Consider the following 72,089-nt stretch of genomic DNA (forward strand, 5'->3'; position numbering starts at 1 on the left):
TGACACCAGGAAGAATAGCCGCTGGCTTCTTGCTTCAGTTTCAAAAAGGCATCCACGTAGTCAGCGAAAATGCCTTTCTGACTGGGATCACCCTTGTGGTATTGTTGTGTCTTGGGAAAGTGGCAAATTTCGTACACTTCTAACAGTTGGTATCCCATGTCCAGAGCTTTGAACAATTCTACGCTGACCCAGGTTCCCGTCAAGGCACGTTCTTCCTGGGTGTGCTGACAAGGTTGGTCTTGGTTGCACGTTTCGGCACAAGTACGGCACAAGGGAAACAACAATTTGCCTTGACAATGGTGAGGTAAGACGGGATGGTATAGGTTCGTGGGAGGCAAAACTTTGCACTTGATCAAGCCTTCGTATTGTCGAATGTTTTTCAGGTCGATGTGTTCCGTCAGCAATTGCGGGTGCCCTACAGGAAAGCGACAATATTTGCACACGTAGGGATATAGCGAACACACGTCCAAGTATTTGATTTCTTCTCCTTTCTCTTCGTCGGCTTGGTACAGCAAACAGGTGGCATTGGTCCTTCCTCCGTACAAACTATCCCTCGGGTTCAGCGGGTCCATGAACTGGTAACTTTCCACGAGGCGTTTAAACTCGGGATCGGTTTTCATACGGTGATCGTACTCGTGTTCCCACATTTCCACCACTTGGTATCCTTCCTGTTCTAACTTTAGGCGTCGCTGACAAGTGTCCTGGTACAGGTCTTCCATGGTCCGTTGTAAAAACTGATTTTTAGTGTCACGGTCAGGGTAGCAGACGGGACATCCGTGAAATAAGCAACCGTTAAACTCGTACACGATCTTGGGGTTTTCTAAGTCCCAGCCATCGACCGAATACGTTCCGATGGTCTTTTCGCCTCCTCCGTTGCGGGCATGCTGAATCCATTTATCTTCTTTGTCGCACAAATAATGTAACCAACGTAGGGCTTTGACCGAGTATTGACGCTTGACATAGTGGGTCGCTTGAGGACTGATGACAGCCACGGTGTTTTCAGGCATGAATCGTTGGCGGTACACTAAGGAACACGCTTTGGCAATGGTGCAAGCTTCTTTCAAAGGATCGACCCCTCCGTGTTCCATGAACAGTTCTCGAAATTTTCCACAGCAACGTCGTAAAATGTCCACGTCGGAACGACAATACTTTAACATTTCTTCCTGAAAGTCGAAGGAGTCCGAGGCGTGAGCCTGGTACCAAGCGTAGAAAGCTTCTCGTTGTTCGGTACGCATGTTGTCGGGGTCGTAATAGTGAGCCTCAGGTAAATGGGGTAGAACGGCGTGTTGATTGGCTTCCGTATTGAAAAGTGTGGAAAGTACCCTTTAGCCATTTCTGTCATTCCAAACGTTTTAGGCATTCGACTCAAAGGCATGGCCAAATAGCTCATCGAATCTTTAAACTGCACTTGTCCCACTTGCATGAAAATGATTTTGGCTCCGTTCAAAGTGACTTTAGGACGTTCGGTGCCTTGTTCCGTATAGTATCTCAAAAGAAACTGTCCATCGTATCCGGAGAAATTGTGAGCCATCACCGTGGCATGACGATGACAATCTCCGTAACGTTCGATGTCCTCTTGGCTCCACGTCTTGTCGATGGGATCTAAGACCCATTGGGCAAAATCGGATAACGTGTTCGGTCCCCGAAAGATTTTTTTCACGCCCTCCGGGAATTTTGCTGCAGTGAGGGCAATGACTGAAGATAGGTTCTTGAATGCACTTCTCGCACGCTCGATGAGCCACGCAGAAATTAGGAATGTGAATGCCGGTCTCTTGCATGCATTCGAAATCGAAAAAGATGAAATTGCCTTTCTTCTTGTGACCGTCCTCTTTCTCTGGTGGGGGTTGGTATTTTTGCACGTAGCATTGGTGTTCCAAGTCCACGATGTGGTGACAAATGTGACATTTTTTCTTTCCTCGACATACGTGTGCCTTGGCCTGATTGGTAAGTATGCCTTGTCCACAGGTAGGGCACAATCTCAGGAGTTGACAAGCACATTTCTTCTGTGAACCTTGTGTTTTCAAATGTTGCTGGTAACAGGTAGGGCTGACAAACGTGCGCAGACAAGTCGAACAAGGCACTGGTTCTTCGCTCAGACAGGGTGGAGAGGCCAAACATCCTGGGTATTTCCATCCACAATGCTTGTGTTGCTCTCGATTGTTATAACCATAATCACATTTCTCACAATAATAACCGTATCCCAGGAATGCAGTGATACTGGTAATGGTATCGAAATGGTCATCGTGATGATAGACATGAATGTATTTTCCGTCCTTAAAGTCTTTCCCTCGAAACAGCAGAGGTCCACGCATTTCTTGAGGGTGCACTTTCAAGGTGTAGCTTGGAGCTAGGACATCTTGCAATTTTTGCATCTCAGGAATGCCACAGGGTGTGTCTTTGGACAGACCAGCTTGTTGCAACAGGAGTTCTGCTTCGTTTCGTTGTTTGGCTCGGTCCGATTGTCGAATAGTTTTCCAGGCTCTTTTCCATTCTGTCGTGTCGTTCTTGTTGGCATAGGTTCGTCCCACCACAATAGCCCTGGCTAAACACATCTGGTCTTGAGGGTTGTGAATTCGGACGAGACTTGTTTTGGTGTTGCGAAGGTCGTCCACCAATAACATCTTTTTGCGTCCAGTCCCTTGAGGAGGAGAGACGTGGGCCATTTTCAGTGTGGTTTTACCATCGGTGATGTCAAACTGGTCATTAGATTGTTGTACGTGTTGAATCTTGTCCATGACTTTGGAAGGGGTTAGTTCTGCGGGTCTGCTAAACTCGATCCAAACAGGGGATTTCAAACCGTCGTGATCTATGGATAGTGTCAAGCGATCGTCTTCTTTGGGTTGACATTGTCGCTTGAGTGCGGTGAGCAAAGAATCCCACATCTCGGTGATAAACCCTTCTGCTTTCTCCAAGGGTACGTCGGCCTTGAAATCTTTAAACTTCACCGTGTAGGTGTAAGCCGTGGTTCTAAATTTTCTAGAGGAGCGCTTTTCTGTCTCTCGAATGGAATAGTACATTTCAGGGTTGACTAAGGGTGGTGAACTTGGTTTAGAGGGTTCGGATTCTGGTTCACTCATGTCCTCTTCAAAATCACTGGCATGAATTTGTGCCAAGATTTCAGCCCTGGTTCGAGGCGATAGATCACGTTTCTGCCTCTTACTTTCTTCTTCTTCTTTCTTCTCAAATGAATAGGATCGTTTCATCTTGAGTGCAAAACGTCAAATGACTCAAGTTTAAACACCATAGACTAATTTATAGTCATGGCAGACCAACGTATATAAAAGGGTGTGTGTCTTGTCCTTTCACTATTCATTTCACTCTCAAGCCGAGCACAACGATGGAAGAGACTAACCAAATCGAACGTTTCGTCAGAGCTTTGCGAGATGTCATTAGAAAATTCTCTTCAGACCAGCCCACGGACTACTCTCCTTCCTTTCGAGATAAAAGTCAAGATACTTGCTATATCTGTCAGAAGAAAGGGCATTGGTCTTCAGAGTGTCCAGACCGTCAAAAACGAACCAAAACAGGGGCTAAAAAAGACAAAAGTCAAGATACCTGTTATTATTGTAAAGAAAAAGGACATTGGTCTCCAGATTGCCCAAAAAAGAAACAAGAGGAGTCAGAAGAAAGAAAGAATTCTTCAGAAGAAGAGAGGGATTCTTCGGAAGAAGAGATGTATTTTTCAGAGGAAGAAAGCAGACAGGTGAAGAAAAAGAAACAGGAGAAGAAAAGAAGAAAGGAAGAAAGTGAGGAGGAAGAAGAGGAAAAGAGTGCGACGGTGAAGAAATTCAAAAAACAGAGAGACTAAATAAGGAGATAGAAGAAGTCAATGAACTTTTAATTAAATTGTTGCGTTGTGAATTGTGAATTGGATTGTAAAAAATGGATAAAAGAATACATTAATGATATAAGGTAAGTGTCTTTGAGTTATGATTTTAAAATAAGAAGCTACACTCACGCACTCATACACAGACACGTACTATAAGGGTAAAATGTGTGGGTTTTTTTTTTTGAGTTATTGGCAAATTGAAATTGTATTTCTTTTCGAGAAATGTGGGTGGCCCTGAAAAGGGCCTTTTTTCTTTATGGTGTAGGAGTGAGTTTAACCAATCAGCTTTAACTGCCTTAAGCCTTTGCCACGGCCAAGGCCTACTTCTGAGGATTGGGTTGAAATCACTAAGGGTGGTACGATAGGCTTAGTCACAGGGTTGGCGTGTTTAGCTCGGGAAGGTCGTATTCTCTTCGGTCGTGATAAAGAAGTCTGATACATTTGTTTCAGACTTCTTAACTCCGCTAAAATGTCCAACAGTACCGTAGCCGTTTGATTTTCACCCTCTTGTTTCTTTGCTGCTACATCTTCTTGCTGTTGTTGCTGTTGTTTTTTTTTCTTACCTCTTCTTGTTGCTGTTGCTGTTGCTGTAGGAGAAAAGCTTGTTCCGCTTCCTTTTGTCGTTGCATAAGTTTCTCCAATTCTTCTTTCTTTCTCTGTCTAAAATTCTCCACTTGCGGTAATGAAGAAGGTAACGAAGGTTCCGGAACAAATTCTTGCGAGATAAGAAAATCCACAAAATCCCAATGTACCTCTTCTGAAAGTAAGTCCGGGTTCCCTTGGGGCACTCTCCCCTGCTGGTGCACCCCAGTGAATCGTTTTCTGAGTTTCCGTCATGTTGAATCACTGTCGCATAGATTGACTGCACACAAGCGCTAGCGAATCTATATAGACCACGTGACGTCACAAACTGTTCTCTTCGGATTGGATGCGAGCTGACTGAATTTTGTAACGCGTGTTCGGATTGGTGAATGAACTCAATCCGTTTCAATCCTACCTCTGCCTATAAATAAGCGCAGTTCACTACATTGATTCACCTGTTCTCGTCGCTTCAAGATGTGAACCACAGTTGAGTCATCCACCCTTGTGTCTTCCATGATGTTTAGGACGGACATACCCATGTATGTCCGATCCAAGTGGACCGTTGTCCACAGGACAAACACCAGTCTGTGGATACGTAGGATCTACGTTGAAAGACAGGGATGCCTGAAAAGAGTGCTGATTTACGGACCAACAGTGAGACGCAGCCTAAGAACAAGAAGAAGACCAATGCTGTGCCCTTTATGTTAATGGATACATTAACATAAACCCAAAGGCCCTTTTCAGGGCCAGCCATATTTCTCGAAAAGAGATAGCCTTTCCATTGCCTACCGCTTTTTTTAAATTTAAATTTAAATTTAAATTTAAATTTTTTTTTTAAAAAAAATCCCATATTCAATTCCCCTTGTCCCTAGACAAACCCAGACTCTATTCCCCCATGTTAAATTCCCCCTTGTACGTAGAGTGACCCACGATTTTTCACCATGTTCAATTCCCCTTGAGGCTAGAGTGACCCAAGACTTTTTCCCATGTTAAATTCCCCTTGAGGCTAGATTGTCCCACGATTTTTCTCCATGTTAAATTTCCATTGAGGCTAGATTGTCCCAGGGGGTCCTGTAATGATAATTCCCATTGAGGCTAGGGTATCCCCCCTAACTACTAATATATGATAAAAACAATAACGGTTTAAATAAAATCACATATTAAACCATATTGTAAATATCGTACAAAGAATGTGTCTTGTACAACTGAATAGTGTCAGAATTATATTCCTCTCTTCCGCCAAGACCTATCATAATCTGGCTTACTATTTACATCAATTTTAGAAACATGCCATTACGGTTAATACATAAAGTTGTCTGCCTTAACATCAACTCACCAAGTAGATAAGGTATCTCGACCACTGATTAGCACATTCCGTTTATGACAGGTGGCACGAGATGATTAAAAATTACAGAAATTACTAGACCAATCACATTATTGTAAATCACAGTTAAAATCAAAATGGATGACTATCAAACCCATCAGACTGAAGCACAAGAAATGCAGTGCTGTCTTGCCAAACTATTGTTTCATTTCATGACACATTCCAAGTGAAAAATTCATTGCTTCAGGCTAGATCAAAAATTGGTATTTTACTATAGTGTTTCTACCAGCTACCATCACATTAACAACTTTAATCCTCAGAAAATTCTCAAGTAGCCTTTTTTGGTATTTCCCAACACACATTATTGATTTAAGTTATCTGATAATCTTTCACCATATGAGATCAAAATATTCTGAACAGTTAGAACTGGTTCCTTGATAAAATCTTGAGCAAATAAATTCTACCGTTGGTGGCTCTGACTTAAGAGGGCTTGTACAGAGGGCATGCATAGAGGACCTGTACAGAGGGCATCCTTAGAGGGCCTGTACAGAGGGCATGTATAGAGGGCCTGTACAGAGGGCATGTATAGAGAGCTTTGCAGTCATTTTATTTGATTGTTAGTATGATACTATCAAGGTAATTTCCAATGCTACTAAGAAAGATCCATGATATATGTGTATAGCAATTGATTTATTAATTAAATTTCTGCTAATCAGATTTAGCCCTGGGAAAAATATTTTCTATATATCTGAAAATCACTGTCTAAAGAACTCCACTTTATTTTTAATACAAAATGTGTAATTATTTCTCAGAGTAATGGTAACTTGTGTTTTGTTTCAAATACTCCAAGTCAGTAGCGTCTTCATTTTGAGAAGACATTTCCGCTTTGGCAATGTTTATACTGACCTCCACTAAAAACGATTTCCAACACCAGAGTGTTATTTTTTTGTGTTTCTACAATGAACTCTAGACAACAACATTGAAAAGGATACAGCATACGTCATTGCTTTCCATCCTGGATTCTTCGTTGGGACTTGAAATTGAATTCATTAGAACATTTCAATATTTGAACTTCTTAAATTTTATTTGTGGATTATTCTTGGATTATTTTTGGATTTGATTCTTAAAGCTGTAAGTTATTTTTTCATTTTTACAGTATTTTTCTATGGAAATCAATAATTTGTTAAATTTCTCAAAGCTCGTTTTCACTCTTACTTGTGCCTAAGCATGTAATATAAGAAGGGAAACACTAACATGATAAAGTTAGCCCGCTAAGTCTCTTGCCCAAGGGGCAGATGCTTAGAAACCAACCCCAAACTGATGTCAATGACCATGGAAGAAAGAATGGTTGGGATGCTGTCTGTCTGTCTATCTATCTATGCTTTTATGTGTGCACACACTGACATCAATGGTATTACAACAGATGTACTCTACTTCAGAGGCAATCAAATATCTGGCCTATTATTGAATTTATTGTACAAAATTGAAAATATTTTTTATCCCAAAAATGTAAATAAATTACTTTCAAATAAGAATATAACTATGCTTTTCACCATTAAAAATGCATTTCATCTTTTTATTTTATAAGGAAGCAGTGTCTCAACACCTGACTTTCAGTAGATTTTCAATGGTGGTTTATTGAATGAATTTTCTGAAAATTATTATTATTCTCCACCATCTCAAATACTCCTCCAATTTCTTGTGCTAGAAGAAAATTCTCTTCACTTGCCACATCTTCAGTTTGTGTTCCAGTCTGTGTATCTTGTAACAAGTTTCCTCTGCATTTTTTCTCATGTTCATTGAGAGAAGTCTTCTATTTGAAGGTGCCCCCACATTTACATACCTAGTGGCTGCCATTAGCATGTTCCCCTTGCACATGTTGCCATAAATCCTTTTCCTGAAGGAAAACCTCATTACAAAATTTGACAACACTATCCATCATCCTGTTTACTTGAGTTCAAACAAACACGCTTATGTGAGCCCAGAACGGACTGATAGGAAAAACCTTTACCACAAAACTCACAAATATATGGACACAGTCTAACATGAGTATTTTTGTGACCAAGAAAATGCTGCAGCTGGTTAAATCCTTTCCCACAGGTCTCACATTTGTATTTTAAATCCTTTTTGTGAATTGTCCTCATGTGATACTGTAATCCACCTTTTGATGTAAAACATCTGTCGCAGAATTCACATGGATATTTCACTGATCTCTCATGTTTTGTCTGAATGTGAGAACGTAGTTTATTCATCTCTGTGTAACTCTTGGAGCAGTGATGGCACTTGTGAGTCTTTCCTGTGTGTACGGACACATGTCGCTTAAGATGTGACAATTTGGGTGTGACATAATTACAGAAGGTACATTTGTATGCATTTGATGGACGCTGCCCTGTACCTGAATCATTTGCTTCACAATTAATACCATTACAATCCACAGAGTTCTCATATCCAAACATAAATTTTTCACCAGCTGCGGTGTCAGTGACTGTCAAAGACGATTCATTAGTGTCAGAATGTTGGGAAATTTCAGAACTGGCTGGAATCTTTGTTACATTATGTGAATTGCCCTTGGACTCGCCCAAAGTACTGATAAATTCTGTATAGTCCTGCATTGCCTGAACATCATCTGTACCCTTGGACTTAAATTTTGATTCCATCAAAGGTTGAACCACCAGGTCTGATTGTGCATACACTTGTGTTGGGAAGACTTCAAGTTGAACATCACTTCCTCTGAGTATGGCAGAACTACAGCTTGCTTTGTGAGTCATGTATGATGTACGCCAGCGAAATTCCATTCCACAGACACATTTAAACCGAGTAATATCAAAATGTTGGTTTTGAGTATGGTCATTTAGCTCTTGCAAAGTTGCAAATGTTTCACCACACATTTCACATTTAATGACCTCAGCATTATTCTGGGTTTTGGGACAATGCTTGCGGTGAGCTGATAACGTTGCAATGTAAGAAAATTCCTTGTTACAGATGTTGCACTTATGCGGCTTCCTGCCAGCATGTTGGTTGATATGGCCTTGGTAATACTGGAGCTGATTGAAACCTTTCTGACATATTTTACACCAGTATGAGAAATCAAGATTATGTGTGGTTTTTGTGTGATACTTTAAGCCACCTTTCGATGTGAAATCTTTATAACATAACTGACACTTGAAATGGACACTTTTCTCATGCTTAACCTGAATATGTTCTTTCAGCTTGTACTCTTCAGTGTAGCTTCGATCACAGAGGGTACACTTAAATTCCTTTCCAGTATGAAGTGTTATGTGACGTTTTAAGCGTGTTGCCATAGGAGAGCTGTATTTACAAAATGGGCAGTTATAGATACCATTTTGCTTGGTCACTGTGATATGCCCAACTCTAAAGCAATTCTGACTTTTGAAGTTTGCTGTTGGATTAACCTTAGAAAAGGATGTCGTCTGCTTCTCATAGGAAGTGAGATCTATATACATGCAGTTCTCAGGTGAGGACATGAGCTCACTCTCACCTGAGTGCAATTTGCTCAACTCGTCACTGTCTGATGATATGGATTCTTTGTCTTCAGGTAAATGACGTGTGGAACTGTTGGCTTCTGAAAAATAATTACAAAAAGAGTTCTAAAACTCTGACAATTACAAAAATACTACGTGAATCACATAATGTCAAAATTTGGGGTACAGTAGAGCCTGTCTTGAAAAACAACTTTCGCCAAACAATAATGATCTCTCAAGACAGGTGGTCTCCCATAACATGTCATACCACTATATAATTAATGAATCTGTGAACTTAGAATCTAGACGACCAAGGCAGGTGGTCTCAAAGCCGTAGTTCTTCAAGACAAAATGCAATGCCACTGTAATGACCAAATGCAATGCCATTGTAATGACCAAATGCAATGCCACTGTAATGACCAAATGAAATGCCATTTTAATGACCAAATGCAACGCCACTGTTAAGACCAAATGCAATGCCACTGTAATGACCAAATGTCAAAGGAATACAAATTTGTTCTCAACAAAAATGTTGTACAGTGTAGAAGAATGGGGATAATAATCTTGCATAATGATGACATTACTTTCACAAATATCTGTTATAGGCCATATAATTAAGACCATCAAGTATGTATGCAACAGGCCACATCAGCAGGCCAGCAAATATCTATGCTACAGGCCATATCATTAAGGCCAGCAAATATATATTATATAGGCCACATCAGCATAGCCAGCAAAGATCTATGCTATAGGTCATATCACCAAGGCCAGCAAACATCTATGTTATAGGCCACATAAGCAAGGCCAGCAAATATCTATGTTATAGGCCACATCAGCAAGGTCAGCAAACATCTATGTTATAGGCCACATAAGCAAGGCCAGCAAATATCTATGTTATAGGCCACATCAGCAAGGCCAACAAATATCTATGTTACCGGCCACAGCAACAAGGCCAGCAAATATCTATGTTATAGGCCATATCATTAAGACCAGCAAATATCAATGTTATAGGCCATATCAGCAAGGCCAGCAAATATCTATGTTATAGGCCACATCAGCAAGGCCAGCAAATATCTATAGTACTGATCATATCAGCAATGCCAGCAAAGTCAAACTGTGTCACTTGACCACCACCAACAGTGAAATGGACTAAAAGACAAAAAATACTATTGTACCAAAAACAAAATCAGTAATGTTTCCAAGGATACATTTTGTTTCAATTGTTTAATTTTTAAAAAAAATGCTGTAAATACCATTAGTCTTTGAGCCTAAAACTGTACAGGACCTTCATCATTAACATTTATACAGGCATCATAACTGTGTACAAAGTTTGCCAAACCACAAGGGAACAGTTTGAACCAGAGTGCTTGTCAAACCACATGGGAAAAGCCTGAACCCTAGTGGTTGGCGAACCCCAAGGGAAATGTCTGAACAAGAGTGCTTGTCAAACCACAAGGGAAAAGCCTGAACCCTAGTGATTGGCGAACCACATGGGAAACATCTGAACAAGAGTGCTTGTCAAACCACAAGGGAAAAGCCTGAACCCTAGTGACTGGCAAACCACAAGGGAAATGTCTGAACCAGAGTGCTTGTCAAACCACATGGGAAAAGCCTGAACTGAAGCCAAGTGATTGGCAAACCACAAGGGAAACATCTGAACCAGAGTGTTTTCCAAACCATATGGGAAAAGTCTACACCACAGTGTTTGGCAAACATTTGCAAACAGCAAACCGATTCATTATTATTCTTACATTATTAATTTCTACACACATACATTAGACATAAAATACCTATGAAAGGAGTTGTTTACATACAAAGGAACTGTACTTGAGCATTTGTGCAATTCTGTTGTTGAGTACTGTTAACATCACAAAATTATACACGTCACATGGAATGTTACCTAAAACCAACCAGATCATGTAGAATGTGTGCGTCTGTTTTGAAATTTTTAATGTAGCTTTAAAAAAAAAAATCAGTCATATCGCTATGATGCATGCATGGTGGCAGTTTATAGTGATGTCTAGCACTGGGGCATCATGCCGCAGACACGTTGCATGATGTCACACCTACTCACATTATCTTGACAGCAGGCTGACCTGTCCTAACACTAACCTCTTAATGCTGAGCGCCTAGCAAGGCAGCTGTTAATACCAGTTTTACAAGCTTTGGTATAACTCAGCTGGTAGTTCGAACACGCGCCACCCCACATCTGAGATGGATGCTCAAACCACTAGGCCACCGGAGCAGTCATGTAGAATATGCAATCAAAAGATGATAGCAAAATTTATATATAAGGCATCGTACAAAACTTCAGCAAATTTTGACACTATGAGGCATCATATTATGGTACATCAGTTGTTGTTGTTGTGGGGTTTAATGCCATTTTTCAGCACATGATAGGCTACGTATGGCAGCCAGTATTAATGGTGGAGGAAGAACCCAGGAAAACCGTGGGAAGAACCACCGGCCCATGAGAAGCTACTGGCAGGCTTTCTCACATACCAACATTGGCCAAAACCTAGACTTGAACCCATGCAGACAGAGGTGAGATGGCAGTGATTCATAACGGAGAGCGCTTTAGACCACTTGGCCACTCAAGGTACATGGTACATCAGATTCACTCTTGTTCTATTTCTGAAAATGTGTAAAATTAAAAACATTTGCAGGATGGCAAATGTTCCTCACCCAAAAAAGATGCAAGCAATGACAAAAACAAACTGAGGACCGCATATAAATTTTTTCCTGTTAAGGTATGTCAAAAGGGTCTTGAGTACCCTTCCTTCTTCGATTTCTGGATGTCATAAATGCTTGGATAAACTCCAATGCACTGTTACTCTAAATAAAATACTTTTGCACAGATTTCATCAAACAAATTTGTTAATAAATCAGATACTATGCAGACTTCTAAAAATCATTAATAATGCTCAATAAATCAAAATAGTAAATAAATAGTTAAAGATGTAATGAAGAGGAAAGTATGCAGATGTCTTAAGTTTCAATATGCATTACTCTTTTTTATATTTCATTTTTTTTGTAAATATTTACACGTCCAGCTTAGTTACTTGGTTTATGCAGTGTAAGATCTTGCTGGTCCTGGACCAGTGAGTGAAAAATACAATTTTTAGTACTTGAACACGATAAGAAATCAGATGCATAACTCCTAAATCAGACTGATCTGATACTTTAAGGAATCGGAATTCTATAAATTTACAGATAAAGACTTCACACTGAAAAAGATAGGAACACCTTATTATAACCAATGATTTGCATGGATCCAGAATAATATCTTATAAAATCAGTCTACTAAACCTATCCCAGATCAAGCTTGGATGGGGTGCCTCAGTGCCTCCTTGGAAAAGGAACATAGCTACCATTAGCCTTGATGGGCTGCCTCAGTGCCTCCTTGGAAAAGGAACATAGCTAACATTAGCCTTGATGGGCTGCCTCAATGTGTCCTTGGAAAAGGAACATAGCTACCATTAACTGGAATGGGCTGCCTCAGTGCCTCCTTGGAAAAGGAATATGGCTACCATTAGCCTGGATGGGCTGCCTCAGTTTGTCCTTGGGAAAGGAATATAGCTACCATTAGCCTTGATGGGCTGCCTCAGTATGTCCTTGGGAAAGGAACATAGCTACCATTAGCCTGGATGGGCTGCCTCAGTTTGTCCTTGGGAAAGGAATATAGCTACCATTAGCCTGGTTGGGCTGCCTCAGTTTGTCCTTGGGAAAGGAATATAGCTACCATTAGCCTGGATGGGCTGCCTCAGTTTGTCCTTGGGAAAGGAATATAGCTACCATTAGCCTGAATGGGCTGCCTCAGTGTGTCCTTGGAAAAGGAACATAGCTAGCATTAGCCTTGATGGGCTGCCTCAGTGTATCCTTGGGAAAGGAACATAGCTACCATTAGCCTTGATGGGCTGCCTCAGTGTGTCCTTGAGAAAGGAACATAGCTACCATTAGCCTTGATGGGCTGCCTCATTGTGTCCTTGGGAAAGGAACATAGCTACCATTAGCCTTGATGGGCTGCCTCATTGTGTCCTTGGGAAAGGAACATAGCAACCATTTCCTCAGCATGTTATAGGTTATCCAAATAAAGTGATGAAAGTGCCAATGAAAATTGTGGTTTGTGGTTTGTTATGGTAAATATCGCAAACAGTTTCAGAGGCATTTTTCATGCACATCTGAATGCACACAGTAAATTTCTACAATGTGAGGTTTATTATTAACTGTCAGTTTTTAGCTTTTTGTGATTTGTACCTTCTCCTTTGTTGAATTGTTCCATCTGATGACCATTTAACTGAGTTGCCTCTCTTTCTACAGTCTGTAAGTCACAACCCCCATCGTTGTCTTCTTCACCCAGTTTGTCAACCCTCTCCTGTACACTGACCTTTTGAGGGGTTGACTTCCGTGGCCTTTTCAGATGAGTCTCACTTTGACCCTTAAAGTCCGGCAAAACTAACCTTTCTTTTGCTGCCATGGCAACAATTTCAGGAGTTTTAGATGAGGGTTGTTTGTGTCTTTTTGGTAAGAGTGGGTATGAAAATTTTAAACTTCCGTCAGTGGTGGTTGAGTTTATAGGTAAAGAGTAGGAACATTCATTCTGTTGTTCAGAAATGCTGTGGTTGGCTGTAACATAATTTTTCACTGGCAAAGTTTTATTAATCAAAGTATTCTGTGGAAGCAGTTCTGAACCAAATTGTTTAATCTGAAAAAAGCTGGACAATTCCTCTTTGAGAACACTTCTTAGAAGCTGCTCTGACATTCTGAAATCTTCATTTACTTGTTTTTCATCATTAAATTTTGGTCGGTCCAGTTCCATCAGGGAATGAGAGCTAAAAGCAAAAGAAATATATGAAAGAATCTTAAAATCTTCATTAAGTATATATTTCATATCCTATTATTTCTGTGACATTCAATTTGTTAAAAATTGTCTTATTTTTTACAACAGCATTGAAGAAAAGTTGGAAAACAAGAAAGAATAATTTAAGATTAGTTGATCACCAATGATCTGTCTAATACCAAGTACTGCCTGTCAGCACAAAGGTATGTAGTATAACATTGTAAAAAATTTAAACAGACGACATTGTGCAGTGAAAAAGTGTTACAAGTATCCTGCTATCAGCTAATGATGATAAGACAAACAGTAGTTCTCATGGCACACGGTTTTCCACAAGAAGCTGCCTGTCAAAATACAAATACACTTGCATGACATAAATAAAAAATATATAGCTGAGATATTGCAGCAAACAATATACAAAGTCACTTACACCCATTTTGACCCTGGGTGCATCCCATTATGACTTCCATGATCTTGGATTTTTTTTTTAAAGTGCAGTTTATATAAATATGAGACCCAAGTCAGTGTGATAGTATTCACCTGGCTTACAAAACAGTTGACTATTTCACCGAGTATGCTTATGCTGAAGTGTAAGAACACACCCTTTGTAAACTATATCCCAAACTTTATTATGTTAACTTGATGTACCTTTTTCCTAATTAAAATTCATTCTAAAGATGAAGGCATAAGTAATATGAAGTCTCATTGTCATAATCAATGTCATACAAGATCCAGATGATAATAAACCGTGTCAATCAAAACAGGACTTCAAGAAGCCCTGTCAATCAAAACAGGACTTCATGAAGCCCTATCAATCACATATATGATCCTCCCATTTATATGCATCAATCTCACTCATTATTGAAACAGTAAAAGATCTTGATGAAATGAGCAATTCCAATTAAAACAGGATCACAAATATCAGTTCCAAAGTGGTAACAAGTTCTTCCAGTTGGATGCAAGATTACATCATTAATATGCATGGATCTCACTCATTCTCAAACCCATCCAAGACCCTGATGATATAAACCAATAATTCATGTTTGATCAGAAGTGGATAAAAAAACATGCAAGATCACCCCATTTAAATGCACCAATCTCACTCATAACTTAAACAGTACAACATCTTGATAACATAAGCAAGTCTGACCAAAACTGGATCATAAATATGGCTTCCAAGTGGTAACAAGCTCAACCAATCAGATATGAGATTATTTCATTTGTTATGTATATTTGATTTAATTATATCTGATTTAAAATATATTTATTTTAATTTGTTTGCCAGTTTTAAATTTTTTATATTTTTCATTACATGATATTGTAATGTAAATTTATTCACTACTGATGATACCTTTTATAGAAAATAGTTTGACCTTGACTGTTAGTTTATAAACACCAGGTGTTGATTTAAATCCTGACCTTGTTTTGTAAACAAATTCTATTTTATTTTAAAATGATTGGTTGTTTCCAAGGTCATGATGGGACTTTGTCTTTAAAATGTAAACAATTTTTGTTTGGTTTTCGTCTGGGTCACACTGGGTAAACATGATCTGTAACAAGTATTTCCTTCTATAAACTTCCAGAAGATGATCACGTGACCCTTGTTTGCGTTTTAGAAAGCCTATATAACCCATGTTTTGGAGAATTAATCTCAGTAGAAGTTGGGCCATTAAACTGTTTGTTGTATGTTGTGCTGTTTGGAGTTATTTCAAATTACTTGGATTCAAAAGGATTAATTCTGTTATTTTTCTGGAAAATACACATGCTCAAAGACATGTAATATTGTGGAACAAAGACAGTTTTTTTATAAAAATTTATTCAGCTATCAGAAACCAGAGTCATAATTCTTATTTCTACAAGGAACTGTAGACTTCAACATTACAGATTGCAGCAAACATCGTCGACTTCCATCTTGGATTCTTTGTCAGGATTCAAACGTGAAATCTATAGAACATTTTATTATTAGGACTACTAAAATTTTAATCTCGGATTATTTTTGGATCATTTTTGGATTTGATTCTATAAAACTGTAAGTTCATATTTTTTCCATTTTTACAGAATTTTTCCAGGGAAATAAATTATTGTATTTTTAAAGGCTTGTTGTTTTCACTCTTTCTTGTGTTACTGTTTATTCAAGCCTAAACAAGTGACATAAGACATTAATATACATGCATTTCACTCATTTTTGAACCTGTATAAGCTTTTGATGATGTAAGCAAGTTTGATTAAAACTGAATTGGAAATATGACCAATAGAGTGATAATAGGACCAGCCAATCAGATGCATGTTTCTCACACTAACATGCATGGATCTCACTCAACTGAACCCATCCATTATCTTCACAATATCAGCCAATATTTCAAGTATGATCAAAATCAGATCAGAAATATGGGTTATTATGGCGGGGGGGGGGGGGGGGGGGACAAAAACTGCCTGTAAGATTGAAGATTACTTCATTAACACACATGAATCTTTACTAAACTTTTCTGAGATCTGAACTTGCCTTAAACCATATATACACATATAGCTGAGTTAGTCAAGGCCTTTTTATTCTAGTGTTATCTGTATGTGACTGCAAAATACATATGATCTGTGTTTGATTCCTGATGGAGACAGCGGTACTTTGTATGTCATCCTGTTAAATTTAGGGGCTCATTCCAATCCTCAATTGTCAATGGCACAAAAATAGTCAGATAGATTGTCAGAATACAACTAAACAAGCTTTTGGTGAAATCTCCAAGTCAGTATGACCATTCAGAATAAATAATTATTTAACAAGATTTTTTAGATGGCCATTGTGGCAGTGACATAAGATGTAAGATGGGTACCGTTTTAGTTTAGGACCAACTAAATAAATATCATAAGAAGTCGCTTGATGAAAACCCCATGTCAATATGGCCAATGATTCAGAAGGTGCAGTGATAACTAGATTTTCAAGATGGTTACCATGTTTTATTGAAAACTCCACATTCATTTGATATCATTCTGGAATTACTGATAACTAGATTTTTCTGATGGCCATGTTCATTTAGGTTCAACTAGACTCTTTGTGTGTGTGTGTGTTTGTATGCGCGTGCATTTGTATTTGGTGGAAACCGAGGACATTCATGAGATTACACACCAATGTACACCAATGTACCGAGGACACCTCCAACCAAGGACATCCTCGGTTGGAAAAATGGTAAAATTTTACTTCTCCAAACTATTTTAGCATAGAATAACATAAAATCATGATCTGTAGTAAGGTCCCCATTTACACGCTTGATACTTGTTCACAATTTTGGAGTGTATCTTTCTTAAAAAGTTGGTGATACACATGCCCGAAACCATGTCCTTGATTGCCTGGTGGAAAACTTATAGAGAGATCTCCGCTAACAAATTATGCATTGCAAAAAACGTATTATCTCCATTTAGATCCAAGCATCAGATACCAACTACTTAGCTAAACTATAAGAAGATAAACTGGTGCATATAACAGTCCTTGGTATTTTTCATTAATATTTCATGCATGTGAGACAATAGTGCTGGGAAACGTGCGATACATTCATACCATACAAGTCCAATACAGGCAAATAAATCTACGACATGTATGAAAGAAGTATATCAAAATGCTATTGGAAATACGCATGAATTACACTTGTAAAAATATTGAATAGACATCCTTAATATGCAAAATTTATTTTATGATTATTACATGAGTTATATCTACCCCTATTTCATCATTTGCTTATTTAGTATTCAAACAGGAGAGAACAGATGTGAATCAAGCGAAAAATCCCATTAAGGTGAGATCGAATTATCACTAACTGAATTTGGAAGTTACATGCACAGAACTTCAGTAAATATATAGAAAGATAAATATATTATACAGAGGTCAAACATTTATCATCAAGATGATCAGTCCCGAAATGAAACAGTTAATTACAGCAGTATGTTTTTCATTATCTTGCAACTAAACGTCCAAGCAATCATAAACTGTTGAATGCATTAAATGTTCTTTTAAATGAAATTACTTGCTTCAGTTGGTGATTCGATGACTTTGCATAACATATCATGAATCATATTTGTTTCGATAGTTCTGTTGTAAACGAAGTCTTATTAAAACAACACACAACATGTAAAAACAAGGCATCAATCTATATTGCATTCACAAATTTAAAGAGGTTTTTAACAATAGCCAAAACCCTCAGGATGTTCTATTGGACCAACTTGTATCTATAACTTAACAGAACATTTATTTAGAGCTGCATTAGACTGTAATATTCTAACTCATTTAGTCTTTTATCAGTATGTATTATACAGAAGGCAACGTGGATAAAAAAAAACTTTTAAACTTCCAATCAGCGATACAAAACACCTTTATGTGGTACCTTGAATTAGCAAATGTATAAACTAAGTGATCTGGAAGGTGAACCAAGAGTGTTGTACCATTAAAGTATATTCTTGTTAATTCATGGCTCCAAAACAATAAAACAGGATAAACTGTTTGTAAAAAGATATTAGAAAATTATCCCCATCCACTAACTCTATACAAACATGTACTCTCATAGAACTCTGTTCTTCACTTCTGCAATTACTGAACTTTAAAGCTATTTAGGAGGTTTCAATTAACATAGATAAGTTGTTGTTGTTGTTGTTATCCATGTTTTAGTCTATCATTATTCTTTGTGTTGAGGTGGAGATAAAACACTATACAGATTACAATAGAAATAATGTTGTATGAATCATCGATTTATTCAACCAAAGTGACTTAAAAAATACAAAGTCTCCATGAAATACACAATATGGGTAACATGAACATTCATTCTTATTTTCAACATTACATCTGCATATGCCACAGAGAGAGAGAGAGAGAGAAGATTTGTATGCGTATTATGCAATGAAGATATTACTCTATTTTGTCAAAAAGTGAATAGTTGTTGCCGATAAGGCAAGTTTCCTGCCATAAATGCTCAATCCAGCCAAATAGTATTGTTACAAGCCAAAGGCATTTATTTGACCGAGCGGTGTCAAAACCCTGGCCTGATTCCCAAATTATCCCAAATTTTCAAAGACTTCTTTACAACTTCAGTTGTAAATTAGAAAGCCTGATGTGTCCATTCCATTCTATACATACATTTTTCGCTAATCAATGCAAGACCACAGATCTCAAAACTTGCCAAATGTCTATCAACCGTACATCTGCATGGTTTCTCTTCATCAACTTTCTGTACTGTCAGCAATTCACGCCGTAGAAACTATACAACAATCCTCTAACACTGAACTATTTTTAGTACGCCACCTTCGGTCAGCCATTTCATGGTTTCAAGGCACATTTTACCAGTACAACTGTGTCACATTTACCACCATGGCATCATAAACGGTATCTGCAGAGTCCCTTCTTGTTCATTCCTTTGTATAATTTACCGGCCTCCTACCATAAATACTGTTGCTGCAGTCACACCACCAATGTACACCATTAGGTTTTAATAAGAAATATATTACTCCAGGGACACTCATAAGGTTTTGACCTGAATTCACTAAAAGTCAACCATGGCATCACGGAAACTCACTAACACTTCACTCTGTGATATTTGCTATTACTAATCGGCTAATTATTTCGGGCTAAGGAATATTTCCATTTACACCAAGTTCCAATAATCAAACAAGTAATCGTACAAATCTAAGAATTCATCAAAACGGGGCACTATAACCCAGATGCACATACTCCAAACTTATTACAATATGATCTCCAAAGTGGTGGATTAGTCTGAAGCATGTTATGTCGTACTAAAGTCTAATTGCAGGACAATCAGTCAATCAAAAAATTCATCAGTCAGTCAATAACAACAAGAAATATATTCAAATAATAATGTTATTGCCCTAAAGAACAGTTGTAGATGAAACCCTTATGGAGGTTACAGTTAATACCAGTATGTAATTTAGATTTGATTTTGATGTAGCTTTAACAATCATTCAGTAATATCGCTATGATGTCTGCAGTGTGGCAGCTTATAGTGATGTCGAGCATTGGGGCATTACACTGCAAACATGTAGCATGATGTTCCATGCAGTCATATTATTCTGACACCAGGCCGACTATTCATAACACTAACCTCTTAATGCTGAGCGCCTAGTGAGGCAGCTGTTAGTACCATTTTCACAACCTCCCACATCTGAGGTGGACGCTCTAACCACTAGGCCACCTGAGTGGTCGTATTTATTATTACGACTCGACTAGATAATCAAACATGTCCTTGTTGGTCATGTACCAATGTCTATGGCCTCCGTGATTTTGTCAAATAGTGTGCATCCTTAATTTGCATGGATTATACAGAATATTTGTGTAAATGTGTGCATCCTCACTTGCACTGCTAAATTTCATATTCCTTAGAAGTAATAATACAGTTCCCTCCTTGATACATCATCATTCATTTACTATTAATTTACTGCCTCAAACAGTATTTCTCTTTGCTCTAACAGTGCCAGAATAAATGTCCTCAGTATGCGGTTCCATACACAAGTCCTCGATATCCACCAAATACAAGAATGTGTGTGCTTGTGTGTACGTGTGTGTGTGTTAGTTAAGTCTTATGGCAATCCTCCTAGTAGTTTAGGAGGTGTAACTACAGTAAACTTGGGCCAATGGACAAATGGATGACAGAGAACAGACCATCCCATAAGCTTTTCAGCTCTACAACCAGCTGAGCTTAAAATTAGAAAAACTGCTAATATTGCATGTGAAAATCTAATCAGGTCAATTAAATATGTATACAAATATACCTATCAAATCTTACAGTCCATTTCAGGTGGTTTCTAATTCATTTGTGCTAACAGGGTTTCTGTTCAAAATGTGTACAAAGTTACATGGTGACTACAAAATTAAAAACTGCTATAATGGTCTGAAAATCAAAACAGGTCATTTACATATGAGCACTAATATTTCTACCAAATTTAATTTGCTCACTTTAAGTGGTTTTCGCTAAACTGTGTTAACCACCTTTGAAATTTTGCTGTAATGTTCTGAAAAACTAACCTGAGCTACTTACACATAAATATGCCCCCAGTCTGTATAATTATTTCTATACAGATGTGACATAGCCTATATCATTATTCCTATAAATGTGCAAGACTGTCCATATTATTATTTCTATATATTGTAGGTGTATGACAGTCTGTATTATCATTCCTATATTGGTGTGAGACAGTCTGTATTATCATTCCTATATAGATGTGAGACAGTCTTTATTATTATTTCTATAAAGGTGTGATACAGTCTAAAATAAGGTAAGGCAAGAAAGACTTATCCAGCCAAAGAGAGATAACTCCATCTGTTGGGTGAGATATTGTCAGACATTAATGCATTCCATAACAGTGACATCGCCATGCATTCAATATCTTAGATGTTTGATGTGTTCCTACCCATTTTAACATCGCTCTAAAAGAAATTTTAATTACACTGACAAAAATCCACACACTGTTATCCATACTCTGTGTGCTCATCCTAAATTATCATAATTTCAGGAAAATATATATTTTTCTTTTAAGGTCATACTGATAGAGATGTCTAATAATTTTATTTACTAATATTTCTACTTTAGAAATGTGAGAAAATTAAACAGATTATGTATTGGCTTCAGTGTGGAACAAGTAATACAAATATCATCCTCAGGTCAAAATTTAAACAGGTTTTTAACTCAGACTCTGGGGTATGATTTGTCCATGCATCTAATTATATTTACGTTCTGGCCTAGTCACCTGGAAAGCAACTGCAAGAGGTGTTCCATGAAAAAATCAGAAGTCAGCAGACGTTCCTTCCGGATAGCCTCAAACCGTATGTATACATCCTTCCTTACAACTATGGCTCCCTGGTCAGAGGAAATCATTGGCAGACAGAAGAAATAATGGAGGAGTTCATCAGAGGTTTTCCCTTTTGCAGCTTTTATGGCCTCAAATATCTGCCAGGTTTCCTTCTGGACAACAATAACCACCTGCTCACCATTACTGAACTTGTTTTCCTAATATAAATATAACAGAATGCTACAATGCATAGTTTTCAAATGAATATCTCAAACTTTCATAATTTCCAAATTGCTATTCACCATCTTTTGCATGATGTTTGCCTTTGAAATTCAAAACATTAAAAAATGTCATGAAAATGAAAAAATTTTCCAGAGGCTTAAAACAAAATATAATTATTACAAGTCTATATGATCCCAAACATACATGTATCAATTAGTCCAGGACTCAAACAACTTTGTATGCATACAGTTCAAGGATTTAAGGATTTTCTAAGATTTGTGTAATGATTTTTAAGGAAACTGTTCATGACAGATATAACAAGTTTTTTTTTGTGTTTCCAGATATTTCTAAAACAACAATAAATGTATATGGATCAATTATGTACCTGTTTTCCATGACTGTATTTTGAGTAAAATCTATATATGGGTCATTTTTGTTTCAGTCAATGCCACTAATAAATATCTATTCTACATGTGACAGACCTAAAATAGAAGCTTTGCTGGCAATTACATTAAGTGCCAAAATGTTTTGTCTTTGAACTCTAAGTTGTGTGTTGTAATTCAAAAAGTGCTGAATATACAGAACAAAATAAATAATGACCTCCCAGTGATTATATGTGTGTGTAATTTGGATTGTTAATGTAGCTTTAACAATATTTCAGTCATATCACTATGATGTCTGTAGTGTGGCAATTTATAGTGATGTCTAGCACTGGGGCATCATGTCGCAGACATGTAGCATGATATCCCACCCAGTCACATTATCCCGACACCAGGCACACCAGTCCTAACACTAACCTCTTAATGCTGAGCACCTAGCAAGGCAGCTGTTAGTACCAGTTTTGTAGGTCTTTGGTATGACTCAGCCAGGGATCAAACCCATGACCTCCCACATCAGAGGCAGATGCTCTAACCATTAGGCCACCGGAGCGGTCCCCAGTGATCATAATACAAACTGAAAAATACTATTCACTTGTAAGTAATATCCTGTTCAAACTGCAGAGAAACAGATCTGCTCTTTCATCAAGCAAATGCAAATCTGGGTCTATGTTAGGACAAATCAGTGTAACAGCAAATCTGGGTCTATGTTAGGACAAATAAGTGTAACAGCAAATCTGGGTCTATATTAGGACAAATAAGTGTAACAGCAAATCTGGGTCTATGCTAGGGCAAATCAGTGTAACAGCAAATCTGGGTCTATGCTAGGACAAATCAGTGTAACAGCAAATCTGGGTCTATGTCAGGACAAATCAGTGTAATAAACAAAATGGACCCTAGACTACTTATGGGGCAGCATATCTGGGTTTATGCTGTCTGATGACACTTGATTTATGAGAATTTGATTTATAATACTTTCATTTTAACATCATTTATAATAAAGAAGTAACATTCAAGTTATCATTTTAATGCCATCGCCATAAAGAAATAACAATAAAGTATTCATTTTTATGCTGTCACTTGTGCCATGTGCTATGCCTCATTTACTTTTGATTTACGCCAATTTCGATTTATGCCATAATCTCTGGAATGCATTGATGCCATAAATCAAGCATCATCTGTGTCATCATAAAGTTTTTTTTTAAAAACTGAGTTCACTTTTGTCTCACCGGTTGGAAGTTGACACACCCAACAAGAATGTGTTCCACAATCAGAAAACAAAGGCAGGGTATGCACTATGGCCCGTGTTCACCCTTAAACATGTGTGTCCAATACATGATTGCCACATAACCACCCATTCTCTATCATTTATACTGTATGAGGGCTGCCACTCTCCAAAAGTGCATTTGATGTTCTGAAGTACATTTCTGCAGTTTTCACTCAGCATATTTTGCCAAGGATGAATAACATTCTGATTTATATAATATTTTAAGTTACTATCTGGAATCTTCCACTGGAATGGTCTTACCGCAGGGCAGCTTTGGCTGCTTTATCTGCTCTTTCCTTATTCTTAATACCAATGTGACCAGGAAGCCAATAGTAAAGAATATTTTTTTCCAGACTGAGCAACTTTTTTTCCTGTAAGATCCAGGGTATTAATGGGCTGTCAGACACAAGGTTCTGCAAGACTTTGAGCATGGAAAGTGAATCCAAAAAGATGATGAAATTTGTTTTAAAGAAGTTTCAATGAAGTTTAAAAGACCTAAGTACGGCTGCAATTTCTGGAACTAGTTGGCCAGGATAGAAGAAAAAAAAAGAAAAAAAATTTCTGCAATAAAAATGTAGGCTTTATCTGATACCCGGCTCCAGATGGTACATGTACCATGGCATGCTGCAGTGCCAGCTCTAACACAGTCTCCAGCTCTAACACAGTCTCCAGCTTTCAAACTTTCTGTAAACTTGAATGTATGACTATCATTTCATTGAATTTACTATAATCTTGTCTACATCCTTTGAACCGTCTGTATGCAAGAATGTATGGCCATAATTTCACTCATTGTTGACTTGTAATTCTCTAACAAATACAAAAATAATGCTGGCTGCACCCACTAATTGTACTGGAGGCCAAGCAACTTTCAATCTATATTCCACCAGGCCAGAAGGAACTAGCTGGCCAGAATTTTTTTCTCTCCTAAAAACAGATCAGTTACACCCCTCTCGATATGGTTCCGCTTACAATTGTCTGCTATGAAGCATGGCCCATCAAAAGAACTTATCTCCAACTGCTACCTGAAATACCTGGAGCTCCAGCAGACTGAACTGGATGGTTAATAACCAAGACTAGAGCACAAGGTGATGATGACTAGTAATAAACATTTGCCAGATCAGATTCATATACCATCCACCCTGTCTTCCAGGTCCTAAGATCTAGGTCTGATGGGCCATTAAGATAAAAATATCCAAACAAATTCACAGCAGTATTAGCAGGCTGTGAGGAACAACGGTACAAAAAAATTCCCTAGCGAAATGAAATGCACTGTCACATCCTGAATCAACCTCCTCATGTCTGACTCTAGAAACAAACTAGACAGGTGTAGCACTGACACCTCTGACACCATCAAGTTGTTTGTGTCAAGCTGCCCTGATGTCACATTTGCTGACAACCCTCTCCAATGCTTTTTGGAGGGGTGTGTGTGGAATGTCCCCCACTATACTCACAACAGTAGACGATTTGGGGTGGATTTCCAATGTGACAGTCGAACAAGTCTGACTTTCTCTTTCTCTCTCTCTCCTTTAATACGTTTTTGTAGAACCAAGGACCAGTTTCCTTCTGATCAAGAACTACAAACACTGTATGGTGCTGTTGATGTACAATTAACACAAGCAAGGTCATAATCATCCTCAATGACCTTGAAATTCTTGCACTTAGCATTTTCTTATCCTGAGAAGAAAATAAATGATAAAACTAGAAAATAACTACAAAATTTTAACAAATTTTAACAAATAAACAACAGCACAAGTAACAACACAAATGAAAAAATTCAACTGCTGTTTGCAGTACAAATACAGCTAGCATGTACAGTACTGACTGTGAGAATTACCAAGTCAGAAAAATGAAGTCCACAAACTAAAAACAATAGTTAACACTATGTACTGAAAAGGGTTACCCTAGCAGAAACCTTAAAACACAATATTTCACCAGATTTTTTTAAGGATGGATCAAAATAAAGATCTTGAAGGATGCGTACAATGTTCATCATACTGCGGCAAAAGCTTAAACTGTTAAAGAACCAGCTGATGGGTAGCCAGCAAGCAGTGGTAAGGGTAAGTAATGGGTAAGAGTTTCTCCCCTTTGTCTCTGTCTCTATCTATATATATATATATATATATATATATATATATATATATATATATATATATATATATATATATATACACATACATACATACATACATACATACTTATATACATACACACACACAGTGTGGCCCCGCTTTAGAATGCTCCGTTATAACACAAATTTGGATATAACATGGCTGTGGTATGGCTCCCAATAATTCATATACATGTATTTTTCTTGTACACGGAGAAAAAAAATTCTTAAAAGTACCCCCCAAAAATGTAAAAAGAGTATAATCATTTTGGGGAGAAGATCGCATATGAATATTACAAGCTGATTGTGGTGTGGCTATGTTCTCACACACAAAAAAATAGTTTTTTCTTCTTAAAAGAAGAAAAAATAATGTGCAAAGATTTTATTTAGGGATTGCGAAGACCTTTGCCAATGTCGCAAATTGCAATTTTTTTCCTTGTTGGCAGCAAAATATACCATCTGGTGATTTTTTTTATTGCCTACATTGTTGGCTGTTTAAACTTGTATATACAACCATTAGTTTAGAGTGGAGAAATTCAGAGGCCCCATGAAAGGAAGCCACAAACTTGATATAAAATGCAATGAAATTTATCAATTGTTACATAAACAAATTCTTTGCCCATATTGACAAACCATCTTAACAGTGCATTATTATATCATAATCCGCTCATGTTGACATCTAGCGTGAGTACTGTATGCTGCGAGATATCTGCTTTATTTCTGTTGAAAGTTCTGGTAGTAGAGATCAACCGGACAATGCATTATCTCATAATCTATCTTTCATCGGATTTTCGGCTGCTCGTTAAAATATATATTTATGTAGACTGACATTTGTATGTAGATGGTACGTAAAATTCCTCTTTTTTTCACTCAGAATTAAATCCTTCAGAACACTCACATTTTCTGTAATAATCCCTCTCATCGGACCAGAACACCTGTGCCTCTATTGTGCGTTGACCCTTTTTTCATTTCTGACACATGCTTGGAATCTATTCAATAGGCAGGGAGGAACGGTAACTAAAATCAACCAAACGACGGTCAATTCCTTTTTCAAAAATGTACCCAGACAAAACAGTTTGCTGAAATTTCAAAGAAAACAGATTACCTTTGAAGCACCGATTGTTAAGAAATGTACTAAGCAAATGGAAAATAAAAATCAGTCTCAATCATACAATACAATTATCTGATGTTGCCACCACAATAAGAAACGGGCATTTGTTTGGTTACCCAAAGCTGTCCTTTAGCAATGACTTCAATAACACATGCACCCTTCACCAAAGAAAGCCAACTACAATAATTAATTAAAACAAAGAACCTTTCTTCAAAGGAAGCCAGTACCAAACTTAATTAAAAGCAATGGAATCTGATGAATTGTTTCATTTCCAACATGACTGGAACACGTTTACTGTGCCGTGAAAGTTTGTGCTTTTACTAACGTACTGAAAAGTAAATGTGCTTCATCTTTTGTTACGTAATTGTGCTATTTTTTCCCCCATTGAATTCAAACCTACATGACCTATGACAAAATTATTGAATATTTTAAATCTCTGTGTGTGCATATTTTCAATGGAATTACTTGTATTGTGGAGTCAATGCATGTGATGAGATTCACGGGTGAGTACATCGTGTTAATATTCTATTCATGCTATACATTAGACTTGTATACATAAACAGTATATGTACCAATGCACGGTTCTCTGAAAATATTAAAATATTATATGTCTTCTCTGTTTTCACTACAGGTGTATTTCTCATTTAATATGTATTGATTTAAGATGGTAACTGTGCGAATAAAGCAAGTATTTTTGCACCCACATTTATTACCTACCCCCCAACCATGCAAATATTTTTAGGATACATGCATCATTTTTGGGGGCTAGCTAACCTGGTTGCTAATAACACAGTTCGGTCTATAATGTGGTTGGGTTCCAAGACTCCCAGCTACTGTGTTATAGAAGGGTCACACTATATATATATATATATATATATATATATATATATATATATATATATATATATATATATATATATATATATATATATATATATATATACACCCCGCTATAACGCGATAATTGGGGTCCACAAAATTGGATCACATTAATATTGGGGTTACACTATTGTGGGGTTTTACAGTATTTTACTTTTTTGAGAGAACAACTCATTGGCACATATACGTGTATTTATGTCTAATGTATATGATGAATAGGGTATCAACACCATTTACTATCGTGCCGTCGTGGCATTCAGTTCATATATAATGCATGTAATTCCATTGAAAAATTGCACACAGCTTTACAATATTCAATATTTTTTCCCCTGATCATTGTATCTGAATTCAACGTCTAATATATAGCATGAACAGAGTATCAACACCATTTACTTGCCGTCTGATATCAAGTCGTCAGGGCTTGAAATTAATCAACAAAATATGTAATTCCATTGCAAAAATTGCATACATATTTAAACTATTCAATAATTTTGTCACACATCATTATGTGTCTGAATTCAATGGGAAAAATTAACAGCAAAATTAGGTTAAGAAAGACGAAGCACGTGTACGGTTCATTACGTTCCAGGTTCTATGAACGGTGTCTGTACAAATTTCATACTGCTAAATTTTTCTCATATGCGTTTCCGTGTACATTTATCCATTGCAAATTTCCAATAATTAACGCTTGTACGCCTATTCAGTTGAACGATTACAACAAGAATAATTACCAATCAACACATGCTTTCAGCGTGCAAATAACTTTTACTTCAGATTTTGTGAATATCAAAAGAAATGTGTGAAAACTACTATACTAATCATGGCGCAAAGTGCAGAGAACGATTTGCATTTGTGAACTTGCTTCTCCATAACGGAAAAATATTTTTATGAAAAAAATAGGATATCAATTACGAGTTCATAAACAATCACCATACCCATGTAAAACCTGAGAACTAAGTGCAGTAGGCCTGCAATGGTCATGAGTCACTTTTAAAAAAAAATGTAAATATGAATGCATGTACAATTTCATACCCTTTCAATTTCCAGCTAATAAAGAGGACATTATTTACTGATCAACTGATTGCGTCTAATAACACCGCCAAGCCCAGCAAACATGTTGGCAGCTTTCATCTTTTGATGTTTATTAAATTGTGAGAATCTTTTATCAACCACCGCATTGTCTGCTGCTTGTTTGTGTATGCAGTTAAAGAAACACATGTCGGCTATTTTTGAGCAACGATGGTATACAGAATTAATTGAAGACAATCACAAAGACGACTTACTGGCTTTACTCATGGATCAGTAACAAGTAACATTTCCGATAATGTTTATTTTGGCATACCACTTCAAGAATCTGGTGAAATTGTTAAATTTCAGAAGCCAAGCCACGATCATATTATATTTGAATTCATACTCGAACTCTTCCCTAAATGATAATAAATGTTTTACACACTATTTCTCATACTTTTAAAAAGTATTTTTCTGGGTACGAGAAAAATACACATACATGTATTTAAAATTTCAGGAAAAATGCTATGATCATATTATATATCGTATTATACTTGAATTCATACACGATCTCTTCTCCAAAATGATAATATATTTTTTTTTTGCACAAAGTGCAGAGAACGAATTGCGTTTGTGAACTTGCAATATCATAATGGTAAAATATTTGTATAAAAATATAGGAAATCAATACCGAGTTCATAAGTAAACCCCATACACATGTAAAACCTGAGAACTAAGTGCAGTAGGCCTGCAATAGTCACGAGTCACTTTTATATAAAAAATTTTTTAAAGCTGAACGCATGTACAATTTCATACCAATTTAATTTCCAGCTAATAAATCGGACATTATTTACTGGTAACATGTCCGATAATGTTTATTTTGGCATAACACTTCAAGAACCTGGTGATGTTGTTCAATTTTAAAAGCTACGCTATGATTGTATTTTATTAAAATTCATACGCGAACTCTTCCCTAAAATGATAATAAACATTTTGCACACTATTTCTCATACTTAAAAAATATAATTTTTCCCAGTACGAGAAATATACACATACACGTATTTAAAATTTCAGGAACCAGGCCACGATCATATTAAATTCGAATACATACACAATCTCTTCCCCATAATGATACAAAAAATTTTATTCATTATTTCATGTACTTTGAACAAAAAATATTTTTCATGTGCAAATGAATATACGAAATTTTGGGAGCCACGCCACAACCGCGTTATATCTGAATTTGAATTATAGCGGGGTTGCAATGTGTGTATATATATATATATATATATATATATATATATATATATATATATATATATATATATATATATATATATAAAATTGCATGTAAAAGATTAAATATTTCCTTACTAGGAGTGCTGGATTAGAGAGATAGTGGAGCTTATTTCCAAACATTTATGTGATCAGGGAATGTATTCCATTGACAAATCTATCGCTAACAGATCATACTGTAATTCAGGTTCTTATAAAGCAATGGTTATCTTAATCCTGACTGTTATCTAACATGGCAACAATTAAAATTATGACATGCTTGACTGGTCTTTTGTTTATTCAGCATCGCAACACCTAGTCATCAAATTTTCTACCATTCTAGTTATACCATGGAATGGTCTACGATGAGGTCAGCAGTTACTGATCCCACTTACCACATTACAACATTATACCAATGTGTGTGTGTGCATGTGCATGTGTGTGTGTGTGTGTGTGTGTGCATGTGTGTAGGGTGGGGGGGTGTTCAGTAGCAGAAATCTGCTTAAATGGTATTACATTATCTTGGGAAATCTCAGTTTTGTCTTGCATGCATGTTGATCCATCTGATTCCTTTGATTCTGTCTTGATCCTGTTGTTTGACATAATTGATCTGGAAGAACAAAATTTGAAGCTATAAATGTACATTCCTAATAATTACAAGCCAGGAACGAACAAGTAGTGACCACTAAAAGTTATAGGACATGTAGGTGCATCAACAGTAACAGAAGCAGTGTTGGTGGCAGTGGCATGATTAGCAGCAGCAGCATTAGATATTAATATCACAACAGCTATTGCTACCACCACCACCACTATTACTACTTCTGTCTTTAGTCAGGGCACCAGCAAGTAAACTGTATGGCCAGATTATTTGCAATGTAATGTTTCCCCCAGTTTCTACACATGTGCCGACTGCTGGATGAAAGAAACAGTGCCATTCTATGCCAAACAGAGTACAGTTATCCCTGTACCTTTTCAAGAGGTTCAAAGTATCAGGCTTTCCAAAAGGATTTTGAAAAATGGAGTCTAGACTTATTTGCCAAAAACAGTTACAGCCATAGTCCAAAAACTTAAGACCAAAATAACAATACGTGATTTAGCCTAAATAATTCAGGGCATTATGTGCATATTGTTGTGCCATCCGTATTAATGCTACCAACTTGCCAGTGTTCCTCCATATTAACACAGACCAAATTGCCAGTGTTCATCCATATTAACACTACCAAATTGCCAGTGTTCATCCAGATTAACACTGCCAAATTTCCAGTGTTCATCCGGATTAACAATACCAGATTGCCAGTGTTTATCCATATTAACACTACCAAACTGCCAGTGTTCATCCTTATTAACACTACCAAATTGTCAGTGTTCAGCCATATCAACACTACCAAATTGCCAGTGTTTATCCGTATCAACACTACCAAACTGCCAGTGTTCATCCATATTAACACTACCAAACTGCCAGTGTTCATCCAAATTAATACTACCAAATTGCTAATGTTCATCAAAATTAACACTACCAGATTGCCAGTGTTCATCTGTATTAACACTACCAAATTTCTAGTGTTCATCCATATTAACACTACCAAACTGCCAGTGTTCATCTGTATTAACACTACTAAATTGCCAGTGTTCATCCATATTAACACTACCAAATTGCCAGTGTTCATCCATAATAACACTACCAAACTGCCAGTGTTTATCCGTATTAACATTACCAAATTGCCAGTGTTCATCCATATTAACACTACCAAATTTCTAGTGTTCATCCATATTAACACAGACCAAATTGCCAGTGTTCATCCATATTAACACTACCAAACTGCCAGTGTTCATCCAGATTAACACTGCCAAATTTCCTGTGTTCATCCGGATTAACAATACCAGATTGCCAGTGTTTATCCATATTAACACTACCAAACTGCCAGTGTTCATCCTTATTAACACTACCAAATTGTCAGTGTTCAGCCATATCAACACTACCAAATTGCCAGTGTTTATCCATATAAACACTACCAAACTGCCAGTGTTCATCCATATTAACACTACCAAATTGCCAGTGTTCATCTGTATTAACACTACCAAATTGCCAGTGTTTATCCATATCAACACTACCAAACTGCAAGTGTTCATCCATATTAACACTACCAAATTGCAAGTGTTCATCTGTATTAACACTACCAAATTGCCAGTGTTCATCCGTATTAATACTACCAAATTGCCAGTGTTCATCCATATTAACATTACTAAACTGCCAGTGTTCATCCATATTATCACTACCAAATTTCTAGTGTTCATTCATATTAACACTACCAAATTGCAAGTTTTCATCTGTATTAACACTACCAAATTGCCAGTGTTTATCCATATTAACACTACCAAATTGCCAATGTTCATCCATATTAGCACTACCAAATTGCCAGTGTTCATCCGTATTAACACTACCAAATTGCCAGTGTTCATCTGTATTAACACTACCAAACTGCCAGTGTTCATCCATATTAACACTACCAAATTGTCAGTGTTTATCCGTATTAACACTACCAAACTGCCAGTGTTCATCTGTATTAACACTACCAAATTTAGTGTTCATCCATATTAACACTACCAAATCTCCAGTGTTCATCCATATTAACACTACCATAATGAGGACTTTGTATAGCACCTAATCGTTAGAAGCTCTAAGTGCTTTACAACATTAGACAACACCTATAACATAAAAAAAACATATAATGATATTATTACAAAAAACAAACACCATGAAATTAAAAACACATACAAAACATGCTGAAAATATTTAAGGTAGGGAACATTATTAGGTCTTTAAGTTTGTTCTTGCAGTCGAAATAATTGAGTTTTAAGAGCACTCTTGAATGGGATCACTGTGTCTTTGTGTCTAAGTTCAGTGGGCAATTCATTCCATGTTGCTGGACCCTGGTGTGCAAAAGAACGTCCATATGTCTTCATTTTTGTAGTGGGAATAATGAGTATACGATTGTCATAAGAGGAGCGTAAGTATCTTGCTGGTGTGTAAACATGGGTAAGGTCAGATAGGTATGTTGGACTGGATTCCATCAGTGAAACGCAGCACAGAGAACAAATTTTGTGTTTGATTATGGATCGAATGGATAGCCAGTGTAGGGTACAGAGCAGCAGGAAGGTGTACTCTGATTGTGGTTCTCTGAAGTATGATACGAGTAGCTGTGTTTTGAACTTTTTGAAGTTTCTGAAGTAGATATTGAGATGAACCAGACAGAATGGAGTTACAATAGTCCAGTTTTGAAAGTACTAAAGAACATACAAGTGTTTTAGTGGCATCAGCTGACAGATATTTGCAAATGGAGCTGATGCGTCTCAACTCAAGATATGCAGCCATGCATATGTTCATGACATGTTGGTGCAAGGTGAGAGGACTGTCCAGAGTAACACATAGGTTTCATACTGACTGTGTGAATTTAATCTTGGTGTTACTGATATTTATTGTTTGAGGTAAAGGATGCAACTGAGAGAGTCTGTGTTGTGATCAGAATTGCCTCAGTTTTATCATCGTTCATAAGCAGCTTGTTACATGTCATCCATGATTTCACATCAGAAATGCACCTCTCTACACCTTGGGTGGTAGCATAAACTTCAGTTGGATGGCGAGATTTGTATATTTGGGTGTCGTCAGCATACAAATGGTGAGACACTGGATGATGATCTATGACACCTGAGAGTGGCTGAGTGCAGAGAATGAAGAGAACAGGCCAAAAACAGACCCCTGTGGAACACCACAACATACATTGACTGGACTGGAGTGTATTCCATTTGCAGATACAATTTGAGTCCTGTTGACCAAGTAGGACTTGAACTACAGTAAGGCTGTATCATGAATGCTAAATACATGCTGGAGACAGTGAATTAATATATCATGGTCTATTGTGTCAAATGCTGCAGACAAATCAAGGAGGGTGAGGACTGTACCCTTCTGCTATCCAAAGCAGAGAGAATGTCATTAACTACTTTTAGAAGAGCAGTTTGAGTACTGTGGCAAGGGCGATATGCAGATTGTACATTGCTAAAAAGACTGTTTGAATTTAGATGAGATACAAGCTGGGATAGAACAACCTTTTCTAAGATTTTTTATATGAATGGGAGATTAGAAACTGGGTGGTAGTTCTTTAAATTATTATGGTCAAGTGTTGGTTTCTTCAGCAGAGGCTTTACAATGGCAGTTTTGAAAAATGATGGGAATTCCCTGGATGAGAGAGAGGTATTAATAACATCAGTTAGTGAAGGCAATACTGGATCTAAGCACTCAAGCAGCAGTGATGTTGGAATTGGATCAAGTTCACATGACTTTGGTGTACTCTTCATCACGATTGTACGTACTAAATCCATAGAGACAGGTTCAAATGCTGCTAATGGTTGCTGCTGAAATTCTGTATCCCAACTGTATGGTGTCAATGAGTCAATTGAAATTGTGTTGTCAAGCTTATCCCTAATGGTTTGTACTTTGTCATGGAAGAAATTTGCAAACAGGTCCAGCAGGTCGACTAGCGAGAAAGTAGTTGGAAGTGGTGTTCATCTGTTCCTTGATATGAGCTTCTTAGTAATCTCAAAGAGCTCTTTGCAGCTTTAACTTTCCATGAGTAGTATAGTGGGCTGATTTTGCAGCATGGACCATGTTTGTGATGTTCATCTTAGCGGCTTCATAGATTTGCTTATGAATAGTGAGTCTAGCAGAAAGCCAACGCCTCTTAGCTTTATGGTGGTCTCTTAGCAGTGCGAACCTGGTCCCTAACACTGCTATACCATGGGGAACACTTTGGAATTGATACTCTGCACTTGATGGCTGGGGCATGTTTGTCAAGCAATGAACGCAGGCAATTACCGAGTTGTTCTGCTGTAGGAGGTAGATAAGTTGTTAGGTTTGATTGGATGTCATGCATGAGTTTGGTTCTATTTTTCATACTGAGGTTTCTCTTAGTAACAAATAAAGGTGGAGGGTTAGGGATTGATATGTCAAGATGGCACATAATGCAGAGGTGATCTGATGCAAGTTTGTGGGATACCAGGGAGGAACGTAGAATATTATCATCAGGTCTATGAAGGATCCAGTCTAAAATGTGACCATGTTTATGGGTGGGTTGGTTAACTGTTTGAGGTTGAGAACATTAATGGAATCTCGGAGTTTTGATATGTTTTGGTTTCCGGGACAGTCAAAGAGAAAGTTGAAATCTCCAAGAATAATCAGGTTGCCACCTATTGAATTTCCATACTCCATGAGATTTAGGGTCTGCTTAAAAAAGAGATTCAGTCAGCTTGTTCTTTCTACTAGGAGGAGGGCGGTATAGGCAGAAAAAATGGACCGACCTTTGTTCAAGTGTAAGTGTGGTTTGGACTAGTTCACGAGGTGTGCAGTAGAAACTGAAACTTGTGGTGTGGTTAAGACTTTTGATTATGGAGTTCTTTTATTTATATATATATATATATATATATATATATATATATATATATATATATATATATATATATATATATATATATATATATAGATACATACCTACTCACTCATATGAGTCTAACTGCAAACTTTACAGACTCAGATCTGACATTTCATAATGCACCAGAAGATCTGGGTCTGTGCATTTTTGTTAGAAGTAATCAGTAGAACACAATAGACCCTGATCTGCAGTGACATTATGCTACAGCAGATCAGGATCTATGTCGTTTGAAGTTGGACTCAACTTACAGGCAAGTATATATGGTTAGGGCATAACCGATTAGCATTTTTCTACTGATTTCCGATTCCGGATTTTGGGCATGAAATTTTTCCGATTCCGGATACGATTCAATTAATCGGAAATGCTAAATTAAAAGGTTTTTCAAATCAACTTTTTAAACCGTGTTACACACGTTTTGCATATCACACCGATGTCACAAGGGGAAGGATATGGCAGGACTAAAGCAAAATGCAACGAAGTTCAAAGCCACAAAGAATCCATGAAATTTTTTATTTTTTTGCCAGTTCCGACCCATTCTTTGTTCAACAATTAGTTGATCTTGCCGCCAGGCTTTTATTTTCCCGCCTTAATCATTTATGTCGGCAAGCAGCCAGTTCCATCCTGTACTTTATTCAACAATTAGTTGATCTTGCCGCCATGCTTTAATGTCGCGGTCAAATAAAAATAAAACAGGCTTTTGTTTGGTCCTATAAAGTTGGCCTCTTGCGGAATCATTTTCTTTTAATACCTCATTAGCATGTGTCAATGTATTCAATATTATGCCTTCATTATTGAGGATGTTGACATAAACGGGTAGGACTGTATTATATATTTTAATAAATTTAAATCTTTCGGTCTAACTCAAGTATTATCGTTTCACCCCCTTGTGTTGACCATATTGGACTTTTCTGACTTCTTTATTAACGCACTATCGAATGACATGCAGTGTTAGACACGGTGCTATAGAAATTCAACTTTATTATTTTTATTATCCGAATCGGTCGTTCCTGCCTTGTCCGACTCCGATTAATCGGAAGTTCATACTATCCGGTGGAATCCGATTTCCGGATCAAAAGTCGGTTATGCCCTATATATGGTATCACAAGACAAACAATTCTCAATGACTTCACTGCGCTTTTCCTAAATTTTATGTACAGCTAAAAGGAATCTAGGATGAGATCAAAGTTTATTATCTAATTACTTTATTTCATTAGCTTACATAATTCCACTTTCAAAAAAATTGCCAAGACACTGGAAGAAAAAAAACAAAGACAATATTCTATTTACTTTTATCCATTTCATTTTTGTGCAACACAGTACATGTATATGACATTAATTTTCTTTCTTAATAAATTTTTACTTTACTGCAGGTTAGGAATCAAATTAAAAGAGTATGAGACCTCGCACTTAGCGAATGCTGATTTTGGTAAGTTTGGTGTTTCATATGGTTGCCATGGAATGTTTCCTTCCACAGTTCTGAAACCATGTACATTTGGGAGTCTAACTTGTACTGGTGATTTTGGAAATCACTTCATTGGCATATTTTTGTGAAAATGCAAGATTTGTCTCCCTTTGACCTAAATATGACAAATTAGTTACATGTGAGATTTTTGACTGAGGTGCCAGGGGAGAATTTAGTAAATTGGCCCCTGTTAAATTTCTTAACTGAAGACTAAGGTGTGGCTTATTCAGCTGTTATTATTTACTAATTAAAGATATGGATATATCTGTGAACTAGGTGTTTCTGGCTTGTGTTATTCTTGAAACTGATATGAGGCATGTACACCTTCTATAGTTACTTTACAATATGTAGACGGTGAAATACCAATAGTCGGCTAGGGAAAGAAAAGCTAGCCATCCAAAACAATAAACATGTGAGTTCAAGGCAAGCAGAACATCTTAAAAATTACTTGGATGGCGACTACTCTGAACTGTATCAACCTGTTTAGTGCACTGTTTTGCAGAATTACCACCTAGGAAATGGGCTCGTGTTAGAATGTGAACATCACATGGTGTCAAAATTGACCTTCGGATGTGAAAAATGCATGTATAAATTTGGGATTGGGGAATAAACTTCTTTTGCTATGAACTGCCATTGACTTCTCTGGTCAAGTAAATAATATTTTTATACTTTGTTTTAATATAGCTATCCAAAAATGTAGACCTTTTAAACCTCATTTGTGTATATAATTTTTGTTGTTTATTTTTTTTAATACTAGGCAGGTGAATGAGGCATTGAATTTGTGCATAAAACCTGTCCCTTGCACTCTGAGCTGATCAGGGGAAGTAATCAAATAAAGTTCATTATCATGATCTCACCCTAAAAAACTTAGTTGCATCCCATCTTTTACTAGAAAATAACTGACAAATAATTTTAAGCAATATCATATTCCTTACTGAGTTCATAAGTTTTGAAGTTTCATAATTCAGTACCTCTGCATGCTAAAATGGAATCAATAATCAGATTTATCATATTTTATTATTCCATGATAATTATGTAATGTGAAGAATAAGACATTTAAATGACTTATTCAAGTTTTCCAGGCATTATGGATATCTAATTGTCTTTTCACGCCCGTAAATTTGTATATATTTGGCAGATATTTCAGTAGTTTTACATTTATGATCAGTTGCCTCACTTGCATGACCCATTGGGGACCAACTATTTCATATTTTAGTGGGGCTGAGGCACATTGTGGGGAGCTGGGATTTTCTTTCCAACCAGGATATTTCATTTTTTTCAACTAATATGATGGATTGAATTAGTTTTGAAACAATCAGAGCAAAAGTATTTTTTTATATCTTTGGCAGTCAAAATCCTTTTTAAATATAAACCTCAGAACCCCCTTTTCATGAAAATGTTGATCCCGTTGAGCATGATTACTAGGATCTGTAATCTATACCCTGTGCTCAGACTAAATTACTCAAGAAATTAGACACATCTATTTTTACCAATAGTGTTGCCTGACATGTCACATATGTATACAAATACCAGATGCATACAGATGTTGCCAGACATAAATATTTTAGCATCATATGGGTTATTTCTCTTTCTATTAAAGAGTTACCTTTCCCTCAGTAGGTAGTTTGATAATAATTCACAGTAAAACACCAGCTCTTTATTCATTGTTGATGGTAATAGTTACAATTTAAAAGAAAACAAACCACTAAAGCCTATTAAAACAACAACAACAAAAACCACCAAAACATTAAAACAAAATTAAGCCATTACATGGTTCTATTTTATACAAATTCACAACTATAAATGAATTAATTGGAAACTTCTTCCTCTATAAATGAATTAATTGGAAACTTCTTCCTCTGTATATGACTTAACTGGAAACTTCTTCCATACAATCAGCTTAAACTAATGAAAGTGCTCATTCAGCTATGGTGCCACTCTACAGTTTCGTATTTTGCATAGGGTTAGGATTTTAAAGAAAAAGAATTTCCCCAGCTTTCCTCACTGGTTTTACGGGCTATTTAAAAAAGACCTTGTATATCTTAGGTATAATTAAAAGAACCTTTAATTCCCTTTATTTTGGTATATGATTGATGGGTGTAATATGGGTTATAGAGTATACAGCTTGGCCTTACTCCAGATGTGAACCTTTCAAAAAAGTGCTAGCTCCACTTGGTCATTTTCACTTCCTGAACTTCAGAGGTAAATTGTATAAAAAAGAGCCCATAACTTTTTTACATTTTATATATTTGGTAATTCATTCATTGCCCTTTCAGAAACTGGTATTGTCTAGTCTGGCAAAATTCATTTTCCCTATTTTAATAGCTGCTATGGATAGTGTACTTTAGACAAATTCAGGCTGATTTTTTAGCACAAGGGAACATTCATTTTAGTTAGCAGTGTGTTTGAATCATGTACAATTTCCAAAAGTACAATATCCAAAGAAATATCATCCACATTACATTAATGTAGCATAGAGGCATGCCACCATTCTCTCCACTGTACATGTTTTAAATGCAAACAGCTTCACCTTACATATGTCACTCTCTCTCAAAACTACATAATAACTGGTGATCGCCCCATAAAGAGAATATAGGTATTATTATTGTATGATTTAATTATGATTTTATGGCTGAAATATTTAAGTCACAAGCATCAAAACAGTATTTCTGAATAACTCTCATGCATTCCGGACAGTATTTATGAGTGTCAGAGTCTCTAACAAGTCCAGCCCCACCCATGATAAAAAGTGAGCTATTTTAAGAATGCACATTACATTTTGTAAACACAGCAACCAATGTTATACTGAATGACAGGAACATGAAACTAGCCAGAATTATTTTTGAGATATCAACAATTAATTTTACAGTTTGAAAAGGGATGGAACACATCAGGTTCATAAAGGTCAAAAGTCAAAGTGTAAAATATCTGTCTATTGTTTAATATGGAAGAAGCGAATTCACTTTCTCATCATTTATTTTTTTATTTCAATGCAAATAAATGAAAAGAAACATTTTCACTATATATTTCTTTTACTTAGTGCAACAGTTTTAAATTTATTCCTATATTCTAAGACTTCTAATTTCCAGATAATTAAGGTCACTACTCACACAAACATGCCTCATGGCAAATTATGTAAGCCAGAGCAAAATGAGCATAATTAGCTTATTTTCATGCTTAACATCAATATGAATGTACCATTTTATTCAGAACATCATACATAATTATATGAAAATAAAAAAAATAATTGCATACATTTTTATATTTGCTTTAAGGTGGTGCTCTACAGTTTTGTATTTTGCATAGGGTTAGGATTTTAAAGAAAAAGAATTTCCCCAGCTTTCCTCACTGGTTATACTGGCTATTTAAAAAAGACCTTGTATATCTTAGGTATAATTCAAAGAACCTTTAATTCCCTTTATTTTGGTATATGATTAATGGGTATAATATGGGTTATAGAGTGTACAGCTTGGCCTTATTCCAGATGTGCACCTTTCAAAAAAGTGCTAGCTCTACTTGGTCATTTTCACTTCCTGAACTTCAGAGGTAAACTGTATAAAAAAGAGCCCATAACTTTTTTTTACATTTTATATATTTGGTAATTCGTTCATTGCCCTTTCAGAAACTGGTATTGTCTAGTCTGGCAAAATTCATTTTTTCTATTTTAATAGCTACTATGGATAGTGTACTTTAGACAAATTCATGCTGATGTTTTAGCACAAGGGAGCATTCATTTTAGTTAGCAGTGTGTTAAAATCATGTACAATTTCCAAAAGTACAATATCCAAAGAAATATCATCCACATTACATTAATGTAGCATAGAGGTATGCCACCATCTCTCCATTGTGCATGTTTTAAATGCAAACAGCTTCACCTTACATATGTCACTCTCTCAAAAGTACATAATAACCGGTGAGCACCTCCTATATATTTTTAGGCAATTAGCTCCCTTGTGAAGGCATTCAGTTGCCAGAAAGGGAGGTAACTTCCACAATGGACAGATAGAGGCTCTGTGCTTCAGACAGTTAACCCAAGTACTGCTACCATGGACACATATTAAAAAATATGTAGTATGCCCTGCATGTACATGTACAGAAGTATATTGACAGAGAACTTTCAAAAATAAAATTGTGATCAAGGTACATGTATATCCAACAAGAAGGTCCTAAATGGCCTAAATTCAACAATAGCCAGTGTGATGGACAGACAAAGGTAATACTGACTGGTGGAGTAATAAAATGAAAATACTTGCATTATTTTCCAAGGACTAGTGTGATTTCACCAATCAGAAACTTATCCTCAACAGTACTGGTACTGATAAACACATTAAAAAGGGTTTCTTTTTTAGTGAAGATATTTAACACATTTTTTAAAAAAAGAATTTGAAAAAGGTTTTTAATATAGCAAACTTAAAATGCTGTAAAATTATTGAACTGAAGATATTACCAACACTGCATCGTATTCTGATGTCATTACTGAAGTGCCACATTTTATATTCTGGCGGTATTGTAGTTAGCTAAAATGACGAGATATCTGAACTTACTGTTATTTTTAAAAGAGGTGTGATCCTTAAGTCCACCCTGGCCTCAAGTGGAGCATGTTATGATGTTAGCCTCTGAAACCAAGTGAAACAAAGAATAATGATGGTGTGCTTGAAGGCTTAAAATAATTAAATGATAGCAAGTTCCCCTTCCTAGCCAAACATTCAATGTTGTAATCTTTTGTTGTGAAATCTGTAGCTCTTTCAGCACAGTGTAAAGTGCTTATAATATAATTAGTTGTTACAGTACAATTTTGAATTTATTAGATTTTTAATTATGAATTTTACAAGTAATCTCACTAATACCATTTTGAAAATTCTACTGCAAATGAAATATGGAGTGTGGATGTATTTATATAATTAGATTATAGAATTTAGGTTTGTACATTTAGGTTTGCTTACTTGAGATTGATAAATGTCTGCAGTTGACATAATATGGCAGGTTTAGCTCAGCATTTAAGCCAAGACAGATTCCCATGGAATACATTTCTGCAAATTCAAAGACTTGTACAGGATAAAACCTACTTGTTCATGATTCAAAGAGTTTTCAAGGCAACCACTCAAATTTAAGACATTTTCAGGGTTTTACAAACCATGTGTTCTGAATTATTTTTTAATCAAAATATGAACTGGGTAGGGACAAATGAAACTGAATAGACCTTTTTTGAAATGTTTCTGAAATCTGACCAGTTAAACTTTCCAATACCTAAATGGTAGATTGCACACGCTAGGTAGAGAACCAAGTATTGAAGGAACAATAGCTACATCATTAATCAACAGTGACACAATGGCTTAACTGAACTGGCTGTGTTGTTATGGCACTTAGTAAAATAGAGGAATTGCATGAAAATACACTGGAAAATCAGCTGTTTAAAATTACAGAGAAACAAAAAGTATAGTTGCACAGAACATGGAAAACCAGCTGATTTTATTAGAACAGCAATGAACATCACTGACTTATAAAGTCCATATTATTTTAGCCCCCTTCTCAGAGAAATAAAAACACTATAAAAGAAGGGTTAGGGGTAGTGTTGGTTCAGTGTGTAAAATCTATCAGTCATACAAGGGATAAACCTGAATACATTAAATTAAAATTTTACATGAATCTTTTCTTCAAATATCATTGGTTAGTTTTTATTTGTAATGTAGAATTGTTCTCATCTGTATGCAGTCTGTCACGGCCTGATGAAAATTCACCAAAACACAGTCCAGTAAGACCTTATATACTGGCATTATTTCTCTAAATATGGATCACAATAAAAAGCAGGTGTTCCAAACATTGCAGAAATATTTCAAATATGAAGGCTTAAGTGTTGTGAGTGATGCTTATGGAAGTGAGGTGTCAAAATATGCTCGTTTAATTAGTCATTGATCAAAATGGTGATACAGCACTGACAATCAATTACCTACTAGATCTGGTTTATTCAACTTCACCTGACCCCTTTAGAATCACCTGGCATCTGTCTGATAACCCAAACACTACAGAACTAATAGTCTCTTTGCAGAAAAGTTATCAAAAACAAAAGTTGCATACTGATGACTCTGCTGTTGGAATTTCATGCTCACAAAATATGCACATTTTATTTACACAAATTCAGGAACCTGGAAAACCTGCAAAATGCTCTGTACTTTAAAAATGCCAATGCTAGTATAGCTAATATAGGACCAAACTTATTCTGTCGATTACTGTATTAAAAAAAAAAAGAAATTACATGTATAGCACAAAAATCAGCATCATGTTATGTAATGGCAACATTGGATATTAGAGGGACAACAAGGTGCTAATAAAAAAGGGCAGAGGGCAATATCCTGCTAATTTTGCTAAAGGCATATACTTAAATATATTTTATCTGAATATTCCTTTCACAGGTCTCTGCAACATTAGATTTAACACAGAGTGTGCAACCATTAATTATTGATGTGTAATGAATGATAAAGTTTCATCTGTATGAAGCTTCAAGCATTCTCAAGCATGCATGCATCTATCCATTCATCCATACTATACATATACCATGTGACAGGGCATGTAAGACATCAAAGAAACAAAACATTCGCTATGACATCAAAGTAGTGGTACGATAACAAACTGATGAAAACAGATGCAAGTTTTTCCTTGTTCTTAAACTCTGCGCCAGAAGCTATTATTACTGCACTACCTTAGAAGCCAGATCCACTAGGCGAAAGTGAAGGTTTCAAGTAACTTTGGTTGTTGTTGTTGTTGTTGTTGTTGTAGGATTTAACACCATTTTTCACATTTTTCAGCACATGATAGGCTATACATGGCGGCCAGTATTAATGGTGGAGGAAGAACCCAGGAAAAATCCGGAAATAACCACTGACCCACGAGAAGCTACTGGCAAGCCTTCTCACATACCCACATTAGCCAAATCTGGGACTCGAACCCACGCAGACAAAGGTGAGATGGCAGTGATCTGTAACAGAGAGTGCTTTAGACCACTCGGCCACTCGGGGCCCCTCAAGTAAACTTGGAGTGACAATCAGTATTATGAACATAGCTAATACATCAATAATTAACTTGATCAGCCACTACTGCTTAAGTTCATGTAAAACACCTACAGAATTCCTTCCAGTTTAGTTACTCATTCATATGCACAGTTGACCAGTAACAGATATATAACCTATCATTATTAGTTATTATTAATTAATATGGAATGGTTACTAATAAATAAACATATTTATTACCTGACAATTTCCTACCCCAGAAATGTACATAATTTTTCTGCCATTTCAACAAGTAGGAAAACAATACTATTGGTTTACGATTCTATAATACCATCATCCTCTCAAACAAGGTTGGAACTACATTATCCTCTAGGTTTCCTGGTTACAATATCAGCACCCCTAGTGATGGAATGTCACCACCAGCAGCAAACAAAAATCTCAAAACAATGTTAGTTAAGAAATTTTAAGTTATATGTGTAAAATATCTAAGAGGTCCTAGCTATGATTTTATGTAGTACTTATCAAGATGGATTATAATAATAATAATAATAATAACTTTATTTAAAGAGGGTAACACAATTAGCTAAAACTAATCTACCTTGAGGCCCTCATACAAAGGAATTTATTTATTTTAGCTGCATCTCTGAAGCTACTGGATATATTGATTTTGTTAGAAGGAAATAGAGTTGGCATTTCTAATCTCAACTGGAATACTATTCCAGAGCAAAGTTCCAGAGTACTGGAAACATTTTTCAAATAATTTTTTATTTGGTTTGGGAATTTATACTGTTTGGTAGACATGGATCACAGGTGGGGAGTATTGCCAGGTAGCCTATACTGGAATAGTGATTGTAAATATTCAGGAGCCTACCACCTAGTTTCATGACTCTAGATTGGTAAGTACACAGCAAGCAAAAACTCTATTTGATCTTGAACTATAAATGCAAAATGTTAACTAACCTAGTAAATTATAAGATGTAAGGCACAGTAACCTTCTTAGTATGGGTGTGGTATGAACAGAAATGTATAGTCATCAAGGTCAATGCGTCCCATCAACAAGTTTTATTATTCCAGGCCAAACAGTACTTATCGAGTGCATAAAAAATCTTATATAAACACATAAACTTAACTCAAAATGTGCAAAGTGATGTATGTATATGATATACATACAAAGTCATCCCCTTCCTCAAGGGGCTTTATTGTTTCCTTCGGATCATTTTATAATGGTACTGCACCATGCTGTTTTTTCCTTAGGCTATTTGTTCTCACGCTAGCACATTCATTATGTATTGCTAAGAAGCTTTCCCCAACAACTTGCCCTACTTTCAGTTGTAAGATGCCCTTTCTAATTACACATAAACATAAACACTAGCTTATGACTTATGTGCTTGACTTCATTTCAACATTTGACAATACAACTGGCCCAAAGTTTAGACTATTCATTGTGTAGCAGGCAAATTCTGATTAACACCAGTGATGCATGAATGCAGAGACTATGAATTGCCTATATATCAAAAAAAACATTTTCACAGTTCGTGATCATTGGAATCCATCTGTCTACGGGACACGATGGTGTAGCTCTAGAGTAAGTTGTTGTTTCTCCTTCTTTCTAGCTCTCTTTTCAGCTCTTTTCATGACAAAGCCTTCAAATTGGCAGGTTACTTCCCTATAAGATGAGGAATTGACAGTGAAGTTTCCACATTTCCCTATAACCCCAGGAGCCCCAATGGGCCAAAAGGCAGGGTAACAGCTAAAAACAATACAACAAATTTTTTGTTTGTTCTCTGTTGCCTATTCCTTTTTGTATAGTTTGATACAGTTTGTCCAAGCTGTTAAAGATGTGCCCCATGGCCCATTGGGCAGTAGATCAAGATGTACCCCTGGCCCACTGGGCAGCAGGTCAAGAAAGTGTTCATCATCAGAATATATTGTCATGGGTGTCAAATCAAAGGCCTTTGAGATAACTTTTGCATGAAATAGATTTTAATCCTCTTATTGGCCCCTGGACCCCAGGGTCAGGGGTGCAGTCATCAGCACAGTATATGTATACAGTTGTGACGTGTCTATTAGTCCTCCAAGTAGAGGATAGTTGACCCAAGAGATTACTGACCAATAGGTCTCAATGACCTCAACCATTGGTCCAGGTATGATTTCTTGAACTAATCTTAATCACTGACTTAATGTGCAGAAACAACTATTTTTTTATTATATTTAACATGACCATGACCTATGACCTTCAGAACCTAGAATAGAGAGGATTCTGTATTACTGTCAGTGCAAACCATACACAAATTTGGTAATGGAATTTTCTCAGGAATAAAAGTCATTCTGCAAGACCAATAGGACTCTTCCATTATCTAAGTGCAAGTCCTCCACAAAACTTTGGTCAAGGAATGTGGCCAAGAAGTAGTGGTATTATCTAAAAACAATTTTTCTCTCTTTAGTTACAGTGACCTTTGACCCTCAAACCAATAAATCTTTCCTACCAACATGCAAATGATTTGCAAACTGAGGCAAAAATACATGGCCCAGAACTAAACATTTTGAACAGGAACCAATTTCTCATTTAATCATAGCAACCTTGACCTCTGACCTTCCAATCCAAAATCAAGTTCATTCTTCCTTTAACTGAGAATGAATTTTAATCTAACAAACTCATGATGAGTGAAAGGATAGGGCTGTGCAGATTTAAAAGACTTTATTACAATTTCAGATGGATTGAAGAGGGAGAGTTTATGGGTAGTTTTTCCAACCAACTTTGACCACAGAATCACAGCAAGAAGGAACATCATGCATGTAATGGATTTTTGGTTCTGGCCTACTGGTCATTATCATGGTATGTTGGGGTGATAAAGGATGAGATTGGGAGTCACTGGCAAATGTGGGGACTTTTAATATTGAGCTATCAAAGTTGCATTAGTTACAATTGCCTTCAGTTTGAAACAGACACCAGTGGGGCTGCACATAATTTTTCAGCACATGATAGGCTATATATGTCAAGCAATATTTCTTAGTGGAGGAAGAACCACCTACCCACAGGAAGCTACCAGCAAAGCTCACATAACCATGCTGGTTGAACTGAGACTCAAAATCATACAGAGTGACATATGAGAATCATCTATAAAGGCAATCACCTCAGATCACTTGGCCACCCGGGGGTGGGGGTGGGTGGACGGGGGTTGGGCCTTCCAAACCGAGGGAAGTTTGCAGATATTATCATTAATGTAAACCATTATAGTCACCACCTGACCATTATTAAAACCATAGCATGTAGTTATAAAGAACATATTCTGCATTACTGTTTGATTGTATATCATAAATATTTTAAATACAATAAATTATAAACCACAACTTCACAAGTTATCCAACCCTCAATTTGAATGTATATTAACATAGTTTTTTATTATTTAAAAATCTCTTTTTTAGCATTTATTTAACATTTACGGCCTTACCTATTGAAATTTAAATTGCGTTCAAAGATACTTACCAGTCATAAAAAGTATTAGCGACTTAAAATAATGGATCCTTCCATTTCCAACAAGAGACTTGAACGAGTCCGCCATATTGAATATTTTCGAGGCAATAAAATTTTCCTCATATCAACACGGGCAGTTTTGACCTCAAACCCCCCAAAAGTTAGTCACATCGTATTTGCAAGAAATAATCAATCTACACGGTTGAAAATGTACATTTTTCATTTTGACTTCTATACAAACAAAGCATGCAATGATCTCTTTCATCGAATGTACCGAGGTAACTCAAGTTTCAGCCATTTTTATTTTTTTTTGCATCCCCGTTTGTAAAAAAAAAAAAGTTCTCTATATTTTACTCACACATTCAGCGGCTAACCCTTAAGGGTTAAGAAATTATGTGAAAGATTACATGATTTTAAAAACGACAAAAATGTTCATACTACCTGTATTGCCAAGTAAATGTATCTGTATAAAGGCTTGGAGAAGCGTTGAATTTTTTTTTGAGATTCTAAAAATTTTGTCGGGCAAAACCAAATCTACAAGATGTTTTGGAAAGCTCTCTTGCCGCAAGTAACATAAGCATCCTAGTGATATTGATTGTTACAGCAAAATATGGGTCATCTCAAAACATGTTATTACAGAGACTTGATTTACTTTTCGTTCCTTTCTTTGGTTTGTTGAGGTTTAGTTTTTTGGGGGTGGGTGGTATTCGGATGTTCATATAAGATAAAATTATATTATTCAACGAATGTATGCATCTTATAGATCGAATTGTTTCATAAAAAGTGCAATATTGCCAAAATATGATGCACAAAGATAGGTTAAGAATTAGTGGGATCAATGGTTACGTACCGGTTGTGGATGATATAAATATTTACAGTTACATTTTACTTGTATTGTAAAACACTTTGTGTTTGCTTGTTCCTTACATAATACGACAATTTATGGATTTTCTGTTAGTTGAATATATAATGAGTCTAGAGCATCCGTTTCTAACGAATCCAGGCAATTCGACCAGCGGCTAGCGGCTCCAGGCGGCAAAATTTTGTGTTCCGGCTTTTATTTTGTATCCTAGCAGCAGAGTGGTTGAACAGACCATTTTTTTAGAAGGTCTATTTATGAAAAATTAAGCTTCCTACGAAAACGAAAAGAATAAGGTCAATAACGTAAAACCAAAGCCTCTAACCAACTGAGAGTTTCTCTAATTCGGTTAGTTTTTAAAAAATACTTTATTGTTGTCGTTAGTTTTTTTTTTTTTTTTTTAATTAAAAAAGCAAGCGCGCGTGTTTACCCACTTTGACGCTTCACTGAGGTCGCACCCTCTCTGCTGCTGTAATTAAATCATTGTTATGTCAGTAATGACACCAGCGTTGGAGTCTCATACAGCTAGATTAGCTCGAGAACGACTAGAAGCGATTAAAAAATATATTCTTGTCCGTGATTCTGTCTGGGAAAAACGACAAGCACGTCAACAATCTCAAGCTGAATTTGCGGAGGGGACAGAACAATTATTTAGGCCTGCTACAAAAGCAACTGAAAGAGTTGTGGCGGCTACTGAAGGTCTTCTTCCATCAGCAAGACAAACTGCTGAGCAAACTGAAAAAAAAAAAATAGCGGCGAGAACTAAACAAAGAAAGAAGATTTTACGAACTCTGTCACGTGATATAGCTGCAGAACGATCACCGCACGTTGATGGAAGTAATACTCGAGGGCATTGACGAAGTTCACGCTGAAATCGCTGACGGGAAGTGTGCGCTTGCACCTAAACCAAAAAATGGAAATACTAATATGATTGAAAGATTTAATGAGGGTGTTGTTGAACAAATAAAAAAATACTAAATTCAACAATTTACCTGTGATAACAATATAAGCTATTCATGATGAATCTAAATATTTAAACCCTGACCACAGGAACGTAGACGATGATAACGTTTTAAAATGGATTTATTGGATACACACTGGTAAAAGTCAGATTATATACGATTGCTTAAGATACCACGCATTTGTTAATGAAAAAAAAAAACTTTATGATAGATTACAGAAACAACTTTCTATATAAAAAACGTCACCACAGCAAGATCCCTCATATCAGCTTCCTCCGCCTCTGCAACAAATAGAACGACCAAAACCTCCACCGCCACCGCCACTCCATCACTGCCATCACCGCCACCACCACCAAAATTGTCTAAAAAAGTAACAGAAGAAATAAAACAGAAAACAAGAGAAAGGGAGCAACGGATAGAAGAAGAATACGACAAACAAATGAGAGGGAGGAGACAAATGACAGATGAAGAAATGAAGCAACAATTGAGGGAAGCAGTAAGACAAAAGGACAAAGAAGAGCAGGGGGGGGGAAACAGACCTTTGCCTGAAAAGCGTCGAAACGTCGAAAATAAACCTTCCTACGAACGATTGAAAAATAAAAAGCGTCGACAGAGTTTAAAAAAGCGTCGACACTTTACTGAGAAAAATCTCTGGAATTTTTCTAATTAATATTACTCCATTGTCGTTGGTGATTTTCTCTAGTTTATTATGTATGCTGTTTACGCAATTACGCCTTCACTGAGGTCATCACCCCCTCTGCTGCTATTAATTTATCCAAATTTACCACCATACCAAGTTTGATGAATATTTCTCAACACGTTCTCGCTGTCGTTTCTCCTCATCTGTTTCATCTTTATTTGTTTCATCTTTATTTGTTTTGTTCTTCAAGTAATATTCAAGTTCTGATGGTGGTTTTTCTATTTTTGGATTTATGTTTTTTCTTTTTCTGTAATATATCATCAAACTTCTGTATCGATCTCCACCGCAATTTTTGCAAATCTGATATAATCCTCTAACGCCGTTGTTACATCCAACACAACTTCGTGGACCAGCATGAGGATTTTTCTTTATAAGATAATTATGTTTCTTGCAATATTCTCCACGGCATTTTTTATCACATTTGTTAGTGGTTCCTTGACGCAGCCACGTACAATTGTTCATTATATGAATGATATCTTTTTAATTTTATCATCACCCTGTTACCCAAATATTTTATCAAGTCCAATACGATATCTTGTTCTAGGATCGTGCAAATTTATTGTTATAAACCCGTGCGGAGTAGTTTGCGCTCGTGAAAAGAAGTTTCTGAATTTAATTATATCCATGTCACCGCTGCACCAGGTTTGATGAATATTTCGCAACGTGTGTGTGTCTACGCCATTAAACACAACTAAAATATTACAGTTATCTCTGATCACTTTTGGTATTTGTGTGTATCGTTGAGTAACATAAATAACGTCGGTATTTTTATGTCTACCACGGGAAAAAATCCTAGCTGGATTTGACTGTTTATCTAGCATCACATCATCATACACAACTAAATTATTAATAAATCCGTTTAAAACATCAACGGACGGTGCTTCATCAATATCTGTTATGAACTCTATAACATCATTATTTTCGTCCAGTAATCGCGCGTTTTCGTTAAAATCTTTAAGTACTTCATAACATCGTTGATCATCAGCGGATGGTGCTACCAAATACAACTTATCCCATTTCAACCATCTCATTATCAGATTAAGTTATTATTGCGTCTTACCCGATCCAGATGGTCCTATGATAATCATTCTGATGGAATTCGGTAGTGCAGGATGGTGCTTAACTGGCTCTCGCTGCCGAGTTGCTGAGAAATCAATTATATCCATATATATTATAACATGAATTTATATTGTTTACGCTGTAAAGTTAAGACTCCAACTACTGATTTAGCTACGGTTACAACAAAAAATAAAAAAGTAGCGTATGGTGGAAAATGTTCTGTGTGCGGTAGAAAGAAATTTTCGTTTTTACCTACTAAGCGCGGTGGTGATATTGCTAATTTGATGTCATAGTTTCCAGGTGCTCCATGGGCTAAATACAGCGGAGAAAAACATCTACCAGGATATAATTATTGCGGTCCTGGTACTCGACTCGATATCAGGCTTGATAATCAGGATCAACCAAAACCAGGCGAGGAACCAGTAAACGCTATTGATCTAGCTTGTCATGTTCATGATGTAGCTTATAAGAGTAAAAATCTACAAGATAGGCATATTGCAGATGTGAAATTAATTCATGCATTAAATTCCATAAAAAATAAAAATATCAGAGAATCATTAGCTAATTGGTTAGTAAGATCTGCGATGAAAAGTAAATTAGCGCTAGGGGCTGGTAATTAATAATGGAATCGATTTATTATTCACCAAGAGGATACTGGAGAGGCAAAGCAGCAATTAGTAAACTCGCTGATGCAGCAGCGGTTAAACATTCTACTGCTAAAACGTGGTTGTCCAGGCAGGCAATATGGCAAATTTATCTACCACGTCCTAAACAAATTCAGTACGCGTATTTCAGTGTCAGTGTTCCTAATGAAGTTCATCAAGCTGATATTTTATTTTTACCATATGATACTGTACGTAGAAAAACGTACAAATACGCGCTAACTGTTGTTGATGTTGCAAGTAGATATAAAGAAGCAGAACCGTTAGCGACTAAAACAGCTGCTGAAGTAGCCGACGCATTTAAACGAATTTATCAACGAGGACTCGGACCACAAGGTGGTCTGCGATGGCCACAGCTGCTACAGGTTGATCCTGGCAAGGAATTTCTTGGTACAGTATTATCGCTGATGAAACAACATAATACCAAAATACGACGAGGACATACTGCAATTCATCGTGATCAGGCAATTGTTGAGCGATTTAATCGAACACTCGCTGAGCGGTTATTTGGATATCAATACGCGAAGGAATTGATTCAGGATACGAGATCTCGTGAATGGGTGGCAAGATTACCAAATGTGATAGCAGCATTGAATAATGAAGTAACTCGAACGACCAACATGAAACCTATTAATGCAATTGCAAGCGCGCACATACCTACACAACGACGTGATTTAGCACAACCATTATTAGGTAATATCACTGTAAGGTATTTATATGAGCCCGGCGAACTTGAAGGCGGTAAAAAAAGAGCGACTGATCCTATTTGGAGTGTTACCACGCATAAGATATCCACCGTAACTAGATCCTCAGGTAGACCCGCAATCTACAGACTAGATTCGGCTGCTCCTCAACGCGGATTTGTACGTGAACAATTACAAGTAATCCCCACGGATACACAATTACCACCCAAATCACTTAACTAGCACCAGCGCCTCTACGTCGATTACATTCAAGACAGGTCAACATGATATTTTCTCGTGTATGACCAAGATTGTTATTTTTTCTATCTATGGTAAATTGTCTTGGATCATTTTTCAGATACCGCCATAACATTATACAATTACAACTTGCACAATGATTATTCTGTTGTTGTTTCAGCGCATTAATAAAATCAACATCAAGATCAAAATTGCGTTTATTTTTTTATCACACTGTTTATAACCAGATAATTTTTTTCTTATTATATCACCGTCAACATCATCACTAATCACTGACGAGTCCATGACGATCCGTCTCAATTGAGATATTTTTCTAACTCGAGACACTGCAAGATAAACCAAGTTCGACCATTCGATGTGATCATCAACGATCCAAACAACTGTATCAGTAATAGTTAATCCCTGAGATGAATGAATCGTCATCGCGTATCCGAGCGTCCACGGGGATTTATCAGCACGTAGAGCATCTTCAACAACATCAACGTCGACGGCAACAATATCATTCAATACAAGATTCTGTTTCCTCTTTGACTCTCCTGGTATATCAACGTCGATATTTTGCCGTCCCGTATCTGCTGGTCGATAACATAGTGGAACTGACAACGTTGGAAACTTTTGTCGTTGTAACTGAAACAACTCCCGCTGAAGTGTATCACGAACTATCTTTCTACTTGCAACTATCAAATCGTTTGGTCGCCACGTTTGCATAAAGTCTTTCATGGGTGTTTCTGAAATTATCTCGCGTATTATTTCACATTGAAATTTATTCAGTTGTAGTCTGATTAATTTTTTAAATTCCTTCAACGCTGCATCAAGTGCTCTATGAACATCAGATACTTCTTCAGCGTGATCAACAAAAGTTTTCAGCCAATCATGTGGAGATGGTCCAGCTACAGGTGGTGGTTGACCGTGATCGCCGCACATTATCACAGCAGTATTTCTTGTTAACAACCAATCAAGAAATGTTTTTAATGTTTCTAGCGGTACAGTGAATATTTCATCCCATATTATAATCCTTGGAATGTATTTCTCCCCCATCCTTAAAGATGTCCATGTATCACCCTTCCATCGAAAAAAGCTGTGATAAGTACAGGAATTAACACCGCATTGTTTCATCTCTCGCGCGAGTCTATGCGTGGGTGTTAGCACGATCATATCCGAGTTCTGAAATAGTTCGATAGCTCGAGTGGTTTTACCACTGCCGCCAGGTCCGTTTAGATAAACCGTTTTGTGTCTAGTTATTGGATCGTATACCGACGGTAACAATGAAGTTGTCAACGTTTGATATTTTTTACAGTAAATATCTTTAACCGCAACATCAGCGGATTCGGAATAATCGAGCATATATTCCTTTTTTATTCTCCACGAACCCCACGATGCATAAGTGCCTATGTTTAATTTTTCTAACAGCATTGAATGTTTTTTACTTATATAAAACGAATCAGTAGCAACTCTGACGGCATGCGTAGAAACCTTATTTATCATCGATAATAGATTTATTGAAACATACGCGAGCATCGATGATCTTAAATGAGTATACTGAGGTGACTCACCGTCCATGTAGTTCACAATGGTACCTAGTTTATTTCCATTTGACAAGAAAGCTGTTTCTCGACTTACAAACGTGTTCTTGTCCGTTGTATCAGCGATTATAAAATCTAACTCAGCGTCGTCCATGATCAATCTTGTACAATGTCGTCTGTGATCATATGCTGCTCCTTGGGTAAATTTGCCAATTATTTTTCTACCAAGATCCTTCGAATCGGTTTCATCCGAATGTGGTAACCAAACTTCGGTTTGTTTTCGATATGATATAATTGCTTCGCTGATCGTCAGCGATATTAACATCGTGCAATCAAGCATATACCGTAATAGTACTATTGGTGTCCACATTTTTTCTGAAAAATGTTTTCCAAACCAAACATAACAAATTGCATGGAGTCCTTTAGACATTTCGAATGACTCGATACGAGCAAATCCAGTCAGGTCAAAATCCGGTAATGGTTCATTTATCGATACTCGCGTCATTTCGTGCGTGGGATGACCGAATCGCTCAAAATACACAGAACAATCTCCGTATCCAAGAAAACTTCCCGGATAACACGCAACCATATCAACTGAAATAACATCTCTGTGATCGTATTTAGTATTCCATAGTCCGCCGTGTCCATATTCGACACAACTGGATACTATGTCATTGAGAAAATCAAACCGAGTTGGTTTCCACGAATTTTTCTTTCTAGCAAAATGAGCCGCAACTGACGGAACAGTAAAGCAGTTGGTCAGTAATTCGTCAGTGTCATCAGTGTATTGCAGTGCAAGATTTTTCATTTTCTCGTGAAGAAAATTTGTTCGATAAATAACGCCATTTGGTCTCACAAACTGATCAAATTGATTATTTTCTTCCATGCAAGACTGAAATAACCATACTGACACAGGATCGTTTTTACTTATTTCGTTAATAAATTCAAACATATTTCCGGGATAACATTTAACAGTTCGATCTCGTGGAAATATTGTTACTGCGTTGGTCCACGCGTGTGCGTTATGATCAATAATTTCGATCGAAGCTCCTTTTGATCTATATTTTGATTCATACAAAATTTCTCCTGTTATCGTCGCTACGGTTATTGGAAATTTTAATCTTTTTCCTAACTCAGCGACATCTTTCATAGACGCACCAGTATCTTTAACCATTTCTCCCCACGTGTTTATTATTTTACGTCTCTTATCCGTTAGACCGTTTCCATGAGTCAAAACGGCAAAATGTTCTGTTACTCGTTCAGCTACACAATTTATTTTTGAAAATTTCATCGGCGCTAGTTTATCAACGCTAGGTTTTTCATTCATCACATAGATTCCATAAATAACCGCGGTCACAGGATATGCTCGTTCATAATACGGTTTGTCAATGCCAGTCAATAGACCTGGTTTGGAATCTTTACTTAGTACGACAGTTTTTTTATTACCGTGGACAGGATCATATTTGTCACGGATAATCCAATCATTTGTTTCTGTCAACACGACGAATTTTATTCTGAAAAGATACTTGCGATTACCTTGATGAATATCAAAGAGGTAGTTAATGATGATTGCTGCTCGTTTGTCGTTCATCATAGCATTAATGATATTTTTGTCGCGTATAATCTTGAACGTTGACCAGACATGAGATGCACCATCTGTGTGAAATTCTTTCTTGGCGTCGTGAATTTTATTAATCAAACTTTTATTTTTCGGATCAACCAGATCTCGTGCTGGTAAGTCTGGAGATATTCTGTCGAGGTTGAATTTATCCACGCTCCAGGGCTTTATTCGGGATAATCTATCGAATTCGTTCATACTATATTTCAGACAAGTATTTAAATTAAAATATTATGTATACAGTGTCTCAATGCAGATGGCTCATGGTGGGTTCATTGACTCGTTGTAATAAATCCTGTAAAAAGGAATTCTGCGGACAACACATGCAGTGCGTTAACCGTGGAAGCTTAGGACCAATACCATGTCTGCGATGTGGTACTGGAGTGCGAAGAAGAACAGAATTATGTGGAAAATGCGGTGGAAAACGGTTCAGAGAGCTTAAAAGATATTATGACAAAAATAATAATAATAGTGAAAATGCTATAAAATCCGTGGAGGATTATCTAACTAAGTTTTCAGACAAACAATGATTTAAACAAATAATATTATCATATATGGAGCAAAATGAATTTATCCCACATCCTACAATAACAAACTACGAATCAAATATTTATGGTATGATCAGAAATTGTCGATTGAAAAAACAAGTTGGTTTTATTAATAATCATGGTTATCTCATATTTACTGTTGGGAAGAAACATTATCGCTGTCATAGATTTATTTTCGAGTGTCACAACGGATTGATCAAAGACGGTCTTGTGATCGATCACATGGACGGGAACCCTCAGAACAATAATTTATCCAATCTTCGAGCTGTCACACAAAGCGAGAACTCTGCATGTGGTAATACTGGAAAATGTAAGACAGTTTCTAGAAGGGTGATCAAGGCTACAAACACAGAAACTGGCGAAGTAATTATATTTCGTTCGATGTGTGCTGCTGCGAAATATTTTAATATTTGCCCGCATTCGTAATAAAAAGTAGCAGAAAATATATATAAAACCGCTTTCTCAAAGAAATATAAACAGAAAATCATCTTTCAGTATCAATAATTATCATCACCACATTGAATTATATTTATTTATTTTTTTGGTCAGAAATTACTACTTACCTGAAGGGGGATAACTCCGTTGAGCATATTCATGCAACTGGGTTACTTCCCCTTGACCGTTTTCATTGTGTAATAGTAGATCTGTTGTAGAGATTGATGATGGGTGATTTTTCTTGGGTTTTCCCCCAATTATGGGGTTTTCCAGGTTTCTCCACTATATATACTGGCCTCATACGTTGTGTTTTGTGCCTCTAAACTTGCTAGTCTGTGGTGGCAGACTAGGAGTTATGGGGCCGCCTCTAAACTTGCTAGGTTGCGGTGGCAGACTAGGAGTTATGAGGTTGTACTGTCTTTATATATATCCTTGAACTTGCTAGGTTGCGGTGACAAACTAGGAGTTATGGGATTTCTTGTGCCTGATGAACTTGGTAGAATGCGGTGGCAAGCTACGAGTTCTTGGCTGTGCTGTCCTTAATTATACGTTCTGTGTGTCCTCTAAACTCAGCAGAATGCGGTGGCAATCTGCGAGTTTAATGAGGATTGTCTTTACCCTCTTGGGCCTCTAGACCGTTGTTTGACGGGTTAGGGGCTCTCATAGAGGGTAATGTTTCGTGTGCCTGGTGAACTTGGTAGAATGCGATGGCAAGCTACGAGTTCTTGGCTGTACTGTCCCGACGAACTCGATAGGGGTTCTATTTTTTATTTTAAAGATTTATATATCATATAATGAACCATGAAAATATCGAAGACATTATTTCTGCTATCAAAAAACTAGAAGAAAACAGAATTAATATATCTAATGAACTAAATCCTGAAAAAATAGTTTCTGATTTTGAGATTTTACAAGAACGTAAAAACCAAGGAATACACACACTATCATCTGAATATAAGCTCATGAAACGGATTCAGGCGGCAATGTTTCAGTCGCTAGCTACCGTAGAAGATAATCAGGTGAAGGAGTTCGTTCCTCTCTCTGCCGCAGTGGAAAAAATTATATCGCTGTTATCCCGCGAGTACGAGGCAAAGAAAACGATTAGTACTCGCATAAGACAATTAAGAAAAATTATGTTAGCGAGTAACCCCGTTCAAAGTAGTAATTCCGATGAAGATGACTGAGATCTTTGATGGGTTAGTTGGTACTTAGATTTATGCAATTTTGATGGGTGAGTTGGTGCTCAGATTTATGTAATTTATAACTCTGATGGGTGAGTTGGTACTCAGATTTATTATTTATTTCTGAATTATTATTTTATTTATTCTGAAATTGATGGGTTAGTTGGTACTCTGAATCATGCAAACCAATCAATTTTGTAATTTTGATGGGTTAGTTGGTACTCTGAATCATGCAAACCAATCAATTTTGTAATTTTGATGGGTTAGTTGGTACTTGGATTTATGTAAAATGATCAATTTCGTAATTTTGATAGGTTAGTTGGTAGTCAGATTTATTATTTATTTTATTTTTTCTGAATTATTTTATTTATTCTGAATTATTATTATTTATTTTGAATTATTATTTATTTCTGAAATTGATGGGTTAGTTGGTACTCAGATTTATGTAAAATGATCAAATTTTCAGAAAAAAAAAATAGAATATTTCAACATTTGTCAGTGAAAATTGATGAATTTTCCATTATCATTCGGGTCAAACCTCAAGCGGTTCTCTAATTGATTTATCGATAAATCGTCAAAAATCAGTAAAACTAGCTCAAAAAATGAGATTTTTCATGCGATTTTTGTTAATTTTTCTGGTAGTTTTCGAAAAAATGAGGGTTTTTGACGATTTATCGATAAATCAATCAGAAACCGCTTGAGGTTTGACCTGACGAAAAACTGTAATTTGACAAATTTTCCCTGACAAATCGACTAAAATACCCATCAAAAACACGAAATTTGTTGATTTTTCACTGAAATTCAGAAAAAAAATATTTCTGATGAAATAAAATATTTCTTAATCCGCTCCTTATTCATTCTGGAATATTATTTTTTTAAGTTGATCGACTTTAATGCAGGAATGTGCCTGACTCTGCTACAAATGATCTCTCTCGACGGAGTTCATTGTGTTAATAAGAAATCCTCGTTTCCGTGGCTAAATTGTTCTATGTTTTGTGAAAACGCGCGTTTTCAAGTGTATAAAAACCCTCACGTGCTGAATCTTTCTACGATTTCACATACAGATTTATTACAAGCTCTTCTCCACGTAGGTCAATTAAGCGATTAAGGTGGTCTGTGAGTTTGAAATTTATTCGTGACAAATACTGATTATATGTGCGTAGATAAACAGGATTGGTTGGTACTTGCACGATCAAATCGCCAGGGGGAACTTGTGGTGTGAACGTGTATAGGATGTATCCTTGTTGAGCCTGATTTGATTTTCCAAGATCTATTTGATAACTGCCTTCGATTACGTCACAAACTAGATTAACCGCGATCGTCGACGTTATATTAACGATTCCCGGAGATATGTGTCTGCCGCCGCCGAGTGGATCATTATTATGCCTGAGAACAGTTGTTGGTGGGGTTATTTTTGTCCATGCATCAAGTATTTTAGGAAAGAACTCATCAATGACATCATTGACAGATTTTCTTAACTCAACTACACTATACCCGGGAAATTTAAAATTTGGTACATCGGCTTCTGTTAATTTATATTTATCTAACCATTCTTTTGCATTAGATCCTTCAGAAAATTTTAAACTAACCATAACTTGAACTATTCGGTCATTAAAATATTCCATATCTGATACAAGCTGATTTAATATTTCCACACGCGTGATGATTTTTTCACGTGATGACGCTGATATGTCAGAAATATGTTCGTTAAAATATTGATTTAGCTGATCTAGTTGTTTTTTACATTCTTGATTGATTTCCTGAAAATATTTAACAATATTACTTTGACGAATACCTAAAGTAGTTGTTTCCCCGGGATTTTTAAAAGTCCATGCCTCACCACCGGCGAGGATAAATAAGCTAAACAGTGATTTATTTTTTAAATTACGTAGTTGTTCCCGGTATGATGGATTAATTTCATGATATGATTGCCTATCAGTGACATTATCAGACTTTTTCGGTTCTGGTGGTATCTGTGTTGTCGGTGGTGATATTTCAGGCCATCCTAGTACGGATCTTATCGTGGACTGATAAATATCAACGACGTAATCAGGAGAGTTTATTTCAATCGTCGAGGACAGCGTCGGCTCATGAACATTAATCGATATTTTTGCTTCTTTTCCTGTTATTGATTTTATTCTACGAGCAAATTCATCATTGATTTGTTCGACCTCATAACTACCAGTTGGTATTCCAACAACAACCCAGTCAGGTGTTTCATCGGGTTTGTTTTTATCAGCAAATACAAGCGAATTATTTGCTGGTGTACCATTAAATGATCTCGATCTGATGTTTGGCCAGCTGTAATATACTCGTAATTGTGCTAGTGAAATTTCATTCGCGCGAATTGCTGTTGGAAAATTGATGTTAAATTCAGGATTAATCGAGCTTAGCGAGATCATCGTGGTCTTGTGCGGGGTTGTGTTCGTCACGATCTGCTGCAGTAATTCCGTCATTATTGATACTCGTACCTTTAATACCAGCGCAATTGTATACGCTGATCATCATTGAAAACTCAAAATCGGATATAATTCCATCATTGAGACTCGCTGATAACAACGAGGATAACCTCGTGTATGCGACAGTTGCTATGTGTAATTTTATCTTGTAATCGGATAATTTTTCATTCGTGCAAGTACATATTTTTTTGGCAACGATATTAAGCACACCTGCAATTGTCGTAGTTGCACAAACACAAATAGTCACAGCTACTGGTGCCATCATTGTTACCGCGGATAATATTATTCCGCTTCCGGCAACAACAGCGGATACCGAATAAACAACAACGTCGATGATAACTAATCGTCGTTGATACTTTTTTATTTTTACTGTATATTGTTCGACTCGATCTTTCAACGCTGCCTGCCATTCACGCGCTTGATTGTACCTAAATCCTTGAACGTCGATAGCACTCATTATATTTTATGCCGTAACCAATTGAGGTGTTTCAGCTACAAATTCCAAACACCACCAGAAGGATGTTGCGGTTAATTTCTTATCAGCTGCTTCCAGAATAAATATTTCCTCGGTTCCGTTATTTAATATGACAGATACAACCCCGGAAAACTTATCAGTTGAATGACGCCATGGATACGTTGTAAATATTTCAAATTTTGCAGCACTAAACACAGACAGCCTGTACACGCCAGTGACTGTTGCGGTATATTTGATAGTATTATTTTGCTGCGACCATGTTGCAAATCCCGATGATACCGTGCATACGATGTTGGTAATATGCCCGGAAGTTATTCCGGCTGGGATTTTAATCAGACTGGTTTTATTAACGATATCAGGAATTTCCGCTACGATGTTTTGCTGTGTTTGTTTGATCGTGTCTAGGTTAGTTTTGATATCAACGAGTTTCATGTCAACGGCGTGCGGAGTGCCGAAGAATTTATCTATGGATTCGTCGGTTTTTTGAAAATTTCTTCGAAATCTTCCAAAAGCGCCTACGTGAACATCATACTCGGCTCGCAACGTGGATAATTTATTATCTACGGTGTCAACATAATTTTTCTTTGCAGCATCTTCACCAGATGTTGGATCTCCTAAAACTACTATTTTATTTCCGTTCATGCTAAGTTCACCTGTCATTGTGTCACCGGTATTTTTACGCGATTAGCAGCAGCTGCCGTAATTTGATTTCTGATGGTTGTAAACGATATACTTGAATCCCTGATTCTGCCGCTGTCAGTAAACACTGGTATATTATCCGTAACTGCACCAAGTACTCGTCGAATTATATCATTCCATTTGATATTGCTGCATTTTAGTTTACCATATCGATCCTGAAAAATAACAACCTCATCTGGGTCAACTCCAGCCAGGTTCATAATATCAGCGAGGTCATCCTTAGTCGCGTACTTCGATAGATCAACGTCGCCGGACTTTTTCTTAACACGTGAAGAAGATCTTCCGTAAATATCAACCATTATAATAAGACCTGTTGTTTAAAACGCTTTACGCGCAACGAATCGGTTACTTGTGTAATCATGCACAACTTTATGTGGCGGCCTGGATGATTTTGATATAGCGTCGAGTACATTAATTACTTCACGGCCGCATATTGGCGGATCTGTCATTGTTTGTGTGGGTAGCGTTGAATACCAAACTTTGGTTGTTGCGTGAAGTGGTGCAACATACTTGATAAATTCAACAGGCGGAGCTAACCCTATGAATCAAAATAAACGAGTACCAGGTCCGGAACGTTCGTCGAGATTAATAATACCTGTTTCGAGTTTGTTTGGTTGTTTTGGTAATTGACCTCGCATGAAAACACCTCTAAAGGCTTTTATTTTTAATCGTTTAGCGGCATCAAGTAAAACAAAATTTGATGCTGGAACGTCTAACGTGGAAGCCTCAGGCCTCTTCCCCAACGAGATCCTGGCAATCTTAAGCCGCGTCCCGTTTTTTTGTATCCTTGCCCTGTTGCTTTCTTTAGAGCCATTCCAGCAGCTGTTCCAACAGCACCTAACGCGGCTGCCTTTGCTACGGCTGGCGCGGCAGCAGCTATTAACGCTGAAATAGCCGCGAGAAGTGGAAAAATACCGCCTGTTTTAATTGAGTCTTTAACCGCACCCGCAGAGAGATTGAGTTTGATGCCTGTTTTTGATTGTTTAGCGTCGTTGAAATGTTTAAGCTGGCGTTCTGATAATGATAGTTTATTTTGACCACCCGTGATCTGATTTCGCTTTAGTGATATTTTCATTCCGCAGTTTTTTGCTGAATTTGATTGAAGGTTTTTAATCTGACCGTGAGTCAGACTGACACTAACGTGTTGATATGGCATTTTATGATAATACTCGTGTTTTTAAATAACACGATTAAAGATTTTCCACTGGTGCATCAACGACTCTCATTCGACCACTACCACCTTCAAGCAACATGGCTTTATCACTGAGAATAACCGCGATTGCTCTATAATTAACATTACCTGTATCTAATGTTGCTTTAAGATGTATATCAGCGACAGATTGTTTTGATAGATCAAGATGCTCCAGTGAGAAATAATAAATCGGATACAAGGTTCTGAAATCATATTGTGATATTTGCAACCCAGTATCCACATTTTGATCATGTCCCATAAATGACATCAAACGATGATATGCACATCCTACACGATTTTGTGCATAATTTAGTTGTATATTTTCTGTTGGTTCTTGTTGTCCGTTTATCCGTAAGGAAATATTTGTGAGACCTAGTTGGTTAAATATCATATGAGATTGAGTTTGTGAGTTTAAACGATTAGTTTCCTGAAACGCAATAAAATATGCCGTGGTGCAGAAACACCTTGTTGTGATGCTATATGCCATGTAAACTGACCGTTAACGTTAGTTTGCATACTATCTGTGCTTGTTATCAACCATGACAACAAGGATTTACCACCTGTGTCCATGAAAGAAATCAATTTTTGTTCTTCTGCGATCGTTGGAGTTATTACCGGCATCCACAGTGAAAGTTTCGATAATATTACTTTACCAGCATCACCAGCGGGTCTCCACAGAGCGTCGTCATCATTAACCTTTCTTACAAGAACAACCGTGTGTCTAGCTCCAAAAATAACCCTTTTAACATTCCTACAAAATCCAAAAATGTGCGATAGTGGAATTGTACATGAAAAACTTCTGTTGTCTCCTGACAACATATTTCTACGCGTTGCAAATCCCAAGTTGAAATTTGGGTTAGCACCATGAACCACTGGCCACACAGGAGCATCAGCGGTATCGGCATCGTTTCTTGGTCGTCTTATATTATACGGATTGCTTTCAGGGTGATCGGAGTTATCTTTCACAAACATCATTGTGGGACCTGCTGATCTTGTATAATCATCAGAATATCTTGCTAGACCAATTATTGTTGTAGCAACGTCTACATCTTTCTCAATCGATTCAATCTTTTTTCCATCAATCATATACGTGGCGCTATCAAATAATGCCATGATCCCGTTGTTGACAAAACCAACTTTTACTGCATCTGCGTAATTAGTATCATCCGTTTTTATAATTGTACCTTCTACCTCAATAAAGGCCTCAGCGGGTAAAAAGTATCTACTTGTGTCATGAACTTGAAGTTCAATTCTTCCATGTTGATCTGGTACTCGTGCGTCATAAGAATAAAACTGATAATCACGTACCGATTCATCTTTAAGGACAGGTGCTTCCATGTCAAATGCTGTGTCGGATACGCGCTTGAACATTTTATTATAATTATTTCGTCTAACACGTTGATTCCACTTCGGGAAGTTCCACTTCCGGATATCAAACTTGAGATATTATTTCCCGATTCACCGAGTCCCTGATCTGCTAACGCTGCTAGTTTTTGATTTGCAGCTTGATTTATTATTTTACTTACGTCTGCGGGCATAATATCAGTACTTGCCAGTTTCACTGGTGGTTGCCGTTTTCGTCGCAATAATCGTGCTAGTCTATCTTTGATTGCCGAGAATGCCTTACCAGCAACATTGACAATTGCACCAGGAGCTTTTTCACGAACAATATCAATAGCTTTCATCGATAATTGTTTTGCAATAGGCGCTGCTTTTGGGGTTAACCTTGTAAATAATCCCTGAATGACATCACCAAGTCCATCTCCGTAAATAACCCTATAGATTGGTAATCGTGAGTTTACCGCTCTGACCGATACGGATTTACGATGATTATTATGTATGATCATCTTATTTTATTTACCATTTATCTAATCGCGGTGACTAATCATCAACGAGCTCATCAATAAGTTCTCGGTAAACGCCGATATCCATGATACCACCTTGAAATAGTCGCCGGTAAATATCAGCTGCTTCATTGGTTATTTCTGTTGAGTTATTTCCTGCACGTTTCCCCCCTATAAGAACTTCTAACCGTGAGACGTCATTGAGGATATTATCAGGACAAACAAAATTATTTCCCAGACCACATCCCGTTGCTCCTTCTTCTTCTTCTGATTTCTTAAATAGTCTTAAGGGAGATCTTTTCTTAAATAGTCTTGAGGGTGATACTTCTTCTTCTTCCTCACTTATTGTTCTGAGAGATTGTGATGATACTTTTGATTCTTTTTGTGCAAGATACATGTCTATGTTTCTGCGATAATCATTATATACCTCATCATTGGAATAAACTCTATCTTTATTAAAATATATACGATATATCCATTTATACCAGATTTCGGGATTACTAATACGAGCGGAACTATATTCAGGCTTTAAAAGTTGTTCTTTTTTATCCTTACTTTCTGCTGCAAGTTTTGATAACGTATCAACATCCCTAATTTCTCTTATGAATCTGATACCCGAACTGGTAAATTTATTATTCAGCATAATCATTTCCCTTTCATCGTGTACCTCTTCTTCTGGTTTTACTAATTCACGATCTTTCATATCGCCTATCTCAGTACGAAGTTTTCCAATACCTTCAAGTATTTCTTCACCGACAGGTGGAGGTTGAGCTGCAGCTATATCAGTTGGAAGATCTCGTAAAATCTTTTTTGTCTGTTTAGTTCTTCTTGCTATTTTTTCAGTCTGCGCCGCAGTTTGTTTTGATACCGGAAGAAGATCTTCTTTGATGACTGTTGTAACTTTCTCAGTAGCTGCAGTGACGGGCTTAAACAGTTTTTTAGTGTCCTCTTCGTACTCAACTTGTGCTTCTTGCTGCGCTTGTAGATTTTTTCTAAATGAATCTCTAACAGGAAGAAATTTTTTAATTGCTTCTAATCGTTCTCGAGCTATCCTTGCAGTATGAGATTCCGGATGTACCATTTTATTATAACATAATGATTTAATTATTATAACAGCAGAAGGGGTGATGATAAAATTAAAAAGATATTCATATAATGAACAATTGTACGTGGCTGCGTCAAGGAACCACTAACAAATGTGATAAAAAATGCCGTGGAGAATATTGCAAGAAACATAATTATCTTATAAAGAAAAATCCTCATGCTGGTCCACGAAGTTGTGTTGGATGTAACAACGGCGTTAGAGGATTATATCAGATTTGCAAAAATTGCGGTGGAGATCGATACAGAAGTTTGATGATATATTACAGAAAAAGAAAAAACATTAATCCAAAAATAGAAAAACCACCATCAGAACTTGAATATTACTTGAAGAACAAAACAAATAAAGATGAAACAAATAAAGATGAAACAGATGAGGAGAAACGACAGCGAGAACGTGTTGAGAAATATTCATCAAACTTGGTATGGTGGTAAATTTGGATAAATTAATAGCAGCAGAGGGGGTGATGACCTCAGTGAAGGCGTAATTGCGTAAACAGCATACATAATAAACAAGAAAAAATCACCAACGACAATGGAGTAGTATTAATTAGAAAAATTCCAGAGATTTTTCTCAGTAAAGTGTCGACGCTTTTTTAAACTCTGTCGACGCTTTTTATTTTTCAATCGTTCGTAGGAAGGTTTATTTTCGACGTTTCGACGCTTTTCAGGCAAAGGTCTGTTCCCCCCCTCTGCTGCTAGAAGAGAGAGAATAGAGGAGATCCTCGCGGCGCTACTGGAAGCGGTTTGCCTGCAGTTGCCTGTCCCAATAACATTCTTTCTGACGTAGAACGATTAGAAGCCCTAATTGGACGGAAACGTGCTGGAAATAATTCTCCAGAGATTATTAACGAAGCTACTGATATTTGCCGAAGACTATTTACAGGCGGTATCATGGACATAGGTGTTTATCGATCTCTTATCGATGAAATCGTTGACGGTTACTACAGTGATTAGATAAATAAATAGTAAATAAGATGATCGTACATAACGCTCAACGTGGGCCTGTAATTGTCAGAGTAGTAAATTCACGATTGCCAACGTACAAAGCGATGCACGGAGATGGGCTTGGCGATGTTGTTCAGGGTCTTTTCAGAAGGATAGCCCCGAAGGCAATACCAATTGCAAAACAAATGGAAATGGAATCTATCGATGTTATTCGTGAACAAAATTCCTGGATCGATTGATGATGTTGCCGGTAAAGCGTTCTTGCCAATCAAAGAAAGACTAGCACGAATAATACGTAGACAACCAGTTGTCAGACCGCAACCACCAATAAAATTAGCCAGCACCGAAATTATGCCTGCAAATGTCAGTAAAATAATAAATCAAGCAATTCAGAAAGACGTCAACGTTGCGACAACAATAATAGGTTTAGCAAGATACTCTGACGATTATACAAGATCAGCCGGCCCTACAATGATGTTTGCGAAGGACACTTCCAACCATCCTAGCGACATACCGTTTAATATAAGACAACCAAGAAACTTTGCCGACGCCGCCGACGTTGATATGTGGCCGGTGGGTCCGTGTGCTAATCCAGCATTCAACCTAGGATTTACAACGCGTCAATCAATGTTGGGGGTGGGTCGATCGTAGAGGTTTTTCATACGCGAGTCCACTATCCCACATCTTTGGATTTTGTAGAAATGTTAGAAGAGTTATCTTTGGAGCTAAACATACAGTTTCTCTTGTAAGAAAGGCTACCGACGACGAGGCTATCTGGCGACCTATGGGCGATGCTGGTAAAGTAATACTAACAAAACTGTCGTTGTGGATGCCGGTAATGACTCCAACGATCGTCGAAGATCAGCGATTGTTGTCTTTTATGGATCAAGGCGGTAAATCATTGTTGTCATGGTTAACAGTAACCACGGATAATACTCAAACTAACGTTAATGGCTTATTTACATGGCAGATAGAATCACATTAGGGTGTTTCTGCACCGTGACATATATTTGTTGCCTTACATGAATCTGCGCGATTAAACTCACAGAATCGAAGTCATGTCATATTTGACAAATTTGGAGTTAGTGAAGTTTCTTTACGGATAAACGGACAACAAGAACCAACTGAATATATACTGTTCAATTTTGATCAAAATCATATAGCGCGTGTGTATCGGCGGTTAATGACATTTATGGGCGCGATCAAAATGTAGACACAGGATTGCAAATATCACAACTATATTTTAAATTTTTTTATCCGATCTATTACTTTTCGCTGGAGCATCTTGATTTATCCAGACACTCTGCTGGTGATAGTGATTTTCGAGCCAGCGTAAATACAGGTGGCGGTGTTAATTACAGAGCAATAGCGGTTATATTCAGCGACAAATCAATGTTACTTGAAGGTGTTGGTGCAAGAATTATAGGTTACTGCATTTGTATGGGAAAATATGAACGAGTTTTGGGATGGAATACTGCACGAACTTGTGAGTGCAGTATATCCTTCCGACAAAACGAGTTCATATTTTCCCATACAAATGCAGTAACCTTTTTATTATATGCTCATTTTTTTTTATTCTACCTAAGGTTTAATTATATAAATCAAAATACACTACAAGAAACAACGTAAATGAATGAATGCCGTATTCCAAACTAAATACACAAGCGCAGATTTGTCATTACACAATGACATCATTATTAATACGCACATAATTCCGCCCAGATAAATTTGAACTTAGTCGCGTGCTCGACATTACTTTCGAAAGAAAACGGCGTGTCTAGTTAAAATTGAAATTTGCAGTCATATTGTGAATGAATGCGCATTGCAACAACTTTTCCATTTGATCTGGAATGAATATATTTTGGTATTTTGTTTCGATTCGACGAAAGTTTGTGATTTTGGACTGGATTCATCTGTGTAAATTATACATGAAATACATTGGATTGAAGTGGCGCGGGAGAAGCGTGTTTACGTCTGCAAATGTTTTTCTGTTTCTGTCATTGAATGTTGGAAATAATAACGTGGGAAAAATATGAAGTCTTTCAATTGCAATTATCAAAAAGACACTATGGAATTTAATGCTTATTTCATTTTGAGTGCAGTAAGGAGGATGCAATTGCAATTATCATCGAAATTACAGCACAATATCGAAATGTGTAATCCAGATTGAAAACTATGACATGGCTCATGTAATTCGGATTTGCAGAATTAAGAAAAAAACATTTTGAGGAAATTCAGGATGTAAAACTGTAAGTATATTTTATTTTGCCATTCTTTTCACCAGATAAAGAAGACAGTATATGCCTTGTCACTTGTATGTTATTTGTAAGGACCTAATCTTCCGTCTTTTATATAATGTAGCTAGCCTACATCCGTAACATTGTATCAACGCGGAATGTGTCAAAACAGCTGGGTTTTTTTTTGCAGTCCGCGAAACATGTTTTAGTTCATTCAGAAACAAATTTAAACAACCACAACGTAAAGAGCCTCTTACGCGAGTGTATATGATTTGTTTACAAATCAAAATTGCTGGCGTCTGCGTCATTGTTTGTTTACAATAGAAAGTAGTTCCTTTATTCACGTGAATGCTATATGTGTATTGTCGCGCGCGTTCAGTATCGGGAATATTGAACGATTCTGACAATGTAAAGTTAACGGGGGAAAAATGAGCATATAATAATGAGAAGTTATTGACGCTCCAGTGGAAAATATGTAATTGTAATTAAATCGCTCATGTTATAATAATGTCATATCATCATGTCAATGTCAATCTGACTCCTGGTCAGATTAAAAGGCTTCAAGCGGAATCAGCAAAACGAACCGGAATAAGAATATCATTAATGCGAGATCAGCTCACAGGTGGTCAAAATAAGTTATCGTTGACCGAATATCAACTCAAGCATTTCGATGATGCCAAACAATCAAAAACCGGTGCCAAACTCAGTCGTTCTGCGGGTGCCATCAGAGACTCGATTAAAACAGTAGGTATATTTCCACTTCTTGCGACGATACCAGCGTTGATAGCTGCTTAAGCTCCAGCCGTTGCAAAGGCAGTCGCGTTAGGTGCTGTTGGAACCGCCGCTGGAATTGCTTTGCAAAGGTGACAGGACAAGTAATAAAAGAAGAGGGAAAGGCCTAAGATTACAGGAACTCCCTATCGATACGGAATAGGTCTGAGACTTCCTGGAACAATTCGTTAGTGTCACCGGTGACGGTGTCACTGATGTCAAATTTTGATTTACTTGATGCTGCTAAGAAATTAAATATAATTTTTTTTAGAGGTGTTTTTAAGCGCGATCAAACCTTTCAAACCATACAATATTGAAATAGGCATTATCAATCTTGATAATAGCACCGGAGTTGGCACACATTGGGTGGCATACACACTTGATCCACGTGGAATTATTTATTTTGATTCGTATGGGTTGTTTCCACCAAAAGAATTTATGAATTCCGTTAAATCAATAAAAACTCAAGCGTTGAAAATGCCTATCTGGTATTCAACTTTACCAACACAGGCAATAACCGATCCGCCAATATGCGGCCGTGAAATAATCGACGCTATATTAAAATCAACATTACCACATCACAAAGTGGTACATGATTATACAAGTAAACGATTTAAATAGATCTTAAAGTATAATGGTATATATTTACGGAAGATCCTCTTCGTTCAAAGACAAGAAAAATTCGACGACGTGTATTTTTCAAATTATGCGACCAAAGACGAACTCACTGATATTATGAACCTCTCTGGAGTTGACCGAGATGAAGATGTTGTTTTCAGGATAAATACGGTGCTTTAAAGACGAGTAATAACAAATAGAATGACATAGTTCTTAGATTTCTCGGTGCTACCACGGATAATATTCCAGTATTTACTGACGGTGGTAGAATCAGAGATTCAAATATATAAGTCGCGACTATTAGAAATTAAATCGCAAAAAGTGTCGCCGGTCGTTTACGATCTACCGGTGAATCAATGAAAGGTGAACTCAGCATGAATGGAAATAAAATAGTTGTTTTGAGAGATCCAACATCTGATGAAGATGCCGCAATAAAATAATATGTAGACAATAACTATAATACCGTAGATACTAAATTATCAACGCTACGAGCTGAATATGACGTTCAACTAAATATGTTTACAAATACTCGTAGAAATTTTCAAAAGCTTAATAAAATCGCAGGTGATTTCTTTGGTATCCCGTTGACTGTTGACGTGAAACTCTCTGATATTAACACAGAACTCGACGATATTAAAACACCTTTGTCAGATATTAAAACGATTAAAAAACAAACTAGGCGTCAACACCATTGTTGGCAGTTGTGACAATTTGTGTTTCAGCGTCAACAACGAGTGATGGTCTTTTTAACATCATCGCGAAAAAAGTATCTACGTGCACGAATGCAAAATTACGGAATTATGTAGTAAAATTACATACAGCGATGCATGCGTATTCTAAATTATCATCGCTGATATCGTCAAGCCCCAACGACAGCGCAGTATCAGATTCTGAGTTTGACGCGATGGTTAAAAGTCTACAACGAAGATAATTTAGATAATCAGGATTTAAATAATCCCAATTTATATAGCATTGATAAAACTACTTCAGCAGATAGCTATGAATACAGCACCGTTGAAAACCACGATGATATCAGTAAGCTCAACCAACCCTGAATTCAGGGATGTTTTTCAAAGCGCAATTCCAGTAAAATAAATAGCTCTTGCACAATTACGAGTATATTACAGCTGGTCCAATATCAGGTCAAAGTCGTTTGGCGGGTTAGCTTCAAATAATTATCTGGTGCTCGCGAATAAAAATAAGCCAGATGGAACCCCCCACTGGCAGATTGTAAATATTCCAACGGGAAGTTATCTAATAGAACAGATCAATGACTAATTTCAGCGTAGAATAAAGTCGTTAACGGGAAAATAGTCCAAGATAGCTATAACAGTCCACGAACCGACGTTATCAGCTGCGATAGAGGTACATTCGCCAGATTACGCTTTTGACATTTATTCGGGTTTGATCAGTTCAGTATTAGGATGGCCGGAAGTTGTCCCACAATCACCCACACCAGTACCTGAGCCAACGCGAGCTGATTTTACTTCAAATAAACGCGCATACTGGGGAATTACTTCAAGTTATGAATACAACAGTGACTGAAAATATTTAACACCCCCATACGACCTTAAATTTACTAAAATAAATTTACTAAAATTTACTATCCCAGTATGGAGTTATGGCGTCAAGACTGGCTTGGCTTTGCAAAAGAACCATACAAGTTGAGCATGAAGACTACGGCACCATCCCACAGTCTGAGATTCTTTTTATTGACGAGGATATGATTAAAAAACTTTTTAGTCTTATTAAGG

The 72,089-nt window shown here is 36.8% G+C and overlaps 1 protein-coding gene across 5 annotated transcripts; it reads right to left on the reverse strand.

Annotated features, from left to right (window-relative positions):
* Positions 1-6,498: 6,498 nt before the first annotated feature.
* LOC149775728 (uncharacterized) lies at positions 6,499-48,057 on the reverse strand. 5 transcript variants are annotated; one of them, XM_089943101.1, is made up of 6 exons: positions 47,945-48,057; positions 41,569-41,640; positions 30,596-30,689; positions 21,792-22,051; positions 13,475-14,049; positions 6,499-9,318 (listed from the first exon to the last, which is right to left on the reverse strand). In XM_089943101.1, exons 3-6 carry the CDS (start codon positions 30,680-30,682, stop codon positions 7,667-7,669), a joined length of 2,574 nt encoding a protein of 857 aa, XP_089799227.1. In that variant the 5' UTR covers positions 30,683-30,689; positions 41,569-41,640; positions 47,945-48,057; the 3' UTR covers positions 6,499-7,666. The 5 variants fall into 5 exon arrangements, with proteins under 5 accessions (XP_089799227.1, XP_089799228.1, XP_089799229.1 ...); XM_089943102.1 differs by lacking the exon at positions 47,945-48,057 and adding an exon at positions 47,516-47,793; XM_089943103.1 differs by lacking the exon at positions 41,569-41,640.
* Positions 48,058-72,089: the final 24,032 nt, after the last annotated feature.

The sequence above is a fragment of the Sinohyriopsis cumingii genome, chromosome 19 (genome assembly GCF_028554795.1).
Source record: "Sinohyriopsis cumingii isolate HCF-2022 chromosome 19, ASM2855479v2, whole genome shotgun sequence".
NCBI classification, from domain to species: domain Eukaryota; kingdom Metazoa; phylum Mollusca; class Bivalvia; order Unionida; family Unionidae; genus Sinohyriopsis; species Sinohyriopsis cumingii.

What these genes read in the sequence shown, in the direction of transcription:
- LOC149775728 (XM_089943103.1), bottom strand. Translation starts at nt 30,682, where the DNA reads ATGTCAAACAACAGGATCAAGACAGAATCAAAGGAATCAGATGGATCA. An exon ending in CTGAGATTTCCCAAGATAAT is followed by an intron (nt 22,052 to 30,595) that starts GTAATACCATTT and finishes TATTTATATTAG; the next exon opens with GAAAACAAGTTCAGTAATGG. An exon ending in ACAATTCAACAAAGGAGAAG is followed by an intron (nt 9,319 to 13,474) that starts GTACAAATCACA and finishes ATTATTTTTCAG; the next exon opens with AAGCCAACAGTTCCACACGT.